This window comes from Aegilops tauschii, chromosome 3, assembly GCF_002575655.3.
Source record: "Aegilops tauschii subsp. strangulata cultivar AL8/78 chromosome 3, Aet v6.0, whole genome shotgun sequence".
Taxonomy (NCBI): Eukaryota; Viridiplantae; Streptophyta; class Magnoliopsida; order Poales; family Poaceae; genus Aegilops; species Aegilops tauschii.
Window position 1 is genome coordinate 503,528,957 of NC_053037.3, and position 72,089 is coordinate 503,601,045.

A 72,089-nucleotide genomic window follows, 5' to 3' on the forward strand; every position below is an offset into this window, starting at 1 on the left:
GTGATTTTCAATTTCACCGTCATTTAGCTCTCTAAACAAATCGGTAAATGACTGAAAAACAGCAAATGATGTCAGAACGTGTTGGAAATTGATGACGTCGCTTTGAATGATGCATATTGAACGCAAAAATAGGCTGGAGTTCAAATAAGTTTAAAAAACATTAAAGTGCCCATGTAACCGATGAGTTCTCGTCCGAAACCCTGATACTCCGAAAGAGATTGTCCAGTTTGTACACGAGGTGCGTCCAGTTTTCGCCGTGACCCTCTCTACTCTTTTGCACATGCTATGCGGGTGAAATGATGATACCATGCCAAGTTCCAACATTTTCAGATTTCATTTTGTAGTGATTTTCAATTTCACCGTCATTTAGCTCTCTAAACAAATCGGTAAATGATTGAAAAACAGCAAATGATGTCAGAACATGTTGGAAATTGATGTTGTCACATTGAATGATGCATACTGAACGCAAAAATAGGCTGGAGTTCAAATAAGTTTAAAAAACATTGAAGTGCCCGTGTAACAGACGAGTTCACGTTCGAAACCCTGATACTCCGAAAGAGATTGTCCAGTTTGTACACGAGGTGCGTCCAATTTTCGCCGTGACCCTCTCTACTCTTTTGCACATGCTATGCGGGTGAAATGATAATACCATGCCAAGTTCCAACATTTTCAGAGTTCATTTTGTAGTGATTTTCCATTTCACCCTCATTTAGCTCTCTAAACAAATCGGTAAATAACTGAAAAACAGCAAATGATGTTAGAACGTGTTGGAAATTGTTGACTTCACTTTGAATGATTCATACTGAACGCAAAAATAGGCTAGAGTTCAAATAAGTTTAAAAAACATTGAAGTGCCCGTGTAACCGATGAATTCTTGTCCGAAACCCTAATACTCCGAAAGAGATTGTCCAGTTTGTACACGAGCTGCGTCCAGTTTTCGCCGTGACCCTCTCTACTCTTTTGCACATGCTATGCGGCTGAAATGATGATACCATGCCAAGTTCCAACATTTTCAGAGTTCATTTTGTAGTGATTTTCAATTTCACCGTCATTTAGCTCTCTAAACAAATCGGTAAATGACTGAAAAACAGCAAATGATGTCAGAACGTGTTGGAAATTGATGTCGTCGCTTTGAATCATGCATACTGAACGCAAAAATAGGCTGGAATTCAAATAAGTTTAAAAAACATTGAAGTGCCCGTGTAACAGATGAGTTCTCGTTCGAAACCTTGATACTTCGAAAGAGATTGTCCAGTTTGTACACGAGGTGCGTCGAATTTTCGCCGTGACCCTCTCTATTCTTTTGCACATGCTATGCAGGTGAAATGATGATACCATGCCAAGTTCCAACATTTTCAGAGTTCATTTTGTAGTGATTTTCAATTTCACCGTCATTTAGCTCTCTAAACATATCGGTAAATGACTGAAAAATAGCAAATGATGTCAGAACGTGTTGGAAATTGATTACGTCGCTTTGAATGATGCATACTGAACGCAAAAATAGGCTGGAGTTCAAATAAGTTTAAAAAACATTGAAGTGCCCGTGTAACAGATGAGTTCTCGTCCGAAACCCTGATACTCCGAAAGAGATTGTCCAGTTTGTACACGAGCTGCGTCCAGTTTTCGCCGTGACCCTCTCTACTCTTTTGCACATGCTATGCGGCTGAAATGATGATACCATGCCAAGTTCCAACATTTTCAGAGTTCATTTTGTAGTGATTTTCAATTTCACCGTCATTTAGCTCTCTAAACAAATCGGTAAATGACTGAAAAACAGCAAATGATGTCAGAACGTGTTGGAAATTGATGTCGTCGCTTTGAATCATGCATACTGAACGCAAAAATAGGCTGGAATTCAAATAAGTTTAAAAAACATTGAAGTGCCCGTGTAACAGATGAGTTCTCGTTCGAAACCCTGATACTTCGAAAGAGATTGTCCAGTTTGTACACGAGGTGCGTCGAATTTTCGCCGTGACCCTCTCTATTCTTTTGCACATGCTATGCAGGTGAAATGATGATACCATGCCAAGTTCCAACATTTTCAGAGTTCATTTTGTAGTGATTTTCAATTTCACCGTCATTTAGCTCTCTAAACATATCGGTAAATGACTGAAAAATAGCAAATGATGTCAGAACGTGTTGGAAATTGATTACGTCGCTTTGAATGATGCATACTGAACGCAAAAATAGGCTGGAGTTCAAATAAGTTTAAAAAACATTGAAGTGCCCGTGTAACAGATGAGTTCTCGTCCGAAACCCTGATACTCCGAAAGAGATTGTCCAGTTTGTACACGAGGTGCGTCCAGTTTTCGCCGTGACCCTCTCTACTCTTTAGCACATGCTATGCGGGTGAAATGATGATACCATGCAAAGTTCCAACATTTTCAGAGTTCATTTTGTAGTGATTTTCAATTTCACCGTCATTTAGCTCTCTAAACAAATCGGTAAATGATTGAAAAACAGCAAATGATGTCAGAACATGTTGGAAATTGATGTCGTCGCATTGAATGATGCATACTGAACGCAAAAATAGGCTGGAGTTCAAATAAGTTTAAAAAACATTGAAGTGCCCGTGTAACAGACGAGTTCACGTTCGAAACCCTGATACTCCGAAAGAGATTGTCCAGTTTGTACACGAGGTGCGTCCAATTTTCGCCGTGACCCTCTGTACTCTTTTGCACATGCTATGCGGGTGAAATGATAATACCATGCCAAGTTCCATCATTTTCAGTGTTCATTTTGTAGTGATTTTCAATTTCACCGTCATTTAGCTCTCTAAACAAATCGGTAAATGACTGAAAAACAGCAAATGATGTCAGCACGTGTTGGAAATTGATGACGTCACTTTGAATGATGTATACTGAACGCAAAAATAGGCTGGAGTTCAAATAAGTTTAAAAAACATTGAAGTGCCCGTGTAACAGACGAGTTCTCGTCCGAAACCCTGATACTCCGAAAGAGATTGTCCAGTTTGTACACGAGGTTCGTCCAGTTTTCGCCGTGACCCTCTCTACTCTTTTGCACATGCTATGCGGGTGAAATGATGATACCATGCCAAGTTCCAACATTTTCAGAGTTCATTTTGTAGTGATTTTCAATTTCACCGTCATTTAGCTCTCTAAACAAATCGGTAAATGACTGAAAAACTTCAAATGATGTCAGAACGTGTTGGAAATTGATGACGTCGCTTTGAATGATGCATACTGAACGCAAAAATACGCTGGAGTTCAAATAAGTTTTAAAAACATTGAAGTGCCCGTGTAACAGATGAGTTCTCGTCCGATACCCTGATACTCCGAAAGAGATTGTCCAGTTTGTACACGAGGTGCGTCCAGTTTTCGCTGTGACCCTCTCTACTCTTTTGCACATGCTATGCGGGTGAAATGATGATACCATGCCAAGTTCCAACATTTTCAGAGTTCATTTTGTAGTGATTTTCAATTTCACCGTCATTTAGCTCTCTAAACATATCGGAAAATGACTGAAAAACAGCAAACAATGTCAGAACGTGTTGGAAATTGTTGACACGCTTTGAATGATGCATACTGAATGCAAAAATAGGCTGGAGTTCAAATATGTTTAAAAAACATTGAAGTGCCCGTGTAACAGATGAGTTCACGTTCGAAACCCTGATACTCCGAAAGAGATTGTCCAGTTTGTACATGAGGTGCGTCCAGTTTTCGCCGTGACCCTCTCTACTCTTTTGCAAATGCTATGCGTTTGAAATGATGATACCATGCCAAGTTCCAACATTTTTAGAGTTCATTTTGTAGTGATTTTCAATTTCACCGTCATTTAGCCCTCTAAACAAATCGGTAAATGACTGAAAAACAGCAAATGATGTCAGAACGTGTTGGAAATTGTTGTCGTCGCATTGAATGATGCATACTGCACGCAAAAATAGGCTGCAGTTATAATAAGTTTAAAAAAATTGAAGTGCCCGTGTAACAGATGAGTTCTTGTTCGAAACCCTGATACTCCGAAAGAGATTGTCCAGTTTGTACACGAGGTGCGTCCAGTTTTCGCCGTGACCCTCTCTACTCTTTTGCAAATGCTATGCGGGTGAAATGATGATACCATGCCAAGTTCCAACATTTTTAGAGTTCATTTTGTAGTGATTTTCAATTTCACCGTCATTTAGCTCTCTAAACATATCGGTAAATGACTGAAAAACAGCAAACAATGTCAGAACGTGTTGGAAATTGATGACGTCGCTTTGAATGATGCATACTGAACGCAAAAATAGGCTGGAGTTCAAATAAGTTTAAAAAAGATTGAAGTGCCCGTGTAACAGATGAGTTCTCGTCCGAAACCCTGACACTCCGAAAGAGATTGTCCAGTTTGTACACGAGGTGCGTCCAGTTTTCGCCGTGACCCTCTCTACTCTTTTGCACATGCTATGCGTTTGAAATGATGATACCATGCCAAGTTCCAACATTTTCAGAGTTCATTTTGTAGTGATTTTCAATTTCACCGTCATTTAGCTCTCTAAACAAATCGGTAAATGACTGAAAAACAGCAAATGATGTCAGAACGTGTTGGAAATTGATGTCGTCGCATTGAATGATGCATACTGCACGCAAAAATATGCTGGAGTTATAATAAGTTTAAAAAAATTGAAGTGCCTGTGTAACAGATGAGTTCTTGTTCGAAACCCTGATACTCCGAAAGAGATTGTCCAGTTTGTACACGAGGTGCGTCCAGTTTTCGCCGTGACCCTCTCTACTCTTTTGCACATGCTATGCGGGTGAAATGATGATACCATGCCAAGTTCCAACATGTTCAGAGTTCATTTTGTAGTGACTGTCAATTTCACAGTCATTTAGCTCTCTAAACAAATCGGTAAATGATTGAAAAACAGCAAATGATGTCAGAACATGTTGGGAATTGATGTCGTCGCATTGAATGATGCATACAGAACGCAAAAATAGGCTGGAGTTCAAATAAGTTTAAAAAACATTGAAGTGCCCGTGTAACAGACGAGTTCACGTTCGAAACCCTGATACTCCGAAAGAGATTGTCCAGTTTGTACACGAGGTGCGTCCAATTTTCGCCGTGACCCTCTCTACTCTTTTCCACATGCTATGCGGGTGAAATGATAATACCATGCCAAGTTCCAACATTTTCAGAGTTCATTTTGTAGTGATTTTCAATTTCACCGTCATTTAGCTCTCTAAACAAATCGGTAAATGACTGAAAAACAGCAAATGATGTCAGCACGTGTTGGAAATTGATGACGTCACTTTGAATGATGTATACTGAACGCAAAAATAGGCTGGAGTTCAAATAAGTTTAAAAAACATTGAAGTGCCCGTGTAACAGACGAGTTCTCGTCCGAAACCCTGATACTCCGAAAGAGATTGTCCAGTTTGTACACGAGGTTCGTCCAGTTTTCGCCGTGACCCTCTCTACTCTTTTGCACATGCTATGCGGGTGAAATGATGATACCATGCCAAGTTCCAACATTTTCAGAGTTCATTTTGTAGTGATTTTCAATTTCACCGTCATTTAGCTCTCTAAACAAATCGGTAAATGACTGAAAAATTTCAAATGATGTCAGAACGTGTTGGAAATTGATGACGTCGCTTTGAATGATGCATACTGAACGCAAAAATACGCTGGAGTTCAAATAAGTTTTAAAAACATTGAAGTGCCCATGTAACAGATGAGTTCTCGTCCGATACCCTGATACTCCGAAATAGATTGTCCAGTTTGTACACGAGGTGCTTCCAGTTTTCGCTGTGACCCTCTCTACTCTTTTGCACATGCTATGCGGGTGAAATGATGATACCATGCCAAGTTCCAACATTTTCAGAGTTCATTTTGTAGTGATTTTCAATTTCACCGTCATTTAGCTCTCTAAACAAATCGGTAAATGACTGAAAAACAGCAAACAATGTCAGAACGTGTTGGAAATTGATGACGTCGCTTTGAATGATGCATACTGAACGCAAAAATAGGCTGGAGTTCAAATAAGTTTAAAAAAGATTGAAGTGCCCGTGTAACAGATGAGTTCTCGTCCGAAACCCTGACACTCCGAAAGAGATTGTCCAGTTTGTACACGAGGTGCGTCCAGTTTTCGCCGTGACCCTCTCTACTCTTTTGCACATGCTATGCGTTTGAAATGATGATACCATGCCAAGTTCCAACATTTTCAGAGTTCATTTTGTAGTGATTTTAAATTTCACCGTCATTTAGCTCTCTAAACAAATCGGTAAATGACTGAAAAACAGCAAATGATGTCAGAACGTGTTGGAAATTGATGTCGTCGCATTAAATGATGCATACTGCACGCAAAAATATGCTGGAGTTATAATAAGTTTAAAAAAATTGAAGTGCCTGTGTAACAGATGAGTTCTTGTTCGAAACCCTGATACTCCGAAAGAGATTGTCCAGTTTGTACACGAGGTGTGTCCAGTTTTCGCCGTGACCCTCTCTACTCTTTTGCACATGCTATGCGGGTGAAATGATGATACCATGCCAAGTTCCAACATGTTCAGAGTTCATTTTGTAGTGACTGTCAATTTCACAGTCATTTAGCTCTCTAAACAAATCGGTAAATGATTGAAAAACAGCAAATGATGTCAGAACATGTTGGAAATTGATGTCGTCGCATTGAATGATGCATACTGAACGCAAAAATAGGCTGGAGTTCAAATAAGTTTAAAAAACATTGAAGTGCCCGTGTAACAGACGAGTTCACGTTCGAAACCCTGATACTCCGAAAGAGATTGTCCAGTTTGTACACGAGGTGCGTCCAATTTTCGCCGTGACCCTCTCTACTCTTTTCCACATGCTATGCGGGTGAAATGATAATACCATGCCAAGTTCCAACATTTTCAGAGTTCATTTTGTAGTGATTTTCAATTTCACCGTCATTTAGCTCTCTAAACAAATCGGTAAATGACTGAAAAACAGCAAATGATGTCAGCACGTGTTGGAAATTGATGACGTCACTTTGAATGATGTATACTGAACGCAAAAATAGGCTGGAGTTCAAATAAGTTTAAAAAACATTGAAGTGCCCGTGTAACAGACGAGTTCTCGTCCGAAACCCTGATACTCCGAAAGAGATTGTCCAGTTTGTACACGAGGTTCGTCCAGTTTTCGCCGTGACCCTCTCTACTCTTTTGCACATGCTATGCGGGTGAAATGATGATACCATGCCAAGTTCCAACATTTTCAGAGTTCATTTTGTAGTGATTTTCAATTTCACCGTCATTTAGCTCTCTAAACAAATCGGTAAATGACTGAAAAACTTCAAATGATGTCAGAACGTGTTGGAAATTGATGACGTCGCTTTGAATGATGCATACTGAACGCAAAAATACGCTGGAGTTCAAATAAGTTTTAAAAACATTGAAGTGCCCATGTAACAGATGAGTTCTCGTCCGATACCCTGATACTCCGAAATAGATTGTCCAGTTTGTACACGAGGTGCTTCCAGTTTTCGCTGTGACCCTCTCTACTCTTTTGCACATGCTATGCGGGTGAAATTATGATACCATGCCAAGTTCCAACATTTTCAGAGTTCATTTTGTAGTGATTTTCAATTTCACCGTCATTTAGCTCTCTAAACAAATCGGTAAATGACTGAAAAACAGCAAACAATGTCAGAACGTGTTGGAAATTGTTGACATCGCTTTGAATGATGCATACTGAATGCAAAAATAGGCTGGAGTTCAAATATGTTTAAAAAACATTGAAGTGCCCGTGTAACAGATGAGTTCACGTTCGAAACCCTGATACTCCGAAAGAGATTGTCCAGTTTGTACACGAGGTGCGTCCAATTTTCGCCGTGACCCTCTCTACTCTTTTGCACATGCTATGCGTTTGAAATGATGATACCATGCCAAGTTCCAACATTTTCAGAGTTCATTTTGTAGTGATTTTCAATTTCACCGTCATTTAGCCCTCTAAACAAATCGGTAAATGACTGAAAAACAGCAAATGATGTCAGAACGTGTTGGAAATTGTTGTCGTCGCATTGAATGATGCATACTGCACGCAAAAATAGGCTGCAGTTATCATAAGTTTAAAAAAATTGAAGTGCCCGTGTAACAGATGAGTTCTTGTTCGAAACCCTGATACTCCGAAAGAGATTGTCCAGTTTGTACACGAGGTGCGTCCAGTTTTCGCCGTGACCCTCTCTACTCTTTTGCAAATGCTATGCGGGTGAAATGATGATACCATGCCAAGTTCCAACATTTTTAGAGTTCATTTTGTAGTGATTTTCAATTTCACCGTCATTTAGCTCTCTAAACATATCGTTAAATGACTGAAAAACAGCAAACAATGTCAGAACGTGTTGGAAATTGATGACGTCGCTTTGAATGATGCATACTGAACGCAAAAATAGGCTGGAGTTCAAATAAGTTTAAAAAAGATTGAAGTGCCCGTGTAACAGATGAGTTCTCGTCCGAAACCCTGACACTCCGAAAGAGATTGTCCAGTTTGTACACGAGGTGCGTCCAGTTTTCGCCGTGACCCTCTCTACTCTTTTGCACATGCTATGCGTTTGAAATGATGATACCATGCCAAGTTCCAACATTTTCAGAGTTCATTTTGTAGTGATTTTCAATTTCACCGTCATTTAGCTCTCTAAACAAATCGGTAAATGACTGAAAAACAGCAAATGATGTCAGAACATGTTGGAAATTGATGTTGTCGCATTGAATGATGCATACTGCACGCAAAAATATGCTGGAGTTATAATAAGTTTAAAAAAATTGAAGTGCCCGTGTAACAGATGAGTTCTTGTTCGAACCCCTGATACTCCGAAAGAGATTGTCCAGTTTGTACATGAGGTGCGTCCAGTTTTCGCCGTGACCCTCTCTACTCTTTTGCACATGCTATGCGGGTGAAATGATGATACCATGCCAAGTTCCAACATATTTAGTGTTCATTTTGTAGTGATTTTCAATTTCACCGTCATTTAGCTCTCTAAACATATCGGTAAATGACTGAAAAACAGCAAACAATGTCAGAACGTGTTGGAAATTGATGACGTCGCTTTGAATGATGCATACTGAACGCAAAAATAGGCTGGAGTTCAAATAAGTTTAAAAAAGATTGAAGTGCCCGTGTAACAGATGAGTTCTCGTCCGAAACCCTGACACTCCGAAAGAGATTGTCCAGTTTGTACACGAGGTGCGTCCAGTTTTCGCCGTGACCCTGTCTACTCTTTTGCACATGCTATGCGGGTGAAATGATGATACCATGCCAAGTTCCAACATTTTCAGAGTTCATTTTGTAGTGATTTTCCATTTCACCGTCATTTAGCTCTCTAAACAAATCGGTAAATGATTGAAAAACAGCAAATTATGTCAGAACATGTTGGAAATTGATGTCGTCGCATTGAATGATGCATACTGAACGCAAAAATAGGCTGGAGTTCAAATAAGTTTAAAAAACATTGAAGTGCCCGTGTAACAGATGAGTTCACGTTCGAAACCCTGATACTCCGAAAGAGATTGTCCAGCTTGTACACGAGGTGCGTCCAATTTTCGCCGTGACCCTCTCTACTCTTTTGCACATGCTATGCGGGTGAAATGATGATACCATGCCAAGTTCCAACATTTTCAGAGTTCATTTTGTAGTGATTTTCAATTTCACCGTCATTTAGCTCTCTAAACAAATCGGTAAATGACTGAAAAACAGCAAATGATGTCAGAACGTGTTGGAAATTGATGTCGTCGCATTGAATGATGCATACTGCACGCAAAAATATGCTGGAGTTATAATAAGTTTAAAAAAATTGAAGTGCCTGTGTAACAGATGAGTTCTTGTTCGAAACCCTGATACTCCGAAAGAGATTGTCCAGTTTGTACACGAGGTGCGTCCAGTTTTCGCCGTGATCCTCTCTACTCTTTTGCACATGCTATGCGGGTGAAATGATGATACCATGCCAAGTTCCAACATGTTCAGAGTTCATTTTGTAGTGACTGTCAATTTCACAGTCATTTAGCTCTCTAAACAAATCGGTAAATGATTGAAAAACAGCAAATGATGTCAGAACATGTTGGGAATTGATGTCGTCGCATTGAATGATGCATACTGAACGCAAAAATAGGCTGGAGTTCAAATAAGTTTAAAAAACATTGAAGTGCCCGTGTAACAGACGAGTTCACGTTCGAAACCCTGATACTCCGAAAGAGATTGTCCAGTTTGTACACGAGGTGCGTCCAATTTTCGCCGTGACCCTCTCTACTCTTTTCCACATGCTATGCGGGTGAAATGATAATACCATGCCAAGTTCCAACATTTTCAGAGTTCATTTTGTAGTGATTTTCAATTTCACCGTCATTTAGCTCTCTAAACAAATCGGTAAATGACTGAAAAACAGCATATGATGTCAGCACGTGTTGGAAATTGATGACGTCACTTTGAATGATGTATACTGAATGCAAAAATAGGCTGGAGTTCAAATAAGTTTAAAAAACATTGAAGTGCCCGTGTAACAGACGAGTTCTCGTCCGAAACCCTGATACTCCGAAAGAGATTGTCCAGTTTGTACACGAGGTTCGTCCAGTTTTCGCCGTGACCCTCTCTACTCTTTTGCACATGCTATGCGGGTGAAATGATGATACCATGCCAAGTTCCAACATTTTCAGAGTTCATTTTGTAGTGATTTTCAATTTCACCGTCATTTAGCTCTCTAAACAAATCGGTAAATGACTGAAAAACAGCAAATGATGTCAGAACGTGTTGGAAATTGATGACGTCGCTTTGAATGATGCATACTGAATGCAAAAATAGGCTGGAGTTCAAATAAGTTTAAAAAACATTTAAGTGCCCGTGTAACTGATGAGTTCTCGTCCGAAACGCTGATACTCCAAAAGAGATTGTCCAGTTTGTACACGAGGTGCGTCTAGTTTTCGCCGTGACCCTCTCTACTCTTTTGCACATGCTATGCGGGTGAAATGATGATACCATGCCAAGTTCCAACATTTTCAGAGTTCATTTTGTAGTGATTTTCAATTTCACCGTCATTTAGCTCTCTAAACAAATCGGTAAATGACTGAAAAACAGCAAACAATGTCAGAACGTGTTGGAAATTGATGACGTCGCTTTGAATGATGCATACTGAACGCAAAAATAGGCTGGAGTTCAAATAAGTTTAAAAAAGATTGAAGTGCCCGTGTAACAGATGAGTTCTCGTCCGAAACCCTGACACTCCGAAAGAGATTGTCCAGTTTGTACACGAGGTGCGTCCAGTTTTCGCCGTGACCCTCTCTACTCTTTTGCACATGCTATGCGTTTGAAATGATGATACCATGCCAAGTTCCAACATTTTCAGAGTTCATTTTGTAGTGATTTTAAATTTCACCGTCATTTAGCTCTCTAAACAAATCGGTAAATGACTGAAAAACAGCAAATGATGTCAGAACGTGTTGGAAATTGATGTCGTCGCATTAAATGATGCATACTGCACGCAAAAATATGCTGGAGTTATAATAAGTTTAAAAAAATTGAAGTGCCTGTGTAACAGATGAGTTCTTGTTCGAAACCCTGATACTCCGAAAGAGATTGTCCAGTTTGTACACGAGGTGTGTCCAGTTTTCGCCGTGACCCTCTCTACTCTTTTGCACATGCTATGCGGGTGAAATGATGATACCATGCCAAGTTCCAACATGTTCAGAGTTCATTTTGTAGTGACTGTCAATTTCACAGTCATTTAGCTCTCTAAACAAATCGGTAAATGATTGAAAAACAGCAAATGATGTCAGAACATGTTGGAAATTGATGTCGTCGCATTGAATGATGCATACTGAACGCAAAAATAGGCTGGAGTTCAAATAAGTTTAAAAAACATTGAAGTGCCCGTGTAACAGACGAGTTCACGTTCGAAACCCTGATACTCCGAAAGAGATTGTCCAGTTTGTACACGAGGTGCGTCCAATTTTCGCCGTGACCCTCTCTACTCTTTTCCACATGCTATGCGGGTGAAATGATAATACCATGCCAAGTTCCAACATTTTCAGAGTTCATTTTGTAGTGATTTTCAATTTCACCGTCATTTAGCTCTCTAAACAAATCGGTAAATGACTGAAAAACAGCAAATGATGTCAGCACGTGTTGGAAATTGATGACGTCACTTTGAATGATGTATACTGAACGCAAAAATAGGCTGGAGTTCAAATAAGTTTAAAAAACATTGAAGTGCCCGTGTAACAGACGAGTTCTCGTCCGAAACCCTGATACTCCGAAAGAGATTGTCCAGTTTGTACACGAGGTTCGTCCAGTTTTCGCCGTGACCCTCTCTACTCTTTTGCACATGCTATGCGGGTGAAATGATGATACCATGCCAAGTTCCAACATTTTCAGAGTTCATTTTGTAGTGATTTTCAATTTCACCGTCATTTAGCTCTCTAAACAAATCGGTAAATGACTGAAAAACTTCAAATGATGTCAGAACGTGTTGGAAATTGATGACGTCGCTTTGAATGATGCATACTGAACGCAAAAATACGCTGGAGTTCAAATAAGTTTTAAAAACATTGAAGTGCCCATGTAACAGATGAGTTCTCGTCCGATACCCTGATACTCCGAAATAGATTGTCCAGTTTGTACACGAGGTGCTTCCAGTTTTCGCTGTGACCCTCTCTACTCTTTTGCACATGCTATGCGGGTGAAATTATGATACCATGCCAAGTTCCAACATTTTCAGAGTTCATTTTGTAGTGATTTTCAATTTCACCGTCATTTAGCTCTCTAAACAAATCGGTAAATGACTGAAAAACAGCAAACAATGTCAGAACGTGTTGGAAATTGTTGACATCGCTTTGAATGATGCATACTGAATGCAAAAATAGGCTGGAGTTCAAATATGTTTAAAAAACATTGAAGTGCCCGTGTAACAGATGAGTTCACGTTCGAAACCCTGATACTCCGAAAGAGATTGTCCAGTTTGTACACGAGGTGCGTCCAATTTTCGCCGTGACCCTCTCTACTCTTTTGCACATGCTATGCGTTTGAAATGATGATACCATGCCAAGTTCCAACATTTTCAGAGTTCATTTTGTAGTGATTTTCAATTTCACCGTCATTTAGCCCTCTAAACAAATCGGTAAATGACTGAAAAACAGCAAATGATGTCAGAACGTGTTGGAAATTGTTGTCGTCGCATTGAATGATGCATACTGCACGCAAAAATAGGCTGCAGTTATCATAAGTTTAAAAAAATTGAAGTGCCCGTGTAACAGATGAGTTCTTGTTCGAAACCCTGATACTCCGAAAGAGATTGTCCAGTTTGTACACGAGGTGCGTCCAGTTTTCGCCGTGACCCTCTCTACTCTTTTGCAAATGCTATGCGGGTGAAATGATGATACCATGCCAAGTTCCAACATTTTTAGAGTTCATTTTGTAGTGATTTTCAATTTCACCGTCATTTAGCTCTCTAAACATATCGTTAAATGACTGAAAAACAGCAAACAATGTCAGAACGTGTTGGAAATTGATGACGTCGCTTTGAATGATGCATACTGAACGCAAAAATAGGCTGGAGTTCAAATAAGTTTAAAAAAGATTGAAGTGCCCGTGTAACAGATGAGTTCTCGTCCGAAACCCTGACACTCCGAAAGAGATTGTCCAGTTTGTACACGAGGTGCGTCCAGTTTTCGCCGTGACCCTCTCTACTCTTTTGCACATGCTATGCGTTTGAAATGATGATACCATGCCAAGTTCCAACATTTTCAGAGTTCATTTTGTAGTGATTTTCAATTTCACCGTCATTTAGCTCTCTAAACAAATCGGTAAATGACTGAAAAACAGCAAATGATGTCAGAACATGTTGGAAATTGATGTTGTCGCATTGAATGATGCATACTGCACGCAAAAATATGCTGGAGTTATAATAAGTTTAAAAAAATTGAAGTGCCCGTGTAACAGATGAGTTCTTGTTCGAACCCCTGATACTCCGAAAGAGATTGTCCAGTTTGTACATGAGGTGCGTCCAGTTTTCGCCGTGACCCTCTCTACTCTTTTGCACATGCTATGCGGGTGAAATGATGATACCATGCCAAGTTCCAACATATTTAGTGTTCATTTTGTAGTGATTTTCAATTTCACTGTCATTTAGCTCTCTAAACATATCGGTAAATGACTGAAAAACAGCAAACAATGTCAGAACGTGTTGGAAATTGATGACGTCGCTTTGAATGATGCATACTGAACGCAAAAATAGGCTGGAGTTCAAATAAGTTTAAAAAAGATTGAAGTGCCCGTGTAACAGATGAGTTCTCGTCCGAAACCCTGACACTCCGAAAGAGATTGTCCAGTTTGTACACGAGGTGCGTCCAGTTTTCGCCGTGACCCTCTCTACTCTTTTGCACATGCTATGCGGGTGAAATGATGATACCATGCCAAGTTCCAACATTTTCAGAGTTCATTTTGTAGTGATTTTCCATTTCACCGTCATTTAGCTCTCTAAACAAATCGGTAAATGATTGAAAAACAGCAAATTATGTCAGAACATGTTGGAAATTGATGTCGTCGCATTGAATGATGCATACTGATCGCAAAAATAGGCTGGAGTTCAAATAAGTTTAAAAAACATTGAAGTGCCCGTGTAACAGATGAGTTCACGTTCGAAACCCTGATACTCCGAAAGAGATTGTCCAGCTTGTACACGAGGTGCGTCCAATTTTCGCCGTGACCCTCTCTACTCTTTTGCACATGCTATGCGGGTGAAATGATGATACCATGCCAAGTTCCAACATTTTCAGAGTTCATTTTGTAGTGATTTTCAATTTCACCGTCATTTAGCTCTCTAAACAAATCGGTAAATGACTGAAAAACAGCAAATGATGTTAGAACGTGTTGGAAATTGATGTCGTCGCATTGAATTATGCATACTGAACGCAAAAATAGGCTAGAGTTAAAATAGGTTTAAAAAAATTGAAGTGCCCATGTAACAGACGAGTTCTCGTTCGAAACCCTGATACTCCGAAAGAGTTCATTTTGTAGTGATTTTCAATTTCACCGTTATTTAGCTCTCTAAACAAATCGGTAAATGATTGAAAAACAGCAAATTATGTCAGAACATGTTGGAAATTGATGTCGTCGCATTGAATGATGCATACTGAACGCAAAAATAGGCTGCAGTTCAAATAAGTTTAAAAAACATTGAAGTGCCCGTGTAACAGATGAGTTCTCGTCCGAAACCCTGACACTCCGAAAGAGATTGTCCAGTTTGTAAACGAGGTTCGTCCAGTTTTCGCCGTGACCCTCTCTACTCTTTTGCACATGCTATGCGGGTGAAATGATGATACCATGCCAAGTTCCAACATTTTCAGAGTTCATTTTGTAGTGATTTTCAATTTCACCGTCATTTAGCTCTCTAAACAAATCGGTAAATGACTGAAAAACTTCAAATGATGTCAGAACATGTTGGAAATTGATGACTTCGCTTTGAATGATGCATACTGAACGCAAAAATAGGCTGGAGTTCAAATAAGTTTAAAAAACATTGAAGTGCCCGTGTAACAGATGAGTTCTCGTCCGATACCCTGATACTCCGAAAGAGATTGTCCAGTTTGTACATGAGGTGCGTCCAGTTTTCGCCGTGACCCTCTCTACTCTTTTGCACATGCTATGCGGGTGAAATGATGATACCATGCCAAGTTACAACATTTTCAGAGTTCATTTTGTAGTGATTTTCAATTTCGCCGTCATTTAGCTCTCTAAACAAATGGGTAAATGACTGAAAAACAGCAAATGATGTCAGAACGTGTTGGAAATTGATGACGTCACTTTGAATGATGCATACTGAACGCAAAAATAGGCTGGAGTTCAAATATGTTTAAAAAACATTGAAGTGCCCGTGTAACAGATGAGTTCACGTTCGAAACCCTGATACTCCGAAAGAGATTGTCCAGTTTGTACACGAGGTGCGTCCAATTTTCGCCGTGACCCTCTCTACTCTTTTGCACAGGCTATGCGGGTGAAATGATGATACCATGCCAAGTTCCAACATTTCCAGAGTTCATTTTGTAGTGATTTTCAATTTCACCGTCATTTAGCTCTCTAAACAAATCGGTAAATGACTGAAAAACAGCAAACAATGTCAGAACGTGTTGGAAATTGATGACGTCGCTTTGAATGATGCATACTGAACGCAAAAATAGGCTGGAGTTCAAATAAGTTTAAAAAACATTGAAGTGCCCGTGTAACAGATGAGTTCACGTTCGAAACCCTGATACTCCGAAAGAGATTGTCCAGCTTGTACACGAGGTGCGTCCAATTTTCGCCGTGACCCTCTCTACTCTTTTGCACATGCTATGCGGGTGAAATGATGATACCATGCCAAGTTCCAACATTTTCAGAGTTCATTTTGTAGTGATTTTTAATTTCACCGTCATTTAGCTCTCTAAACAAATCGGTAAATGACTGAAAAACAGCAAATGATGTTAGAACGTGTTGGAAATTGATGTCGTCGCATTGAATTATGCATACTGAACGCAAAAATAGGCTGGAGTTAAAATAGGTTTAAAAAAATTGAAGTGCCCATGTAACAGACGAGTTCTCGTTCGAAACCTTGATACTCCGAAAGAGATTGTCCAGTTTGTACACGAGGTGCGTCCAGTTTTCGCCGTGACCCTCTCTACTCTTTTGCACATGCTATGCGGGTGAAATGATGATACCATGCCAAGTTCCAACATTTTTAGAGTTCATTTTGTAGTGATTTTCAATTTCACCGTCATTTAGCTCTCTAAACATATCGGTAAATGACTGAAAAACAGCAAACAATGTCAGAACGTGTTGGAAATTGATGACGTCGCTTTGAATGATGCATACTGAACGCAAAAATAGGCTGGAGTTCAAATAAGTTTGAAAAAGATTGAACTGCCCGTGTAACAGATGAGTTCTCGTCCTAAACCCTGACACTCCGAAAGAGATTGTCCAGTTTGTACACGAGGTGCGTCCAGTTTTCGCCGTGACCCTCTCTACTCTTTTGCACATGCTATGCGGGTGAAATGATGATACCATGCCAAGTTCCAACATTTTCAGAGTTCATTTTGTAGTGATTTTCCATTTCACCGTCATTTAGCTCTCTAAACAAATCGGTAAATGATTGAAAAACAGCAAATTATGTCAGAACATGTTGGAAATTGATGTCGTCGCATTGAATGATGCATACTGAACGCAAAAATAGGCTGGAGTTCAAATAAGTTTAAAAAACATTGAAGTGCCCGTGTAACAGATGAGTTCACGTTCGAAACCCTGATACTCCGAAAGAGATTGTCCAGCTTGTACACGAGGTGCGTCCAATTTTCGCCGTGACCCTCTCTACTCTTTTGCACATGCTATGCGGGTGAAATGATGATACCATGCCAAGTTCCAACATTTTCAGAGTTCATTTTGTAGTGATTTTCAATTTCACCGTCATTTAGCTCTCTAAACAAATCGGTAAATGAGTGAAAAACAGCAAATGATGTTAGAACGTGTTGGAAATTGATGTCGTCGCATTGAATTATGCATACTGAACGCAAAAATAGGCTAGAGTTAAAATAGGTTTAAAAAAATTGAAGTGCCCATGTAACAGACGAGTTCTCGTTCGAAACCCTGATACTCCGAAAGAGTTCATTTTGTAGTGATTTTCAATTTCACCGTTATTTAGCTCTCTAAACAAATCGGTAAATGATTGAAAAACAGCAAATTATGTCAGAACATGTTGGAAATTGATGTCGTCGCATTGTATGATGCATACTGAACGCAAAAATAGGCTGCAGTTCAAATAAGTTTAAAAAACATTGAAGTGCCCGTGTAACAGATGAGTTCTCGTCCGAAACCCTGACACTCCGAAAGAGATTGTCCAGTTTGTAAACGAGGTTCGTCCAGTTTTCGCCGTGACCCTCTCTACTCTTTTGCACATGCTATGCGGGTGAAATGATGATACCATGCCAAGTTCCAACATTTTCAGAGTTCATTTTGTAGTGATTTTCAATTTCACCGTCATTTAGCTCTCTAAACAAATCGGTAAATGACTGAAAAACTTCAAATGATGTCAGAACGTGTTGGAAATTGATGACTTCGCTTTGTATGATGCATACTGAACGCAAAAATAGGCTGGAGTTCAAATAAGTTTAAAAAACATTGAAGTGCCCGTGTAACAGATGAGTTCTCGTCCGATACCCTGATACTCCGAAAGAGATTGTCCAGTTTGTACACGAGGTGCGTCCAGTTTTCGCCGTGACCCTCTCTACTCTTTTGCACATGCTATGCGGGTGAAATGATGATACCATGCCAAGTTACAACATTTTCAGAGTTCATTTTGTAGTGATTTTCAATTTCGCCGTCATTTAGCTCTCTAAACAAATGGGTAAATGACTGAAAAACAGCAAATGATGTCAGAACGTGTTGGAAATTGATGACGTCACTTTGAATGATGCATACTGAACGCAAAAATAGGCTGGAGTTCAAATATGTTTAAAAAACATTGAAGTGCCCGTGTAACAGATGAGTTCACGTTCGAAACCCTGATACTCCGAAAGAGATTGTCCAGTTTGTACACGAGGTGCGTCCAATTTTCGCCGTGACCCTCTCTACTCTTTTGCACAGGCTATGCGGGTGAAATGATGATACCATGCCAAGTTCCAACATTTCCAGAGTTCATTTTGTAGTGATTTTCAATTTCACCGTCATTTAGCTCTCTAAACAAATCGGTAAATGACTGAAAAACAGCAAACAATGTCAGAACGTGTTGGAAATTGATGACGTCGCTTTGAATGATGCATACTGAACGCAAAAATAGGCTGGAGTTCAAATAAGTTTAAAAAACATTGAAGTGCCCGTGTAACAGATGAGTTCACGTTCGAAACCCTGATACTCCGAAAGAGATTGTCCAGCTTGTACACGAGGTGCGTCCAATTTTCGCCGTGACCCTCTCTACTCTTTTGCACATGCTATGCGGGTGAAATGATGATACCATGCCAAGTTCCAACATTTTCAGAGTTCATTTTGTAGTGATTTTCAATTTCACCGTCATTTAGCTCTCTAAACAAATCGGTAAATGACTGAAAAACAGCAAATGATGTTAGAACGTGTTGGAAATTGATGTCGTCGCATTGAATTATGCATACTGAACGCAAAAATAGGCTGGAGTTAAAATAGGTTTAAAAAAATTGAAGTGCCCATGTAACAGACGAGTTCTCGTTCGAAACCTTGATACTCCGAAAGAGATTGTCCAGTTTGTACACGAGGTGCGTCCAGTTTTCGCCGTGACCCTCTCTACTCTTTTGCACATGCTATGCGGGTGAAATGATGATACCATGCCAAGTTCCAACATTTTTAGAGTTCATTTTGTAGTGATTTTCAATTTCACCGTCATTTAGCTCTCTAAACATATCGGTAAATGACTGAAAAACAGCAAACAATGTCAGAACGTGTTGGAAATTGATGACGTCGCTTTGAATGATGCATACTGAACGCAAAAATAGGCTGGAGTTCAAATAAGTTTGAAAAAGATTGAACTGCCCGTGTAACAGATGAGTTCTCGTCCTAAACCCTGACACTCCGAAAGAGATTGTCCAGTTTGTACACGAGGTGCGTCCAGTTTTCGCCGTGACCCTCTCTACTCTTTTGCACATGCTATGCGGGTGAAATGATGATACCATGCCAAGTTCCAACATTTTCAGAGTTCATTTTGTAGTGATTTTCCATTTCACCGTCATTTAGCTCTCTAAACAAATCGGTAAATGATTGAAAAACAGCAAATTATGTCAGAACATGTTGGAAATTGATGTCGTCGCATTGAATGATGCATACTGAACGCAAAAATAGGCTGGAGTTCAAATAAGTTTAAAAAACATTGAAGTGCCCGTGTAACAGATGAGTTCACGTTCGAAACCCTGATACTCCGAAAGAGATTGTCCAGTTTGTACACGAGGTGCGTCCAATTTTCGCCGTGACCCTCTCTACTCTTTTCCACATGATATGCGGGTGAAATGATGATACCATGCCAAGTTCCAATATTTTCAGAGTTCATTTTGTAGAGATTTTCAATTTCACCGTCATTTAGCTCTCTAAACAAATCGGTAAATGACTGAAAAACAGCAAATGATGTCAGAACGTGTTGGAAATTGATGACGTCACTTTGAATGATGCATACTGAACGCAAAAATAGGCTGGAGTTCAAATAAGTTTAAAAAACATTGAAGTGCCCGTGTAACAGATGAGTTCTCGTCCGAAACCCTGATACTCCGAAAGAGATTGTCCAGTTTGTACACGAGGTGCATCCAGTTTTCGCCGTGACCCTCTCTACTCTTTTGCACATGCTATGCGGGTGAAAAGATGATACCATGCCAAGTTCCAACATTTTCAGAGATCATTTTGTAGTGATTTTCAATTTCACCGTCATTTAGCTCTCTAAACAAATCGGTAAATGACTGAAAAACAGCAAACAATGTCAGAACGTGTTGGAAATTGATGACGTCGCTTTGAATGATGCATACTGAACGCAAAAATAGGCTGGAGTTCAAATAAGTTTAAAAAACATTGAAGTGCCCGTGTAACAGATGAGTTCACGTTCGAAACCCTGATACTCCGAAAGAGACTGTCCAGTTTGTACACGAGGTGCGTCCAGTTTTCGCCGTGACCCCCTCTACTCTTTTGCACATGCTATGCGGGTGAAATGATGATACCATGCCAAGTTCCAACATTTTCAGAGTTCATTTTGTAGTGATTTTCAATTTCACCGTCATTTAGCTCTCTAAACAAATCGGTAAATGACTGAAAAACAGCAAATGATGTTAGAACGTGTTGGAAATTGATGTCGTCGCATTGAATGATGCATACTGAACGCAAAAATAGGCTGGAGTTAAAATAGGTTTAAAATAATGAAGTGCCCGTGTAACAGATGAGTTCTCGTTCGAAACCCTGATACTCCGAAAGAGATTGTCCAGTTTGTACACGAGGTGCGTCCAGTTTTCGCCGTGACCCTCTCTACTCTTTTGCACATGCTATGCGGGTGAAATGATGATACGGTGCCAAGTTCCAACATTTTCAGAGTTCATTTTGTAGTGATTTTCAATTTCACCGTCATTTAGCTCTCTAAACAAATCGGTAAATGACTGAAAAACAGCAAACAATGTCAGAACGTGTTGGAAATTGATGACGTCGCTTTGAATGATGCATACTGAACGCAAAAATAGGCTGGAGTTCAAATAAGTTTAAAAAAGATTGAAGTGCCCGTGTAACAGATGAGTTCTCGTCCGAAACCCTGACACTCCGAAAGAGATTGTCCAGTTTGTACACGAGGTGCGTCCAGTTTTCGCCGTGACCCTCTCTACTCTTTTGCACATGCTATGCGGGTGAAATGATGATACCATGCCAAGTTCCAACATTTTCAGAGTTCATTTTGTAGTGATTTTCAATTTCACCGTCATTTAGCTCTCTAAACAAATCGGTAAATGATTGAAAAACAGCAAATGATGTCAGAACATGTTGGAAATTGATGTCGTCGCATTGAATGATGCATACTGAACGCAAAAATAGGCTGGAGTTCAAATAAGTTTAAAAAACATTGAAGTGCCCGTGTAACAGATGAGTTCACGTTCGAAACCGTGATACTCCGAAAGAGATTGTCCAGTTTGTACACGAGGTGCGTCCAGTTTTCGCCGTGACCCTCTCTACTCTTTTGCACATGCTATGCGGGTGAAATGATGATACCATGCCAAGTTCCATCATTTTCAAAGTTCATTTTATAGTAATTTTGAATTTCACCGTCATTTAGCTCTCTAAACAAATCGGTAAATGACTGAAAAACAGCAAACAATGTCAGAACATGTTGGAAATTGATGACGTCGCTTTGAATGATGCATACTGAACGCAAAAATAGGCTGGAGTTAGAATAAGTTTAAAAAAGATTGAAGTGCCCGTGTAACAGATGAGTTCTCGTCCGAAACCCTGACACGCCGAAAGAGATTGTCCAGTTTGTACACGAGGTGCGTCCAGTTTTCGCCGTGACCCTCTCTTCTCTTTTGCACATGCTATGCGGGTGAAATGATGATACCATGCCAAGTTCCAACATTTTCAGATCTCATTTTGTAGTGATTTTCAATTTCACCGTCATTTAGCTCTCTAAACAAATCGGTAAATGACTGAAAAACAACAAATGATGTCAGAACGTGTTGGAAATTGATGACGTCGCTTTGAATGATGCATACTGAACGCAAAATAGGCTGGAGTTCAAATAAGTTTAAAAAACATTGAAGTGCCCGTGTAACAGATGAGTTCTCGTTCGAAACCCTGATACTCCGAAAGAGATTGTCCAGTTTGTACACGAGGTGCGTCCAATTTTCGCCGTGACCCTCTCTACTCTTTTGCACATGCTATGCGGGTGAAATGATGATACCATGCCAAGTTCCAACATTTTCAGAGTTCATTTTGTAGTGATTTTCAATTTCACCGTCATTTAGCTCTCTAAATTAAAAGGTAAATGACTGAAAAACAGCAAATGATGTCAGAACGTGTTGGAAATTGATGACGTCACTTTGAATGATGTATACTGAACGCAAAAATAGGCTGGAGTTCAAATAAGTTTAAAAAACATTGAAGTGCCCGTGTAACAGATGAGTTCTCGTCCGAAACCCTGATACTCCGAAAAAGATTGTCCAGTTTGTACACGAGGTGCGTCCAGTTTTCGCCGTGACCCTCTCTACTCTTTTGCACATGCTATGCGGGTGAAATGATGATACCATGCCAAGTTCCAACATTTTCAGAGTTAATTTTGTAGTGATTTTAAATTTCACCGTCATTTAGCTCTCTAAACAAATCGGTAAATGACTGAAAAACTGCAAATGATGTCAGAACGTGTTGGAAATTGATGACGTCGCTTTGAATGATGCATACTGAACGCAAAAATACGCTGGAGTTCAAATAAGTTTTAAAAACATTGAAGTGCCCGTCTAACAGATGCGTTCTCGTCCGATACCCTGATACTCCGAAAGAGATTGTCCAGTTTGTACACGAGGTGCGTCCAGTTTTCGCCGTGACCCTCTCTACTCTTTTGCACATGCTATGCGGGTGAAATGATGATACGATGCCAAGTTCCAACATTTTCAGAGTTCATTTTGTAGTGATTTTCAATTTCACCGTCATTTAGCTCTCTAAACAAATCGGTAAATGACTGAAAAACAGCAAACAATGTCAGAACGTGTTGGAAATTGATGACGTCGCTTTGAATGATGCATACTGAACGCAAAAATAGGCTGGAGTTCAAATAAGTTTAAAAAAGATTGAAGTGCCCGTGTAACAGATGAGTTCTCGTCCGAAACCCTGACACTCCGAAAGAGATTGTCCAGTTTGTACACGAGGTGCGTCCAGTTTTCGCCGTGACCCTCTCTACTCTTTTGCACATGCTATGCGGGTGAAATGATGATACCATGCCAAGTTCCAACATTTTCAGAGTTCATTTTGTAGTGATTTTCAATTTCACCGTCATTTAGCTCTCTAAACAAATCGGTAAATGATTGAAAAACAGCAAATGATGTCAGAACATGTTGGAAATTGATGTCGTCGCATTGAATGATGCATACTGAACGCAAAAATAGGCTGGAGTTCAAATAAGTTTAAAAAACATTGAAGTGCCCGTGTAACAGATGAGTTCACGTTCGAAACCCTGATACTCCGAAAGAGATTGTCCAGTTTGTACACGAGGTGCGTCCAATTTTCGTCGTGACCCTCTCTACTCTTTTGCACATGCTATGCGGGTGAAATGATGATACCGTGCCAAGTTCCAACATTTTCAGAGTTCATTTTGTAGTGATTTTCAATTTCACCGTCATTTAGCTCTCTAAACAAATCGGTAAATGACTGAAAAACTGCAAATGATGTCAGAACGTGTTGGAAATTGACGACGTCACTTTGAATGATGCATACTGAACGCAAAAATACACTGGAGTTCAAATAAGTTTTAAAAACAATGAAGTGCCCGTGTAACAGATGAGTTCTCGTCCGATACCCTGATACTCCGAAAGATATTGTCCAGTTTGTACACGAGGTGCGTCCAGTTTTCGCCGTGACCCTCTCTACTCTTTTGCACATGCTATGCGGGTGAAATGATGATACCATGCCAAGTTCCATCATTTTCAAAGTTCATTTTGTAGTAATTTTGAATTTCACCGTCATTTAGCTCTCTAAACAAATCGGTATATGACTGAAAAACAGCAAACAATGTCAGAACATGTTGGAAATTGATGACGTCGCTTTGAATGATGCATACTGAACGCAAAAATAGGCTGGAGTTAGAATAAGTTTAAAAAAGATTGAAGTGCCCGTGTAACAGATGAGTTCTCGTCCGAAACCCTGACACGCCGAAAGAGATTGTCCAGTTTGTACACGAGGTGCGTCCAGTTTTCGCCGTGACCCTCTCTTCTCTTTTGCACATGCTATGCGGGTGAAATGATGATACCATGCCAAGTTCCAACATTTTCAGATCTCATTTTGTAGTGATTTTCAATTTCACCGTCATTTAGCTCTCTAAACAAATCGGTAAATGACTGAAAAACAACAAATGATGTCAGAACGTGTTCGAAATTGATGACGTCGCTTTGAATGATGCATACTGAACGCAAAATAGGCTGGAGTTCAAATAAGTTTAAAAAACATTGAAGTGCCCGTGTAACAGATGAGTTCTCGTTCGAAACCCTGATACTCCGAAAGAGATTGTCCAGTTTGTACACGAGGTGCGTCCAGTTTTCGCCGTGACCCTCTCTACTCTTTTGCACATGCTATGCGGGTGAAATGATGATACCATGCCAAGTTCCAACATTTTCAGAGTTCATTTTGTAGTGATTTTCAATTTCACCGTCATTTAGCTCTCTAAACAAATCGGTAAATGACTGAAAAACAGCAAACAATGTCAGAACGTGTTGGAAATTGATGACGTCGCTTTGAATAATGCATACTGAACGCAAAAATAGGCTGGAGTTCAAATAAGTTTAAAAAAGATTGAAGTGCCCGTGTAACAGATGAGTTCTCGTCCGAAACCCTGACACTCCGAAAGAGATTGTCCAGTTTGTACACGAGGTGCGTCCAGTTTTCGCCGTGACCCTCTCTACTCTTTTGCACATGCTATGCGGGTGAAATGATGATACCATGCCAAGTTCCAACAATTTCAGAGTTCATTTTGTAGTGATTTTCAATTTCACCGTCATTTAGCTCTCTAAACAAATCGGTAAATGATTGAAAAACAGCAAATGATGTCAGAACATGTTGGAAATTGATGTCGCCGCATTGAATGATGCATACTGAACGCAAAAATAGGCTGGAGTTCAAATAAGTTTAAAAAACATTGAAGTGCCCGTGTAACAGATGAGTTCACGTTCGAAACCCTGATACTCCGAAAGAGATTGTCCAGTTTGTACACGAGGTGCGTCCAATTTTCGCCGTGACCCTCTCTACTCTTTTGCACATGCTATGCGGGTGAAATGATGATACCATGCCAAGTTCCAACATTTTCAGAGTTCATTTTGTAGTGATTTTCAATTTCACCGTCATTTAGCTCTCTAAATTAAAAGGTAAATGACTGAAAAACAGCAAATGATGTCAGAACATGTTGGAAATTGATGACGTCACTTTGAATGATGTATACTGAACGCAAAAATAGGCTGGAGTTCAAATAAGTTTAAAAAACATTGAAGTGCCCGTGTAACAGATGAGTTCTCGTCCGAAACCCTGATACTCCGAAAAAGATTGTCCAGTTTGTACACGAGGTGCGTCCAGTTTTCGCCGTGACCCTCTCTACTCTTTTGCACATGCTATGCGGGTGAAATGATGATACCATGCCAAGTTCCAACACTTTCAGAGTTAATTTTGTAGTGATTTTATATTTCACTGTCATTTAGCTCTCTAAACAAATCGGTAAATGACTGAAAAACTGCAAATGATGTCAGAACGTGTTGGAAATTGATGACGTCGCTTTGAATGATGCATACTGAACGCAAAAATACGCTGGAGTTCAAATAAGTTTTAAAAACATTGAAGTGCCCGTCTAACAGATGAGTTCTCGTCCGATACCCTGATACTCCGAAAGAGATTGTCAAGTTTGTACACGAGGTGCGTCCAGTTTTCGCCGTGACCCTCTCTACTCTTTTGCACATGCTATGCGGGTGAAATGATTATACCATGCCAAGTTCCAACAATTTCAGAGTTCATTTTGTAGTGATTTTCAATTTCACCGTCATTTAGCTCTCTAAACAAATCGGTAAATGATTGAAAAACAGCAAATGATGTCAGAACATGTTGGAAATTGATGTCGCCGCATTGAATGATGCATACTGAACGCAAAAATAGGCTGGAGTTCAAAAAGTTTAAAAAACATTGAAGTGCCCGTGTAATAGATGAGTTCACGTTCGAAACCCTGATACTCCGAAAGAGATTGTCCAGTTTGTACACGAGGTGCGTCCAATTTTCGCCGTGACCCTCTCTACTCTTTTGCTCATGCTATGCGGGTGAAATGATGATACCATGCCAAGTTCCAACATTTTCAGAGTTCATTTTGTAGTGATTTTCAATTACACCGTCATTTAGCTCTCTAAATTAAAAGGTAAATGACTGAAAAACAGCAAATGATGTCAGAACGTGTTGGAAATTGATGACGTCACTTTGAATGATGTATACTGAACGCAAAAATAGGCTGAAGTTCAAATAAGTTTAAAAAACATTGAAGTGCCCGTGTAACAGATGAGTTCTCGTCCGAAACCCTGATACTCCAAAGAGATTGTGCAGTTTGTACACGAGGTGCGTCCAGTTTTCGCCGTGACCCTCTCTACTCTTTTGCACATGCTATGCGGGTGAAATGATGATACCATGCCAAGTTCCAACATTTTCAGAGTTCATTTTGTAGTGATTTTCAATTTCACCGTCATTTAGCTCTCTAAACAAATCGGTAAATGACTGAAAAACAGCAAATGATGTTAGAACGTGTTGGAAATTGATGTCGTCGCATTGAATGATGCATACTGAACGCAAAAATAGGCTGGAGTTAAAATAGGTTTAAAAAAATTGAAGTGCCCGTGTAACAGATGAGTTCTCGTTTGAAACCCTGATACTCCGAAAGAGATTGTCCAGTTTGTACACGAGGTGCGTCCAGTTTTCGCCGTGACCCTCTCTACTCTTTTGCACATGCTATGCGGGTGAAATGATGATACCATGCCAAGTTCCAACATTTTCAGAGTTCATTTTGTAGTGATTTTCAATTTCACCGTCATTTAGCTCTCTAAACAAATCGGTAAATGACTGAAAAACAGCAAACAATGTCAGAACGTGTTGGAAATTGATGACGTCGCTTTGAATGATGCATACTGAACGCAAAAATAGGCTGGAGTTCAAATAAGTTTAAAAAACATTGAAGTGCCCGTGTAACAGATGAGTTCTCGTTCGAAACCCTGATACTCCGAAAGAGATTGTCCAGTTTGTACACGAGGTGCGTCCAGTTTTCGCCGTGACCCTCTCTACTCTTTTGCACATGCTATGCGGGTGAAATGATGATACCATGCCAAGTTCCAACATTTTCAGAGTTCATTTTGTAGTGATTATCAATTTCACCGTCATTTAGCTCTCTAAACAAATCGGTAAATGACTGAAAAACAGCAAACAATGTCAGAACGTGTTGGAAATTGATGACGTCGCTTTGAATGATGCATACTGAACGCAAAAATAGGCTGGAGTTAGAATAAGTTTAAAAAAGATTGAAGTGCCCGTGTAACAGATGAGTTCTCGTCCGAAACCCTGACACGCCGAAAGAGATTGTCCAGTTTGTACACGAGGTGCGTCCAGTTTTCGCCGTGACCCTCTCTTCTCTTTTGCACATGCTATGCGGGTGAAATGATGATACCATGCCAAGTTCCAACATTTTCAGAGTTCATTTTGTAGTGATTTTCAATTTCACCGTCATTTAGCTCTCTAAACAAATCGGTAAATGACTGAAAAACAACAAATGATGTCAGAACGTGTTGGAAATTGATGACGTCGCTTTGAATGATGCATACTGAACGCAAAATAGGCTGGAGTTCAAATAAGTTTAAAAAACATTGAAGTGCCCGTGTAACAGATGAGTTCTCGTTCGAAACCCTGATACTCCGAAAGAGATTGTCCAGTTTGTACACGAGGTGCGTCCAGTTTTCGCCGTGACCCACTCTACTCTTTTGCACATGCTATGCGGGTGAAATGATGATACCATGCCAAGTTCCAACATTTTCAGAGTTCATTTTGTAGTGATTTTCAATATCACCGTCATTTAGCTCTCTAAACAAATCGGTAAATGACTGAAAAACAGCAAACAATGTCAGAACGTGTTGGAAATTGATGACGTCGCTTTGAATGATGCATACTGAACGCAAAAATAGGCTGGAGTCCAAATAAGTTTAAAAAAGATTGAAGTGCCCGTGTAACAGATGAGTTCTCGTCCGAAACCCTGACACTCCGAAAGAGATTGTCCAGTTTGTACACGAGGTGCGTCCAGTTTTCGCCGTGACCCTCTCTACTCTTTTGCACATGCTATGCGGGTGAAATGATGATACCATGCCAAGTTCCAACAATTTCAGAGTTCATTTTGTAGTGATTTTCAATTTCACCGTCATTTAGCTCTCTAAACAAATCGGTAAATGATTGAAAAACAGCAAATGATGTCAGAACATGTTGGAAATTGATGTCGCCGCATTGAATGATGCATACTGAACGCAAAAATAGGCTGGAGTTCAAATAAGTTTAAAAAACATTGAAGTGCCCGTGTAACAGATGAGTTCACGTTCGAAACCCTGATACTCCGAAAGAGATTGTCCAGTTTGTACACGAGGTGCGTCCAGTTTTCGCCGTGACCCTCTCTACTCTTTTGCACATGCTATGCGGGTGAAATGATGATACCATGCCAAGTTCCAACATTTTCAGAGTTCATTTTGTAGTGATTTTCAATTTCACCGTCATTTAGCTCTCTAAACAAATCGGTAAATGACTGAAAAACAGCAAACAATGTCAGAACGTGTTGGAAATTGATGACGTCGCTTTGAATGATGCATACTGAACGCAAAATTAGGCTGGAGTTCAAATAAGTTTAAAAAACATTGAAGTGCCCGTGTAACAGATGAGTTCTCGTTCGAAACCCTGATACTCCGAAAGAGATTGTCCAGTTTGTACACGAGGTGCGTCCAGTTTTCGCCGTGACCCTCTCTACTCTTTTGCACATGCTATGCGGGTGAAATGATGATACCATGCCAAGTTCCAACATTTTCAGAGTTCATTTTGTAGTGATTTTCAATTTCACCGTCATTTAGCTCTCTAAACAAATCGGTAAATGACTGAAAAACAGCAAACAATGTCAGAACGTGTTGGAAATTGATGACGTCGCTTTGAATGATGCATACTGAACGCAAAAATAGGCTGGAGTTAGAATAAGTTTAAAAAAGATTGAAGTGCCCGTGTAACAGATGAGTTCTCGTCCGAAACCCTGACACGCCGAAAGAGATTGTCCAGTTTGTACACGAGGTGCGTCCAGTTTTCGCCGTGACCCTCTCTTCTCTTTTGCACATGCTATGCGGGTGAAATGATGATACCATGCCAAGTTCCAACATTTTCAGAGTTCATTTTGTAGTGATTTTCAATTTCACCGTCATTTAGCTCTCTAAACAAATCGGTAAATGACTGAAAAACAACAAATGATGTCAGAACGTGTTGGAAATTGATGACGTCGCTTTGAATGATGCATACTGAACGCAAAATAGGCTGGAGTTCAAATAAGTTTAAAAAACATTGAAGTGCCCGTGTAACAGATGAGTTCTCGTTCGAAACCCTGATACTCCGAAAGAGATTGTCCAGTTTGTACACGAGGTGCGTCCAGTTTTCGCCGTGACCCTCTCTACTCTTTTGCACATGCTATGCGGGTGAAATGATGATACCATGCCAAGTTCCAACATTTTCAGAGTTCATTTTGTAGTGATTTTCAATATCACCGTCATTTAGCTCTCTAAACAAATCGGTAAATGACTGAAAAACAGCAAACAATGTCAGAACGTGTTGGAAATTGATGACGTCGCTTTGAATGATGCATACTGAACGCAAAAATAGGCTGGAGTCCAAATAAGTTTAAAAAAGATTGAAGTGCCCGTGTAACAGATGAGTTCTCGTCCGAAACCCTGACACTCCGAAAGAGATTGTCCAGTTTGTACACGAGGTGCGTCCAGTTTTCGCCGTGACCCTCTCTACTCTTTTGCACATGCTATGCGGGTGAAATGATGATACCATGCCAAGTTCCAACAATTTCAGAGTTCATTTTGTAGTGATTTTCAATTTCACCGTCATTTAGCTCTCTAAACAAATCGGTAAATGATTGAAAAACAGCAAATGATGTCAGAACATGTTGGAAATTGATGTCGCCGCATTGAATGATGCATACTGAACGCAAAAATAGGCTGGAGTTCAAATAAGTTTAAAAAACATTGAAGTGCCCGTGTAACAGATGAGTTCACGTTCGAAACCCTGATACTCCGAAAGAGATTGTCCAGTTTGTACACGAGGTGCGTCCAATTTTCGCCGTGACCCTCTCTACTCTTTTACACATGCTATGCGGGTGAAATGATGATACCATGCCAAGTTCCAACATTTTCAGAGTTCATTTTGTAGTGATTTTCAATTTCACCGTCATTTAGCTCTCTAAATTAAAAGGTAAATGACTGAAAAACAGCAAATGATGTCAGAATATGTTGGAAATTGATGACGTCACTTTGAATGATGTATACTGAACGCAAAAATAGGCTGGAGTTCAAATAAGTTTAAAAAACATTGAAGTGCCCGTGTAACAGATGAGTTCTCGTCCGAAACCCTGATACTCCGAAAAAGATTGTCCAGTTTGTACACGAGGTGCGTCCAGTTTTCGCCGTGACCCTCTCTACTCTTTTGCACATGCTATGCGGGTGAAATGATGATACCATGCCAAGTTCCAACATTTTCAGAGTTAATTTTGTAGTGATTTTAAATTTCACCGTCATTTAGCTCTCTAAACAAATCGGTAAATGACTGAAAAACTGCAAATGATGTCAGAACGTGTTGGAAATTGATGACGTCGCTTTGAATGGTGCATACTGAACGCAAAAATACGCTGGAGTTCAAATAAGTTTTAAAAACATTGAAGTGCCCGTCTAACAGATGAGTTCTCGTCCGATACTCTGATACTCCGAAAGAGATTGTCCAGTTTGTACACGAGGTGCGTCCAGTTTTCGCCGTGACCCTCTCTACTCTTTTGCACATGCTATGCGGGTGAAATGATTATACCATGCCAAGTTCCAACAATTTCAGAGTTCATTTTGTAGTGATTTTCAATTTCACCGTCATTTAGCTCTCTAAACAAATCGGTAAATGATTGAAAAAAAGCAAATGATGTCAGAACATGTTGGAAATTGATGTCGCCGCATTGAATGATGCATACTGAACGCAAAAATAGGCTGGAGTTCAAAAAGTTTAAAAAACATTGAAGTGCCCGTGTAACAGATGAGTTCACGTTCGAAACCCTGATACTCCGAAAGAGATTGTCCAGTTTGTACACGAGGTGCGTCCAATTTTCGCCGTGACCCTCTCTACTCTTTTGCTCATGCTATGCGGGTGAAATGATGATACCATGCGAAGTTCCAACATTTTCAGAGTTCATTTTGTAGTGATTTTCAATTTCACCGTCATTTAGCTCTCTAAATTAAAAGGTAAATGACTGAAAAACAGCAAATGATGTCAGAACGTGTTGGAAATTGATGACGTCACTTTGGATGATGTATACTGAACGCAAAAATAGGCTGGAGTTCAAATAAGTTTAAAAAACATTGAAGTGCCCGTGTAACAGATGAGTTCTCGTCCGAAACCCTGATACTCCGAAAAAGATTGTCCAGTTTGTACACGAGGTGCGTCCAGTTTTCGCCGTGACCCTCTCTACTCTTTTGCACATGCTATGCGGGTGAAATGATGATACCATGCCAAGTTCCAACATTTTCAGAGTTAATTTTGTAGTGATTTTAAATTTCACCGTCATTTAGCTCTCTAAACAAATCGGTAAATGACTGAAAAACTGCAAATGATGTCAGAACGTGTTGGAAATTGATGACGTCGCTTTGAATGATGCATACTGAACGCAAAAATACGCTGGAGTTCAAATAAGTTTTAAAAACATTGAAGTGCCCGTCTAACAGATGAGTTCTCGTCCGATACTCTGATACTCCGAAAGAGATTGTCCAGTTTGTACACGAGGTGCGTCCAGTTTTCGCCGTGACCCTCTCTACTCTTTTGCACATGCTATGCGGGTGAAATGATTATACCATGCCAAGTTCCAACAATTTCAGAGTTCATTTTGTAGTGATTTTCAATTTCACCGTCATTTAGCTCTCTAAACAAATCGGTAAATGATTGAAAAAAAGCAAATGATGTCAGAACATGTTGGAAATTGATGTCGCCGCATTGAATGATGCATACTGAACGCAAAAATAGGCTGGAGTTCAAATAAGTTTAAAAAACATTGAAGTGCCCGTGTAACAGATGAGTTCTCGTCCGAAACCCTGATACTCCGAAAAAGATTGTCCAGTTTGTACACGAGGTGCGTCCAGTTTTCGCCGTGACCCTCTCTACTCTTTTGCACATGCTATGCGGGTGAAATGATGATACCATGCCAAGTTCCAACATTTTCAGAGTTAATTTTGTAGTGATTTTAAATTTCACCGTCATTTAGCTCTCTAAACAAATCGGTAAATGACTGAAAAACTGCAAATGATGTCAGAACGTGTTGGAAATTGATGACGTCGCTTTGAATGATGCATACTGAACGCAAAAATACGCTGGAGTTCAAATAAGTTTTAAAAACATTGAAGTGCCCGTCTAACAGATGAGTTCTCGTCCGATACTCTGATACTCCGAAAGAGATTGTCCAGTTTGTACACGAGGTGCGTCCAGTTTTCGCCGTGACCCTCTCTACTCTTTTGCACATGCTATGCGGGTGAAATGATTATACCATGCCAAGTTCCAACAATTTCAGAGTTCATTTTGTAGTGATTTTCAATTTCACCGTCATTTAGCTCTCTAAACAAATCGGTAAATGATTGAAAAAAAGCAAATGATGTCAGAACATGTTGGAAATTGATGTCGCCGCATTGAATGATGCATACTGAACGCAAAAATAGGCTGGAGTTCAAAAAGTTTAAAAAACATTGAAGTGCCCGTGTAACAGATGAGTTCACGTTCGAAACCCTGATACTCCGAAAGAGATTGTCCAGTTTGTACACGAGGTGCGTCCAATTTTCGCCGTGACCCTCTCTACTCTTTTGCTCATGCTATGCGGGTGAAATGATGATACCATGCCAAGTTCCAACATTTTCAGAGTTCATTTTGTAGTGATTTTCAATTTCACCGTCATTTAGCTCTCTAAATTAAAAGGTAAATGACTGAAAAACAGCAAATGATGTCAGAACGTGTTGGAAATTGATGACGTCACTTTGGATGATGTATACTGAACGCAAAAATAGGCTGGAGTTCAAATAAGTTTAAAAAACATTGAAGTGCCCGTGTAACAGATGAGTTCTCGTCCGAAACCCTGATACTCCGAAAAAGATTGTCCAGTTTGTACACGAGGTGCGTCCAGTTTTCGCCGTGACCCTCTCTACTCTTTTGCACATGCTATGCGGGTGAAATGATGATACCATGCCAAGTTCCAACATTTTCAGAGTTAATTTTGTAGTGATTTAAAATTTCACCGTCATTTAGCTCTCTAAACAAATCGGTAAATGACTGAAAAACTGCAAATGATGTCAGAACGTGTTGGAAATTGATGACGTCGCTTTGAATGATGCATACTGAACGCAAAAATACGCTGGAGTTCAAATAAGTTTTAAAAACATTGAAGTGCCCGTCTAACAGATGAGTTCTCGTCCGATACTCTGATACTCCGGAAGAGATTGTCCAGTTTGTACACGAGGTGCGTCCAGTTTTCGCCGTGACCCTCTCTACTCTTTTGCACATGCTATGCGGGTGAAATGATTATACCATGCCAAGTTCCAAGAATTTCAGAGTTCATTTTGTAGTGATTTTCAATTTCACCGTCATTTAGCTCTCTAAACAAATCGGTAAATGATTGAAAAAAAGCAAATGATGTCAGAACATGTTGGAAATTGATGTCGCCGCATTGAATGATGCATACTGAACGCAAAAATAGGCTGGAGTTCAAAAAGTTTAAAAAACATTGAAGTGCCCGTGTAACAGATGAGTTCACGTTCGAAACCCTGATACTCCGAAAGAGATTGTCCAGTTTGAACACGAGGTGCGTCCAATTTTCGCCGTGACCCTCTCTACTCTTTTGCTCATGCTATGCGGGTGAAATGATGATACCATGCGAAGTTCCAACATTTTCAGAGTTCATTTTGTAGTGATTTTCAATTTCACCGTCATTTAGCTCTCTAAATTAAAAGGTAAATGACTGAAAAACAGCAAATGATGTCAGAACGTGTTGGAAATTGATGACGTCACTTTGGATGATGTATACTGAACGCAAAAATAGGCTGGAGTTCAAATAAGTTTAAAAAACATTGAAGTTCCCGTGTAACAGATGAGTTCTCGTCCGAAACCCTGATACTCCGAAAAAGATTGTCCAGTTTGTACACGAGGTGCGTCCAGTTTTCGCCGTGACCCTCTCTACTCTATTGCACATGCTATGCGGGTGAAATGATGATACCATGCCAAGTTCCAACATTTTCAGAGTTAATTTTGTAGTGATTTTAAATTTCACCGTCATTTAGCTCTCTAAACAAATCGGTAAATGACTGAAAAACTGCAAATGATGTCAGAACGTGTTGGAAATTGATGACGTCGCTTTGAATGATGCATACTGAACGCAAAAATACGCTGGAGTTCAAATAAGTTTTAAAAACATTGAAGTGCCCGTCTAACAGATGAGTTCTCGTCCGATACTCTGATACTCCGAAAGAGATTGTCCAGTTTGTACACGAGGTGCGTCCAGTTTTCGCCGTGACCCTCTCTACTCTTTTGCACATGCTATGCGGGTGAAATGATTATACCATGCCAAGTTCCAACAATTTCAGAGTTCATTTTGTAGTGATTTTCAATTTCACCGTCATTTAGCTCTCTAAACAAATCGGTAAATGATTGAAAAAAAGCAAATGATGTCAGAACATGTTGGAAATTGATGTCGCCGCATTGAATGATGCATACTGAACGCAAAAATAGGCTGGAGTTCAAAAAGTTTAAAAAACATTGAAGTGCCCGTGTAACAGATGAGTTCACGTTCGAAACCCTGATACTCCGAAAGAGATTGTCCAGTTTGTACACGAGGTGCGTCCAATTTTCGCCGTGACCCTCTCTACTCTTTTGCTCATGCTATGCGGGTGAAATGATGATACCATGCGAAGTTCCAACATTTTCAGAGTTCATTTTGTAGTGATTTTCAATTTCACCGTCATTTAGCTCTCTAAATTAAAAGGTAAATGACTGAAAAACAGCAAATGATGTCAGAACGTGTTGGAAATTGATGACGTCACTTTGGATGATGTATACTGAACGCAAAAATAGGCTGGAGTTCAAATAAGTTTAAAAAACATTGAAGTTCCCGTGTAACAGATGAGTTCTCGTCCGAAACCCTGATACTCCGAAAAAGATTGTCCAGTTTGTACACGAGGTGCGTCCAGTTTTCGCCGTGACCCTCTCTACTCTTTTGCACATGCTATGCGGGTGAAATGATGATACCATGCCAAGTTCCAACATTTTCAGAGTTCATTTTGTAGTGATTTTCAATTTCACCGTCATTTAGCTCTCTAAACAAATCGGTAAATGATTGAAAAACAGCAAATGATGTCAGAACATGTTGGAAATTGATGTCGCCGCATTGAATGATGCATATTGAACGCAAAAATAGGCTGGAGTTCAAATAAGTTTAAAAAAGATTGAAGTGCCCGTGTAACAGATGAGTTGTCGTCCGAAACCCTGATACTCCGAAAGAGATTGTCCAGTTTGTACACGAGGTGTGTCCAATTTTCGCCGTGACCCTCTCTACTCTTTTGCACATGCTATGCGGGTGAAATGATGATACCATGCCAAGTTCCAACATTTTCAGAGTTCATTTTGTAGCGATTTTCAATTTCACCGTCATTTAGCTCTCTAAACAAATCGGTAAATGACTGAAAAACAGCAAATGATGTCAGAACGTGTTGGAAATTGATGACGTCGCTTTGAATGATGCATACTGAACGCAAAAATAGGCTGGAGTTAGAATAAGTTTAAAAAACATTGAAGTGCCCGTGTAACAGATGAGTTCTCGTCCGAAACCCTGACACGCCGAAAGAGATTGTCCAGTTTGTACACGAGGTGCGTCCAGTTTTCGCCGTGACCCTCTCTTCTCTTTTGCACATGCTATGCGGGTGAAATGATGATACCATGCCAAGTTCCAACATTTTCAGAGTTCATTTTGTAGTGATTTTCAATTTCACCGTCATTTAGCTCTCTAAACAAATCGGTAAATGACTGAAAAAACAACAAATGATGTCAGAACGTGTTGGAAATTGATGACGTCGCTTTGAATGATGCATACTGAACGCAAAATAGGCTGGAGTTCAAATAAGTTTAAAAAACATTGAAGTGCCCGTGTAACAGATGAGTTCTCGTTCGAAACCCTGATACTCCGAAAGAGATTGTCCAGTTTGTACACGAGGTGCGTCCAGTTTTCGCCGTGACCCTCTCTACTCTTTTGCACATGCTATGCGGGTGAAATGATGATACCATGCCAAGTTCCAACATTTTCAGAGTTCATTTTGTAGTGATTTTCAATTTCACCGTCATTTAGCTCTCTAAACAAATCGGTAAATGACTGAAAAACAGCAAACAATGTCAGAACGTGTTGGAAATTGATGACGTCGCTTTGAATGATGCATACTGAACGCAAAAATAGGCTGGAGTTAGAATAAGTTTAAAAAAGATTGAAGTGCCCGTGTAACAGATGAGTTCTCGTCCGAAACCCTGACACTCCGAAAGAGATTGTCCAGTTTGTACACGAGGTGCGTCCAGTTTTCGCCGTGACCCTCTCTACTCTTTTGCACATGCTATGCGGGTGAAATGATGATACCATGCCAAGTTCCAACAATTTCAGAGTTCATTTTGTAGTGATTTTCAATTTCACCGTCATTTAGCTCTCTAAACAAATCGGTAAATGATTGAAAAACAGCAAATGATGTCAGAACATGTTGGAAATTGATGTCGCCACATTGAATGATGCATACTGAACGCAAAAATAGGCTGGAGTTCAAATAAGTTTAAAAAACATTGAAGTGCCCGTGTAACAGATGAGTTCACGTTCGAAACCTTGATACTCCGAAAGAGATTGTCCAGTTTGTACACGAGGTGCGTCCAATTTTCGCCGTGACCCTCTCTACTCTTTTACACATGCTATGCGGGTGAAATGATGATACCATGCCAAGTTCCAACATTTTCAGAGTTCATTTTGTAGTGATTTTCAATTTCACCGTCATTTAGCTCTCTAAATTAAAAGGTAAATGACTGAAAAACAGCAAATGATGTCAGAACGTGTTGGAAATGGATGACGTCACTTTGAATGATGTATACTGAACGCAAAAATAGGCTGGAGTTCAAATAAGTTTAAAAAACATTGAAGTGCCCGTGTAACAGATGAGTTCTCGTCCGAAACCCTGATACTCCGAAAAAGATTGTCCAGTTTGTACACGAGGTGCGTCCAGTTTTCGCCGTGACCCTCTCTACTCTTTTGCACATGCTATGCGGGTGAAATGATGATACCATGCCAAGTTCCAACATTTTCAGAGTTAATTTTGTAGTGATTTTAAATTTCACCGTCATTTAGCTCTCTAAACAAATCGGTAAATGACTGAAAAACTGCAAATGATGTCAGAACGTGTTGGAAATTGATGACGTCGCTTTGAATGATGCATACTGAACGCAAAAATAGGCTGGAGTTCAAATAAGTTTAAAAAAGATTGAAGTGCCCGTGTAACAGATGAGTTCTCGTCCGAAACCCTGACACTCCGAAAGAGATTGTCCAGTTTGTACACGAGGTGCGTCCAGTTTTCGCCGTGACCCTCTCTACTCTTTTGCACATGCTATGCGGGTGAAATGATTATACCATGCCAAGTTCCAACATTTTCAGAGTTCATTTTGTAGTGATTTTCAATTTCACCGTCATTTAGCTCTCTAAACAAATCGGTAAATGATTGAAAAACAGCAAATGATGTCAGAACATGTTGGAAATTGATGTCGTCGCATTCAATGATGCATACTGAACGCAAAAATAGGCTGGAGTTCAAATAAGTTTAAAAAACATTGAAGTGCCCGTGTAACAGATGAGTTCTCGTCCGAAACCCTGATACTCCGAAAGAGATTGTCCAGTTTGTACATGAGGTGCGTCCAATTTTCGCCGTGACCCTCTCTACTCTTTTGCACATGCTATGCGGGTGAAATGAAGATGCCATGCCAAGTTCCATCATTTTCAGAGTTCATTTTGTAGTGATTTTCAATTTCACCGTCATTTAGCTCTCTAAACAAATCGGTAAATGACTAAAAGACAGCAAATGATGTCAGAACGTGTTGGAAATTGATGACGTCGCTTTGAATGATGCATACTGAATGCAAAATAGGCTGTAGTTAAAATAAGTTTAAAAAAGATTGAAGTGCCCTTGTAAAAAATGAATTCTCGTCCGAAACCCTGATACTCCGAAAAAGATTGTCCAGTTTGTACACGAGGTGCGTCCAGTTTTCGCCGTGACCCACTCTATTCTTTTGCACATGCTATGCGGGTCAAATGATGATACCATGCAAAGTTCCAACATTTTCAGAGTTCATTTTGTAGTGATTTTCAATTTCACCATCATTTAGCTCTCTAAACAAATCGGTAAATGATTGAAAACAGCAAATGATGTCAGAACGTGTTGGAAATTGATGATGTCGCTTTGAATGATGCATACTGAACGCAAAATAGGCTGGAGTTCAAATAAGTTTAAAAAACATTGAACTGCCCGTGTAACAGATGAGTTCTCATTCGAAACCCAGATACTCCGAAAGAGATTGTCCAGTTTGTACACGAGGTGCGTCCAGTTTTCGCCGTGACCCTCTCTACTCTTTTGCACATGCTATGCGGGTGAAATGATGATACCATGCCAAGTTCCAACATTTTCAGAGTTCATTTTGTAGTTATTTTCAATTTCACCGTCATTTAGCTCTCTAAACAAATGGGTAAATGACTGAAAAACAACAAAAGATGTCAGAACATGTTGGAAATTGATGACGTCACTTTGAAGGATGCATACGGAACGCCAAAATAGGCTGGAGTTCAAATAAGTTTAAAAAACATTGAAGTGGCCATGTAACAGATGAGTTCTCGTCGGAAACCCTGATACTCCGAAAGAGATTGTCCAGTTTGTACACGAGGTGCGTCCAGTGTTCGCCGTGACCCTCTCTACTCTTTTGCACATGCTATGCGGGTGAAAAGATGATACCATGCCAAGTTCCAACATTTTCAGAATTCATTTTGTAGTGATTTTCAATTTCACCGTCAATTAGCTCTCTAAACAAATCGGTAAATGACTGAAAAACAGCAAATGATGTCAGAACGTGTTGGAAATTGATGTCGTCGCTTTGAATGATGCATACTGAACGCAAAAATAGGCTGGAGTTCAAATAAGTTTAAAAAACATTGAAGTGCCCGTGTAACAGATGAGTTCTCGTTCGAAACCCTGCGACACCAAAAGAGATTGTCCAGTTTGTACACAAGGTGCGTCCAATTTTCGCCGTGACCCTCTCTACTCTTTCGCACATGCTATGCGGGTGAAATGATGATACCATGCCAAGTTCCAACATTTTCAGAGTTCATTTTGTAGTGGTTTTCAATTTCACCGTCATTTAGCTCTCTAAACAAATCGGTAAATGACTGAAAAACAGCAAATGATGTCAGAACGTTTTGGAAATTGATGACGTCGCTTTGAATGATGCATATTGAACGCAAAATAGGCTGGAGTTCAAATAAGTTTAAAAAACGTTGAACTGCCCGTGTAACAGATGAGTTCTCGTTCGAAACCCAGATACTCCGAAAGAGATTGTCCAGTTTGTACACGAGGTGCGTCCAGTTTTCGCCGTGACCCTCTCTACTCTTTTGCACATGCTATGCGGGTGAAATGATGATACCATGCCAAGTTCCAACATTTTCAGAGTTCATTTTGTAGTGATTTTCAATTTCACCGTCATTTAGCTCTCTAAACAAATCGGTAAATGACTGAAAAACAACAAAAGATGTCAGAACGTGTTGGAAATTGATGACGTCACTTTGAATGATGTATACTGAACGCAAAAATAGGCTGGAGTTCTAATAAGTTTAAAAAACATTGAAGTGCCCGTGTAACAGATGAGTTCTCGTCCGAAACCCTGATACTCCGAAAGAGATTGTCCAGTTTGTACACGAGGTGCGTCCAGTTTTCGCCGTGACCCTCTCTACTCTTTTGCACATGCTATGCGGGTGAAATGATGATACCATGCCAAGTTCCAACATTTTCAGAGTTCATTTTGTAGTGATTTTCAATTTCACCGTCATTTAGCTCTCTAAACAAATCGGTAAATGACTGAAAAACAGCAAATGATGTCAGAACATGTTGGAAATTGATGACATCGCTTTGAATGATGCATACTGAACGCAGAAATACGCTGGAGTTCAAATAACTTTTAAAAAGATCGAAGTTCCCGTGTAACAGATGAGCTCTCGTCCGAAACCCTGATACTTCGAAAGAGATTGTCCAGTTTGTACACGAGGTGCGTCCAGTTTTCGCCGTGACCCTCTCTACTCTTTTGCACATGCTATGCGGGTGAAATGAAGATGCCATGCCAAGTTCCATCATTTTCAGAGTTCATTTTGTAGTGATTTTCAATTTCACCGTCATTTAGCTCTCTAAACAAATCGGTAAATGACTAAAAAACAGCAAACAATGTCAGAACGTGTTGGAAATTGATGACGTCGCTTTGAATGATGCATACTGAATGCAAAATAGGCTGTAGTTCAAAGAAGTTTAAAAAAGATTGAAGTGCCCTTGTAACAGATGAATTCTCGTCCGAAACCCTGACACTCTGAAAGGGATTGTCCAGTTTGTACACGAGGTGCATCCAGTTTTTGCCGTGACCCTCTCTATTCTTTTGCACATGCTATGCGGGTCAAATGATGATACCATGCCAAGTTCCAACATTTTCAGAGTTCATTTTGTAGTGATTTTCAATTTCACCATCATTTAGCTCTCTAAACAAATCGGTAAATGACTGAAAACAGCAAATGATGTCAGAACGTGTTGGAAATTGATGACGTCGCTTTGAATGATGCATACTGAATGCAAAATAGGCTGGAGTTCAAATAAGTTTAAAAAACATTGAACTGCCCGTGTAACAGATGAGTTCTCGTTCGAAACCCAGATACTCCGAAAGAGATTGTCCAGTTTGTACACGAGGTGCGTCCAGTTTTCGCCGTGACCCTCTCTACTCTTTTGCACATGCTATGCGGGTGAAATGATGATACCATGCCAAGTTCCAACATTTTCAGAGTTCATTTTGTAGTGATTTTCAATTTCACCGTCATTTAGCTCTCTAAACAAATGGGTAAATGACTGAAAAACAACAAAAGATGTCAGAACGTGTTGGAAATTGATGACGTCACTTTGAAGGATGCATACGGAACGCCAAAATAGGCTGGAGTTCAAATAAGTTTAAAAAACATTGAAGTGCCCATGTAACAGATGAGTTCTCGTCGGAAACCCTGATACTCCGAAAGAGATTGTCCAGTTTGTACACGAGGTGCGTCCAGTGTTCGCCGTGACCCTCTCTACTCTTTTGCACATGCTATGCGGGTGAAAAGATGATACCATGCCAAGTTCCAACATTTTCAGAGTTCATTTTGTAGTGATTTTCAATTTCACCGTCATTTAGCTCTCTAAACAAATCGGTAAATGACTGAAAAACAGCAAATGATGTCAGAACGTGTTGGAAATTGATGTCGTCGCTTTGAATGATGCATACTGAACGCAAAAATAGGCTGGAGTTCAAATAAGTTTAAAAAACATTGAAGTGCCCGTGTAACAGATGAGTTCTCGTTCGAAACCCTGAGACTCCAAAAGAGATTGTCCAGTTTGTACACAAGGTGCGTCCAATTTTCGCCGTGACCCTCTCTACTCTTTCGCACATGCTATGCGGGTGAAATGATGATACCATGCCAAGTTCCAACATTTTCAGAGTTCATTTTGTAGTGGTTTTCAATTTCACCGTCATTTAGCTCTCTAAACAAATCGGTAAATGACTGAAAAAGAGCAAATGATGTCAGAACGTGTTGGAAATTGATGACGTCGCTTTGAATGATGCATACTGAACGCAAAATAGGCTGGAGTTCAAATAAGTTTAAAAAACATTGAACTGCCCGTGTAACAGATGAGTTCTCGTTCGAAACCCAGATACTCCGAAAGAGATTGTCCAGTTTGTACACAAGGTGCGTCCAGTTTTCGCCGTGACCCTCTCTACTCTTTTGCACATGCTATGCGGGTGAAATGATGATACCATGCCAAGTTCCAACATTTTCAGAGTTCATTTTGTAGTGATTTTCAATTTCACCGTCATTTAGCTCTCTAAACAAATCGGTAAATGACTGAAAAACAACAAAAGATGTCAGAACATGTTGGAAATTGATGACGTCACTTTGAATGATGTATACTGAATGCAAAAATAGGCTGGAGTTCAAATAAGTTTAAAAAACATTGAAGTGCCCGTGTAACAGATGAGTTCTCGTCCGAAACCCTGATACTCCGAAAGAGATTGTCCAGTTTGTACACGAGGTGCGTCCAGTTTTCGCCGTGACCCTCTCTACTCTTTTGCACATGCTATGCGGGTGAAAGGATGATACCATGCCAAGTTCCAACATTTTCAGAGTTCATTTTGTAGTGATTTTCAATTTCACCGTCATTTAGCTCTCTAAACAAATCGGTAAATGACTGAAAAACAGCAAATGATGTCAGAACATGTTGGAAATTGATGACGTCGCTTTGAATGATGCATACTGAACGCAGAAATACCCTGGAGTTCAAATAAGTTTTAAAAACATGGAAGTTCCCGTGTAACAGATGAGTTCTCGTCCGAAACCCTGATACTTCGAAAGAGATTGTCCAGTTTGTACACGAGGTGCGTCCAGTTTTCGCCGTGACCCTCTCTACTCTTTTGCACATGCTATGCGGGTGAAATGAAGATGCCATGCCAAGTTCCATCATTTTCAGAGTTCATTTTGTAGTGATTTTCAATTTCACCGTCATTTAGCTCTCTAAACAAATCGGTAAATTACTAAAAAACAGCAAACAATGTCAGAACGTGTTGGAAATTGATGACGTCGCTTTGAATGATGCATACTGAATGCAAAATAGGCTGTAGTTCAAATAAGTTTAAAAAAGATTGAAGTGCCCTTGTAACAGATGAATTCTCGTCCGAAACCCTGACACTCTGAAAGGGATTGCCCAGTTTGTACACGAGGTGCGTCCAGTTTTCGCCGTGACCCTCTCTATTCTTTTGCACATGCTATGCGGGTCAAATGATGATACCATGCCAAGTTCCAACATTTTCAGAGTTCATTTTGTAGTGATTTTCAATTTCACCATCATTTAGCTCTCTAAACAAATCGGTAAATGACTGAAAACAGCAAATGATGTCAGAACGTGTTGGAAATTGATGACGTCGCTTTGAATGATGCATACTGAACGCAAAATAGGCTGGAGTTCAAATAAGTTTAAAAAACATTGAACTGCCCGTGTAACAGATGAGTTCTCGTTCGAAACCCAGATACTCCGAAAGAGATTGTCCAGTTTGTACACGAGGTGCGTCCAGTTTTCGCCGTGACCCTCTCTACTCTTTTGCACATGCTATGCGGGTGAAATGATGATACCATGCCAAGTTCCAACATTTTCAGAGTTCATTTTGTAGTGATTTTCAATTTCACCGTCATTTAGCTCTCTAAACAAATGGGTAAATGACTGAAAAACAACAAAAGATGTCAGAACGTGTTGGAAATTGATGACGTCACTTTGAAGGATGCATACGGAACGCCCAAATAGGCTGGAGTTCAAATAAGTTTAAAAAACATTGAAGTGCCCATGTAACAGATGAGTTCTCGTCCGAAACCCTGATACTCTGAAAGAGATTGTCCAGTTTGTACACGAGGTGCGTCCAGTGTTCGCCGTGACCCTCTCTACTCTTTTGCACATGCTATGCGGGTGAAAAGATGATACCATGCCAAGTTCCAACATTTTCAGAGTTCATTTTGTAGTGATTTTCAATTTCACCGTCATTTAGCTCTCTAAACAAATCGGTAAATGACTGAAAAACAGCAAATGATGTCAGAACGTGTTGGAAATTGATGTCGTCGCTTTGAATGATGCATACTTAACGGAAAAATAGGCTGGAGTTCAAATAAGTTTAAAAAACATTGAAGTGCCCGTGTAACAGATGAGTTCTCGTTCGAAACCCTGAGACTCCAAAAGAGATTGTCCAGTTTGTACACAAGGTGTGTCCAATTTTCGCCGTGACCCTCTCTACTCTTTCGCACATGCTATGCGGGTGAAATGATGATACCATGCCAAGTTCCAACATTTTCAGAGTTCATTTTGTAGTGGTTTTCAATTTCACCGTCATTTAGCTCTCTAAACAAATCGGTAAATGACTGAAAAACAGCAAATGATGTCAGAACGTGTTGGAAATTGATGACGTCGCTTTGAATGATGCATACTGAATGCAAAATAGGCTGTAGTTCAAATAAGTTTAAAAAAGATTGAAGTGCCCTTGTAACAGATGAATTCTCGTCCGAAACCCTGACACTCTGAAAGGGATTGCCCAGTTTGTACACGAGGTGCGTCCAGTTTTCGCCGTGACCCTCTCTATTCTTTTGCACATGCTATGCGGGTCAAATGATGATACCATGCCAAGTTCCAACATTTTCAGAGTTCATTTTGTAGTGATTTTCAATTTCACCATCATTTAGCTCTCTAAACAAATCGGTAAATGACTGAAAACAGCAAATGATGTCAGAACGTGTTGGAAATTGATGACGTCGCTTTGAATGATGCATACTGAACGCAAAATAGGCTGGAGTTCAAATAAGTTTAAAAAACATTGAACTGCCCGTGTAACAGATGAGTTCTCGTTCGAAACCCAGATACTCCGAAAGAGATTGTCCAGTTTGTACACGAGGTGCGTCCAGTTTTCGCCGTGACCCTCTCTACTCTTTTGCACATGCTATGCGGGTGAAATGATGATACCATGCCAAGTTCCAACATTTTCAGAGTTCATTTTGTAGTGATTTTCAATTTCACCGTCATTTAGCTCTCTAAACAAATGGGTAAATGACTGAAAAACAACAAAAGATGTCAGAACGTGTTGGAAATTGATGACGTCACTTTGAAGGATGCATACGGAACGCCCAAATAGGCTGGAGTTCAAATAAGTTTAAAAAACATTGAAGTGCCCATGTAACAGATGAGTTCTCGTCCGAAACCCTGATACTCTGAAAGAGATTGTCCAGTTTGTACACGAGGTGCGTCCAGTGTTCGCCGTGACCCTCTCTACTCTTTTGCACATGCTATGCGGGTGAAAAGATGATACCATGCCAAGTTCCAACATTTTCAGAGTTCATTTTGTAGTGATTTTCAATTTCACCGTCATTTAGCTCTCTAAACAAATCGGTAAATGACTGAAAAACAGCAAATGATGTCAGAACGTGTTGGAAATTGATGTCGTCGCTTTGAATGATGCATACTTAACGGAAAAATAGGCTGGAGTTCAAATAAGTTTAAAAAACATTGAAGTGCCCGTGTAACAGATGAGTTCTCGTTCGAAACCCTGAGACTCCAAAAGAGATTGTCCAGTTTGTACACAAGGTGTGTCCAATTTTCGCCGTGACCCTCTCTACTCTTTCGCACATGCTATGCGGGTGAAATGATGATACCATGCCAAGTTCCAACATTTTCAGAGTTCATTTTGTAGTGGTTTTCAATTTCACCGTCATTTAGCTCTCTAAACAAATCGGTAAATGACTGAAAAACAGCAAATGATGTCAGAACGTGTTGGAAATTGATGACGTCGCTTTGAATGATGCATACTGAACGCAAAATAGGCTGGAGTTCAAATAAGTTTAAAAAACATTGAACTGCCCGTGTAACAGATGAGTTCTCGTTCGAAACCCAGATACTCCGAAAGAGATTGTCCAGTTTGTACACAAGGTGCATCCAGTTTTCGCCGTGACCCTCTCTACTCTTTTGCACATGCTATGCGGGTGAAATGATGATACCATGCCAAGTTCCAACATTTTCAGAGTTCATTTTGTAGTGATTTTCAATTTCACCGTCATTTAGCTCTCTAAACAAATCGGTAAATGACTGAAAAACAACAAAAGATGTCAGAACAGGTTGGAAATTGATGACGTCACTTTGAATGATGTATACTGAATGCAAAAATAGGCTGGAGTTCAAATAAGTTTAAAAAACATTGAAGTGCCCGTGTAACAGATGAGTTCTCGTCCGAAACCCTGATACTCCGAAAGAGATTGTCCAGTTTGTACACGAGGTGCGTCCAGTTTTCGCCGTGACCCTCTCTACTCTTTTGCACATGCTATGCGGGTGAAATGATGATACCATGCCAAGTTCCAACATTTTCAGAGTTCATTTTGTAGTGATTTTCAATTTCACCGTCATTTAGCTCTCTAAACAAATCGGTAAATGACTGAAAAACAGCAAATGATGTCAGAACATGTTGGAAATTGATGACGTCGCTTTGAATGATGCATACTGAACGCAGAAATACCCTGGAGTTCAAATAAGTTTTAAAAACATTGAAGTTCCCGTGTAACAGATGAGTTCTCGTCCGAAACCCTGATACTTCGAAAGAGACTGTCCAGATTGTACACGAGGTGCGTCCAGTTTTCGCCGTGACCCTCTCTACTCTTTTGCACATGCTATGCGGGTGAAATGAAGATGCCATGCCAAGTTCCATCATTTTCAGAGTTCATTTTGTAGTGATTTTCAATTTCACCGTCATTTAGCTCTCTAAACAAATCGGTAAATGACTAAAAAACAGCAAACAATGTCAGAACGTGTTGGAAATTGATGACGTCGCTTTGAATGATGCATACTGAATGCAAAATAGGCTGGAGTTCAAATAAGTTTAAAAAAGATTGAAGTGCCCTTGTAACAGATGAATTCTCGTCCGAAACCCTGACACTCTGAAAGGGATTGTCCAGTTTGTACACGAGGTGCGTCCAGTTTTTGCCGTGACCCTCTCTATTCTTTTGCACATGCTATGCAGGTCAAATGATGATACCATGCCAAGTTCCAACATTTTCAGAGTTCATTTTGTAGTGATTTTCAATTTCACCATCATTTAGCTCTCTAAACAAATCGGTAAATGACTGAAAACAGCAAATGATGTCAGAACGTGTTGGAAATTGATGACGTCGCTTTGAATGATGCATACTGAACGCAAAATAGGCTGGAGTTCAAATAAGTTTAAAAAACATTGAACTGCCCGTGTAACAGATGAGTTCTCGTTCGAAACCCAGATACTCCGAAAGAGATTGTCCAGTTTGTACACGAGGTGCGTCCAGTTTTTGCCGTGACCCTCTCTACTCTTTTGCACATGCTATGCGGGTGAAATGATGATACCATGCCAAGTTCCAACATTTTCAGAGTTCATTTTGTAGTGATTTTCAATTTCACCGTCATTTAGCTCTCTAAACAAATGGGTAAATGACTGAAAAACAGCAAAAGATGTCAGAACGTGTTGGAAATTGATGACGTCACTTTGAAGGATGCATACGGAATGCAAAAATAGGCTGGAGTTCAAATAAGTTTAAAAAACATTGAAGTGCCCGTGTAACAGATGAGTTCTCGTCCGAAACCCTGATACTCCGAAAGAGATTGTCCAGTTTGTACACGAGGTGCGTCCAGTGTTCGCCGTGACCCTCTCTACTCTTTCGCACATGCTATGCGGGTGAAATGATGATACCATGCCAAGTTCCAACATTTTCAGAGTTCATTTTGTAGTGATTTTCAATTTCACCGTCATTTAGCTCTCTAAACAAATCGGTAAATGACTGAAAAACAGCAAATGATGTCAGAACGTGTCGGAAATTGATGTCGTCGCTTTGAATGATGCATACTGAACGCAAAAATAGGCTGGAGTTCAAATAAGTTTAAAAAACATTGAAGTGCCCGTGTAACAGATGAGTTCTCGTTCGAAACCCTGAGACTCCAAAAGAGATTGTCCAGTTTGTACACAAGGTGCGTCCAATTTTCGCCGTGACCCTCTCTACTCTTTCGCACATGCTATGCGGGTGAAATGATGATAACATGCCAAGTTCCAACATTTTCAGAGTTCATTTTGTAGTGATTTTCAATTTCACCGTCATTTAGCTCTCTAAACAAATCGGTAAATGACTGAAAAACAGCAAATGATGTCAGAACGTGTTGGAAATTGATGACGTCGCTTTGAATGATGCATACTGAACGCAAAATAGGCTGGAGTTCAAATAAGTTTAAAAAACATTGAACTGCCCGTGTAACAGATGAGTTCTCGTTCGAAACCCAGATACTCCGAAAGAGATTGTCCAGTTTGTACACGAGGTGCGTCCAGTTTTCGTCGTGACCCTCTCTACTCTTTTGCACATGCTATGCGGGTGAAATGATGATACCATGCCAAGTTCCAACATTTTCAGAGTTCATTTTGTAGTGATTTTCAATTTCACCGTCATTTAGCTCTCTAAACAAATGGGTAAATGACTGAAAAACAACAAAAGATGTCAGAACATGTTGGAAATTGATGACGTCACTTTGAAGGATGCATACGGAACGCCAAAATAGGCTGGAGTTCAAATAAGTTTAAAAAACATTGAAGTGCCCATGTAACAGATGAGTTCTCGTCCGAAACCCTGATACTCCGAAAGAGATTGTCCAGTTTGTACACAAGGTGCGTCCAGTGTTCGCCGTGACCCTCTCTACTCTTTTGCACATGCTATGCGGGTGAAAAGATGATACCATGCCAAGTTCCAACATTTTCAGAGTTCATTTTGTAGTGATTTTCAATTTCACCGTCATTTAGCTCTCTAAACAAATTGGTAAATGACTGAAAAACAGAAAATGATGTCAGAACGTGTTGGAAATTGATGTCGTCGCTTTGAATGATGCATACTGAACGCAAAAATAGGCTGGAGTTCAAATAAGTTTAAAAAACATTGAAGTGCCCGTGTAACAGATGAGTTCTCGTTCGAAACCCTGAGACTCCAAAAGAGATTGTCCAGTTTGTACACAAGGTGCGTCCAATTTTCGCCCTATGCGGGTGAAATGATGATACCATGCCAAGTTCCAACATTTTCAGAGTTCATTTTGTAGTGATTTTCAATTTCACCGTCATTTAGCTCTCTAAACAAATGGGTAAATGACTGAAAAACAACAAAAGATGTCAGAACATGTTGGAAATTGATGACGTCACTTTGAAGGATGCATACGGAACGCCAAAATAGGCTGGAGTTCAAATAAGTTTAAAAAACATTGAAGTGCCCATGTAACAGATGAGTTCTCGTCCGAAACCCTGATACTCCGAAAGAGATTGTCCAGTTTGTACACAAGGTGCGTCCAGTGTTCGCCGTGACCCTCTCTACTCTTTTGCACATGCTATGCAGGTGAAAAGATGATACCATGCCAAGTTCCAACATTTTCAGAGTTCATTTTGTAGTGATTTTCAATTTCACCGTCATTTAGCTCTCTAAACAAATTGGTAAATGACTGAAAAACAGAAAATGATGTCAGAACGTGTTGGAAATTGATGTCGTCGCTTTGAATGATGCATACTGAACGCAAAAATAGGCTGGAGTTCAAATAAGTTTAAAAAACATTGAAGTGCCCGTGTAACAGATGAGTTCTCGTTCGAAACCCTGAGACTCCAAAAGAGATTGTCCAGTTTGTACACAAGGTGCGTCCAATTTTCGCCCTATGCGGGTGAAATGATGATACCATGCCAAGTTCCAACATTTTCAGAGTTCATTTTGTAGTGATTTTCAATTTCACCGTCATTTAGCTCTCTAAACAAATCGGTAAATGACTGAAAAACAGCAAATGATGTCAGAACGTGTTGGAAATTGATGACGTCGCTTTGAATGATGCATACTGAACGCAAAATAGGCTGGAGTTCAAATAAGTTTAAAAAACATTGAACTGCCCGTGTAACAGATGAGTTCTCGTTCGAAACCCAGATACTCCGAAAGAGATTGTCCAGTTTGTAAACGAGGTGCGTCCAGTTTTCGCCGTGACCCTCTCTACTCTTTTGCACATGCTATGCGGTGAAATGATGATACCATGCCAAGTTCCAACATTTTCAGAGTTCATTTTGTAGTGATTTTCAATTTCACCGTCATTTAGCTCTCTAAACAAATGGGTAAATGACTGAAAAACAACAAAAGATGTCAGAACGTGTTGGAAATTGATGACGTCACTTTGAAGGATGCATACGGAACGCCAAAATAGGCTGGAGTTCAAATAAGTTTAAAAAACATTGAAGTGCCCATGTAACAGATGAGTTCTCGTCCGAAACCCTGATACTCCGAAAGAGATTGTCCAGTTTGTACACGAGGTGCGTCCAGTGTTCGCCGTGACCCTCTCTACTCTTTTGCACATGCTATGCGGGTGAAAAGATGAAACCATGCCAAGTTCCAACATTTTCAGAGTTCATTTTGTAGTGATTTTCAATTTCACCGTCATTTAGCTCTCTAAACAAATTGGTAAATGACTGAAAAACAGCAAATGATGTCAGAACGTGTTGGAAATTGATGTCGTCGCTTTGAATGATGCATACTGAACGCAAAAATAGGCTGGAGTTCAAATAAGTTTAAAAAACATTGAAGTGCCTGTGTAACAGATGAGTTCTCGTTCGAAACCCTGAGACTCCAAAAGAGATTGTCCAGTTTGTACACAAGGTGCGTCCAATTTTCGCCGTGACCCTCTCTACTCTTTCGCACATGCTATGCGGGTGAAATGATGATACCATGCCAAGTTCCAACATTTTCAGAGTTCATTTTGTAGTGATTTTCAATTTCACCGTCATTTAGCTCTCTAAACAAATCGGTAAATGACTGAAAAACAGCAAATGATGTCAGAACGTGTTGGAAATTGATGACGTCGCTTTGAATGATGCATACTGAACGCAAAATAGGCTGGAGTTCAAATAAGTTTGAAAAACATTGAACTGCCCGTGTAACAGATGAGTTCTCGTGCGAAACCCAGATACTCCGAAAGAGATTGTCCAGTTTGTACACGAGGTGCGTCCAGTTTTCGCCGTGACCCTCTCTACTCTTTTGCACATGCTATGCGGGTGAAATGATGATACCATGCCAAGTTCCAACATTTTCAGAGTTCATTTTGTAGTGATTTTCAATTTCACCGTCATTTAGCTCTCTAAACAAATGGGTAAATGACTGAAAAACAACAAAAGATGTCAGAACGTGTTGGAAATTGATGACGTCACTTTGAAGGATGCATACGGAACGCCAAAATAGGCTGGAGTTCAAATAAGTTTAAAAAACATTGAAGTGCCCATGTAACAGATGAGTTCTCGTCCGAAACCCTGATACTCCGAAAGAGATTGTCCAGTTTGTACACGAGGTGCGTCCAGTGTTCGCCGTGACCCTCTCTACTCTTTTGCACATGCTATGCGGGTGAAAAGATGATACCATGCCAAGTTCCAACATTTTCAGAGTTCATTTTGTAGTGATTTTCAATTTCACTGTCATTTAGCTCTCTAAACAAATTGGTAAATGACTGAAAAACAGCAAATGATGTCAGAACGTGTTGGAAATTGATGTCGTCGCTTTGAATGATGCATACTGAACGCAAAAATAGGCTGGAGTTCAAATAAGTTTAAAAAACATTGAAGTGCCCGTGTAACAGATGAGTTCTCGTTCGAAACCCTGAGACTCCAAAAGAGATTGTCCAGTTTGTACACAAGGTGCGTCCAATTTTCGCCGTGACCCTCTCTACTCTTTCGCACATGCTATGCGGGTGAAATGATGATACCATGCCAAGTTCCAACATTTTCAGAGTTCATTTTGTAGTGATTTTCAATTTCACCGTCATTTAGCTCTCTAAACAAATCGGTAAATGACTGAAAAACAGCAAATGATGTCAGAACGTGTTGGAAATTGATGACGTCGCTTTGAATGATGCATACTGAACGCAAAATAGGCTGGAGTTCAAATAAGTTTAAAAAACATTGAACTGCCCGTGTAACAGATGAGTTCTCGTTCGAAACCCAGATACTCCGAAAGAGATTGTCCAGTTTGTACACGAGGTGCGTCCAGTTTTCGCCGTGACCCTCTCTACTCTTTTGCACATGCTATGCGGGTGAAATGATGATACCATGCCAAGTTCCAACATTTTCAGAGTTCATTTTGTAGTGATTTTCAATTTCACCGTCATTTAGGTCTCTAAACAAATGGGTAAATGACTGAAAAACAACAAAAGATGTCAGAACGTGTTGGAAATTGATGACGTCACTTTGAAGGATGCATACGGAACGCCAAAATAGGCTGGAGTTCAAATAAGTTTAAAAAACATTGAAGTGCCCATGTAACAGATGAGTTCTCGTCCGAAACCCTGATACTCCGAAAGAGATTGTCCAGTTTGTACACGAGGTGCGTCTAGTGTTCGCCGTGACCCTCTCTACTCTTTTGCACATGCTATGCGGGTGAAAAGATGATACCATGCCAAGTTCCAACATTTTCAGAGTTCATTTTGTAGTGATTTTCAATTTCACCGTCATTTAGCTCTCTAAACAAATTGGTAAATGACTGAAAAACAGCAAATGATGTCAGAACGTGTTGGAAATTGACGACGTCACTTTGAATGATGCATACTGAACGCAAAAATAGGCTAGAGTTCAAATAAGTTCAAAAAACATTGAAGTGCCCGTGTAACAGATGAGTTCTCGTCCGAAACCCTGATACTCTGAAAGAGATTGTCCAGTTTGTACACGAGGTGCGTCCAGTTTTCGCCGTGACCCTCTCTACTCTTTTGCACATGCTATGCGGGTGAAATGATGATACCATGCCAAGTTCCAACATTTTCAGAGTTCATTTTGTAGTGATTTTCAATTTCACCGTCATTTAGCTCTCTAAACAAATCGGTAAATGACTGAAAAACAGCAAATGATGTCGGAACATGTTGGAAATTGATGACGTCGCTTTGAATGATGCATACTGAACGCAGAAATACGCTGGAGTTCAAATAAGTTTTAAAAACATTGAAGTGCCCGTGTAACAGATGAGTTCTCGTTCGAAACCCTGAGACTCCAAAAGAGATTGTCCAGTTTGTACACAAGGTGCGTCCAATTTTCGCCGTGACCCTCTCTACTCTTTCGCACATGCTATGCGGGTGAAATGATGATACCATGCCAAGTTCCAACATTTTCAGAGTTCATTTTGTAGTGATTTTCAATTTCACCGTCATTTAGCTCTCTAAACAAATCGGTAAATGACTGAAAAACAGCAAATGATGTCAGAACGTGTTGGAAATTGATGACGTCGCTTTGAATGATGCATACTAAACGCAAAATAGGCTGGAGTTCAAATAAGTTTAAAAAACATTGAACTGCCCATGTAACAGATGAGTTCTCGTTCGAAACCCAGATACTCCGAAAGAGATTGTCCAGTTTGTACACGAGGTGCGTCCAGTTTTCGCCGTGACCCTCTCTACTCTTTTGCACATGCTATGCGGGTGAAATGATGATACCATGCCAAGTTCCAACATTTTCAGAGTTCATTTTGTAGTGATTTTCAATTTCACCGTCATTTAGGTCTCTAAACAAATGGGTAAATGACTGAAAAACAACAAAAGATGTCAGAACGTGTTGGAAATTGATGACGTCACTTTGAAGGATGCATACGGAACGCCAAAATAGGCTGGAGTTCAAATAAGTTTAAAAAACATTGAAGTGCCCATGTAACAGATGAGTTCTCGTCCGAAACCCTGATACTCCGAAAGAGATTGTCCAGTTTGTACACGAGGTGCGTCTAGTGTTCGCCGTGACCCTCTCTACTCTTTTGCACATGCTATGCGGGTGAAAAGATGATACCATGCCAAGTTCCAACATTTTCAGAGTTCATTTTGTAGTGATTTTCAATTTCACCGTCATTTAGCTCTCTAAACAAATTGGTAAATGACTGAAAAACAGCAAATGATGTCAGAACGTGTTGGAAATTGACGACGTCACTTTGAATGATGCATACTGAACGCAAAAATAGGCTAGAGTTCAAATAAGTTCAAAAAACATTGAAGTGCCCGTGTAACAGATGAGTTCTCGTCCGAAACCCTGATACTCTGAAAGAGATTGTCCAGTTTGTACACGAGGTGCGTCCAGTTTTCGCCGTGACCCTCTCTACTCTTTTGCACATGCTATGCGGGTGAAATGATGATACCATGCCAAGTTCCAACATTTTCAGAGTTCATTTTGTAGTGATTTTCAATTTCACCGTCATTTAGCTCTCTAAACAAATCGGTAAATGACTGAAAAACAGCAAATGATGTCGGAACATGTTGGAAATTGATGACGTCGCTTTGAATGATGCATACTGAACGCAGAAATACGCTGGAGTTCAAATAAGTTTTAAAAACATTGAAGTGCCCGTGTAACAGATGAGTTCTCGTCCGAAACCCTGATACTTCGAAAGAGATTGTCCAGTTTGTACACGAGGTGCGTCCAGTTTTCGCCGTGACCCTCTCTACTCTTTTGCACATGCTATGCGGGTGAAATGAAGATGCCATGGCAAGTTCCAACATTTTCAGAGTTCATTTTGTAGTGATTTTCAATTTCACCGTCATTTAGCTCTCTAAACAAATTGGTAAATGACTGAAAAACAGCAAATGATGTCAGAACGTGTTGGAAATTGATGTCGTCGCTTTGAATGATGCATACTGAACGCAAAATGGCTGGAGTTCAAATAAGTTTAAAAAAGATTGAAGTGCCCTTGTAACAGATGAATTCTCGTCCGAAACCCTGACACTCTGAAAGGGATTGTCCAGTTTGTACACGAGGTGCGTCCAGTTTTCGCCGTGACGCTCTCTACTCTTTTGCACATTCTATGCGGGTCAAATGATGATACCATGCCAAGTTCCAACATTTTCAGAGTTCATTTTGTAGTGATTTTCAATTTCACCATCATTTAGCTCTCTAAACAAATCGGTAAATGACTGAAAACAGCAAATGATGTCAGAACGTGTTGGAAATTGACGACGTCACTTTGAATGATGCATACTGAACGCAAAAATAGGCTAGAGTTCAAATAAGTTCAAAAAACATTGAAGTGCCCGTGTAACAGATGAGTTCTCGTCCGAAACCCTGATACTCTGAAAGAGATTGTCCAGTTTGTACACGAGGTGCGTCCAGTTTTCGCCGTGACCCTCTCTACTCTTTTGCACATGCTATGCGGGTGAAATGATGATACCATGCCAAGTTCCAACATTTTCAGAGTTCATTTTCTAGTGATTTTCAATTTCACCGTCATTTAGCTCTCTAAACAAATCGGTAAATGACTGAAAAACAGCAAATGATGTCAGAACGTGTTGGAAATTGATGACGTCGCTTTGAATGATGCATACTGAACGCAGAAATACGCTGGAATTCAAATAAGTTTTAAAAACATTGAAGTGCCCGTGTAACAGATGAGTTCTCGTCCGAAACCCTGATACTTCGAAAGAGATTGTCCAGTTTGTACACGAGGTGCGTCCAGTTTTCGCCGTGACCCTCTCTACTCTTTTGCACATGCTATGCGGGTGAAATGAAGATGCCATGGCAAGTTCCAACATTTTCAGAGTTCATTTTGTAGTGATTTTCAATTTCACCGTCATTTAGCTCTCTAAACAAATTGGTAAATGACTGAAAAACAGCAAATGATGTCAGAACATGTTGGAAATTGATGTCGTCGCTTTGAATGATGCATACTGAACGCAAAATGGCTGGAGTTCAAATAAGTTTAAAAAAGATTGAAGTGCCCTTGTAACAGATGAATTCTCGTCCGAAACCCTGACACTCTGAAAGGGATTGTCCAGTTTGTACACGAGGTGCGTCCAGTTTTCGCCGTGACGCTCTCTACTCTTTTGCACATTCTATGCGGGTCAAATGATGATACCATGCCAAGTTCCAACATTTTCAGAGTTCATTTTGTAGTGATTTTCAATTTCACCATCATTTAGCTCTCTAAACAAATCGGTAAATGACTGAAAACAGCAAATGATGTCAGAACGTGTTGGAAATTGATGACGTCGCTTTGAATGATGCATACTGAACGCAAAATAGGCTGGAGTTCAAATAAGTTTAAAAAACATTGAACTGCCCGTGTAACAGATGAGTTCTCGTTCGAAACCCAGATACTCCAAAAGAGATTGTCCAGTTTGTACACGAGGTGCGTCCAGTTTTCGCCGTGACCCTCTCTACTCTTTTGCACATGCTATGCGGGTGAAATGATGATACCATGCCAAGTTCCAACATTTTCAGAGTTCATTTTGTAGTGATTTTCAATTTCACCGTCATTTAGCTCTCTAAACAAATGGGTAAATGACTGAAAAACAGCAAAAGATGTCAGAACGTGTTGGAAATTGATGACGTCACTTTGAAGGATGCATACGGAACGCAAAAATAGGCTGGAGTTCAAATAAGTTTAAAAAACATTGAAGTGCCCGTGTAACAGATGAGTTCTCGTCCGAAACCCTGATACTCCGAAAGAGATTGTCCAGTTTGTACACGAGGTGCGTCCAGTGTTCGCCGTGACCCTCTCTACTCTTTCGCACATGCTATGCGGGTGAAATGATAATACCATGCCAAGTTCCAACATTTTCAGAGTTCATTTTGTAGTGATTTTCAATTTCACCGTCATTTAGCTCTCTAAACAAATCGGTAAATGACTGAAAAACAGCAAATCATGTCAGAACGTGTCGGAAATTGATGACGTCCCTTTGAATGATGCATACTGAACGCAAAAATAGGCTGGAGTTCAAATAAGTTTAAAAAACATTGAAGTGCCCATGTAACAGATGAGTTCTCGTCCGAAACCCTGATACTCCGAAAGAGATTGTCCAGTTTGTACACGAGGTGCGTCCAGTTTTCGCCGTGACCCTCTCTACTCTTTTGCACATGCTATGCGGGTGAAATGATGATACCATGCCAAGTTCCAACATTTTCAGAGTTCATTTTGTAGTGATTTTCAATTTCACCGTCATTTAGCTCTCTAAACAAATCGGTAAATGACTGAAAAACAACAAATGATGTCAGAACGTGTTGGAAATTGATGACGTCGCTTTGAATGATGCATACTGAACGCAAAAATACGCCGGAGTTCAAATAAGTTTTAAAAACATTGAAGTGCCCGTGTTACAGATGAGTTCTCGTCCGAAACCCTGATACTCCGAAAGAGATAGTCCAGATTGTACACGAGGTGCGTCCAGTTTTCGCCGTGACCCTCTCTACTCTTTTGCACATGCTATGCGGGTGACATGATGATACCATGCCAAGTTCCAACATTTTCAGAGTTCATTTTGTAGTGATTTTCAATTTCACCGTCATTTAGCTCTCTAAACAAATTGGTAAATGACTGAAAAACAGCAAATGATGTCAGAACGTGTTGGAAATTGATATCGTCGCTTTGAATGATGCATACTGAACACAAAATGGCTGGAGTTCAAATAAGTTTAAAAAAGATTGAAGTGCCCTTGTAACAGATGAATTCTCGTCCGAAACCCTGACACTTTGAAAGGGATTGTCCAGTTTGTACACGAGGTGCGTCCAGTTTTTGCCGTGACCCTCTCTACTCTTTTGCACATGCTATGCGGGTCAGATGATGATACCATGCCAAGTTCCAACATTTTCAGAGTTCATTTTGTAGTGATTTTCAATTTCACCATCATTTATCTCTCTAAACAAATCGGTAAATGACTGAAAACAGCAAATGATGTCAGAACGTGTTGGAAATTGATGACGTCGCTTTGAATGATGCATACTGAACGCAAAATAGGCTGGAGTTCAAATAAGTTTAAAAAACATTGAACTGCCCGTGTAACAGATGAGTTCTCGTTCGAAACCCAGATACTCCGAAAGAGATTGTCCAGTTTGTACACGAGGTGCGTCCAGTTTTTGCCGTGACCCTCTCTACTCTTTTGCACATGCTATGCGGGTGAAATGATGATACCATGCCAAGTTCCAACATTTTCAGAGTTCATTTTGTAGTGATTTTCAATTTCACCGTCATTTAGCTCTCTAAACAAATGGGTAAATGACTGAAAAACAGCAAAAGATGTCAGAACGTGTTGGAAATTGATGACGTCACTTTGAAGGATGCATACGGAATGCAAAAATAGGCTGGAGTTCAAATAAGTTTAAAAAACATTGAAGTGCCCGTGTAACAGATGAGTTCTCGTCCGAAACCCTGATACTCCGAAAGAGATTGTCCAGTTTGTACACGAGGTGCGTCCAGTGTTCGCCGTGACCCTCTCTACTCTTTCGCACATGCTATGCGGGTGAAATGATGATACCATGCCAAGTTCCAACATTTTCAGAGTTCATTTTGTAGTGATTTTCAATTTCACCGTCATTTAGCTCTCTAAACAAATCGGTAAATGACTGAAAAACAGCAAATGATGTCAGAACGTGTCGGAAATTGATGACGTCCCTTTTAATGATGCATATTGAACGCAAAAATAGGCTGGAGTTCAAATAAGTTTAAAAAACATTGAAGTGCCCGTGTAACAGATGAGTTCTCGTCCGAAACCCTGATACTCCGAAAGAGATTGTCCAGTTTGTACACGAGGTGCGTCCAGTTTTCGCCGTGACCCTCTCTACTCTTTTGCACATGCTATGCGGGTGAAATGATGATACCATGCCAAGTTCCAACATTTTCAGAGTTCATTTTGTAGTGATTTTCAATTTCACCGTCATTTAGCTCTCTAAACAAATCGGTAAATGACTGAAAAACAGCAAATGATGTCAGAACGTGTTGGAAATTGATGACGTCGCTTTGAATGATGCATACTGAACGCAAAAATAGGCCGGAGTTCAAATAAGTTTTAAAAACATTGAAGTGCCCGTGTAACAGATGAGTTCTCGTCCGAAACCTTGATACTCCGAAAGAGATTGTCCAGATTGTACACGAGGTGCGTCCGGTTTTCGCCGTGACCCTCTCTACTCTTTTGCACATGCTATGCGGGTGACATGATGATACCATGCCAAGTTCCAACATTTTCAGAGTTCATTTTGTAGTGATTTTCAATTTCACCGTCATTTAGCTCTCTAAACAAATCGGTAAATGACTGAAAAACAGCAAATGATGTCAGAATGTGTTGGAAATTGATGACGTCACTTTGAATGATGCATACTGAACGCAAAAATAGGCTGGAGTTCAACTAAGTTTAAAAAACATTGAAGTGCCCGTGTAACAGATGAGTTCTCGTCCGAAACCCTGATACTCCGAAAGAGATTGTCCAGTTTGTACACGAGGTGCGTCCAGTTTTCGCCATGACCCTCTCTACTCTTTTGCACATGCTATGCGGGTGAAATGATGATACCATGCCAAGTTCCAACATTTTCAGAGTTCATTTTGTAGTGATTTTCAATTTCACCGTCATTTAGCTCTCTAAACAAATGGGTAAATGACTGAAAAACAGCAAAAGATGTCAGAACGTGTTGGAAATTGATGACGTCACTTTGAAGGATGCATACGGAACGCAAAAATAGGCTGGAGTTCAAATAAGTTTAAAAAACATTGAAGTGCCCGTGTAACAGATGAGTTCTCGTCCGAAACCCTGATACTCCGAAAGAGATTGTCCAGTTTGTACACGAGGTGCGTCCAGTGTTCGCCGTGACCCTCTCTACTCTTTCGCACATGCTATGCGGGTGAAATGATGATACCATGCCAAGTTCCAACATTTTCAGAGTTCATTTTGTAGTGATTTTCAATTTCACCGTCATTTAGCTCTCTAAACAAATCGGTAAATGACTGAAAAACAGCAAATGATGTCAGAACGTGTTGGAAATTGACGACGTCACTTTGAATGATGCATACTGAACGCAAAAATAGGCTGGAGTTCAAATAAGTTCAAAAAACATTGAAGTGCCCGTGTAACAGATGAGTTCTCGTCCGAAACCCTGATACTTTGAAAGAGATTGTCCAGTTTGTACACGAGGTGCGTCCAGTTTTCGCCGTGACCCTCTCTACTCTTTTGCACATGCTATGCGGGTGAAATGATGATACCATGCCAAGTTCCAACATTTTCAGAGTTCATTTTGTAGTGATTTTCAATTTCACCGTCATTTAGCTCTCTAAACAAATCGGTAAATGACTGAAAAACAGCAAATGATGTCAGAACATGTTGGAAATTGATGACGTCGCTTTGAATGATGCATACTGAACGCAGAAATACGCTGGAGTTCAAATAAGTTTTAAAAACATTGAAGTGCCCGTGTAACAGATGAGTTCTCGTCCGAAACCCTGATACTTCGAAAGAGATTGTCCAGTTTGTACACGAGGTGCGTCCAGTTTTTGCCGTGACCCTCTCTACTCTTTTGCACATGCTATGCGGGTGAAATGAAGATGCCATGGCAAGTTCCAACATTTTCAGAGTTCATTTTGTAGTGATTTTCAATTTCACCGTCATTTAGCTCTCTAAACAAATTGGTAAATGACTGAAAAACAGCAAATGATGTCAGAACGTGTTGGAAATTGATGTCGTCGCTTTGAATGATGCATACTGAACGCAAAATGGCTGGAGTTCAAATAAGTTTAAAAAAGATTGAAGTACCCTTGTAACAGATGAATTCTCGTCCGAAACCCTGACACTCTGAAAGGGATTGTCCAGTTTGTACACGAGGTGCGTCCAGTTTTCGCCGTGACGCTCTCTACTCTTTTGCACATGCTATGCGGGTCAAATGATGATACCATGCCAAGTTCCAACATTTTCAGAGTTCATTTTGTAGTGATTTTCAATTTCACCATCATTTAGCTCTCTAAACAAATCGGTAAATGACTGAAAACAGCAAATGATGTCAGAACGTGTTGGAAATTGATGACGTCGCTTTGAATGATGCATACTGAACGCAAAATAGGCTGGAGTTCAAATAAGTTTTAAAAACATTGAAGTGCCCGTGTAACAGATGAGTTCTCGTCCGAAACCCTGATACTCTGAAAGAGATTGTCCAGTTTGTACACGAGGTGCGTCCAGTTTTCGCCGTGACCCTCTCTACTCTTTTGCACATGCTATGCGGCTGAAATGATGATACCATGCCAAGTTCCAACATTTTCAGAGTTCATTTTGTAGTGATTTTCAATTTCACCGTCATTTAGCTCTCTAAACAAATCGGTAAATGACTGAAAAACAGCAAATGATGTCAGAACATGTTGGAAATTGATGACGTCGCTTTGAATGATGCATACTGAACGCAGAAATACGCTGGAGTTCAAATAAGTTTTAAAAACATTGAAGTGCCCGTGTAACAGATGAGTTCTCGTCCGAAACCCTGATACTCCGAAAGAGATAGTCCAGATTGTACACGAGGTGCATCCAGTTTTCGCCGTGACCCTCTCTACTCTTTTGCACATGCTATGCGGGTGACATGATGATACCATGCCAAGTTCCAACATTTTCAGAGTTCATTTTGTAGTGATTTTCAATTTCACCGTCATTTAGCTCTCTAAACAAATTGGTAAATGACTGAAAAACAGTAAATGATGTCAGAACGTGTTGGAAATTGATATCGTCGCTTTGAATGATGCATACTGAACGCAAAATGGCTGGAGTTCAAATAAGTTTAAAAAAGATTGAAGTGCCCTTGTAACAGATGAATTCTCGTCCGAAACCCTGACACTTTGAAAGGGATTGTCCAGTTTGTACACGAGGTGCGTCCAGTTTTTGCCGTGACCCTCTCTACTCTTTTGCACATGCTATGCGGGTCAGATGATGATACCATGCCAAGTTCCAACATTTTCAGAGTTCATTTTGTAGTGATTTTCAATTTCACCATCATTTATCTCTCTAAACAAATCGGTAAATGACTGAAAACAGCAAATGATGTCAGAACGTGTTGGAAATTGATGACGTCGCTTTGAATGATGCATACTGAACGCAAAATAGGCTGGAGTTCAAATAAGTTTAAAAAACATTGAACTGCCCGTGTAACAGATGAGTTCTCGTTCGAAACCCAGATACTCCGAAAGAGATTGTCCAGTTTGTACACGAGGTGCGTCCAGTTTTTGCCGTGACCCTCTCTACTCTTTTGCACATGCTATGCGGGTGAAATAATGATACCATGCCAAGTTCCAACATTTTCAGAGTTCATTTTGTAGTGATTTTCAATTTCACCGTCATTTAGCTCTCTAAACAAATGGGTAAATGACTGAAAAACAGCAAAAGATGTCAGAACGTGTTGGAAATTGATGACGTCACTTTGAAGGATGCATACGGAATGCAAAAATAGGCTAGAGTTCAAATAAGTTTAAAAAACATTGAAGTGCCCGTGTAACAGATGAGTTCTCGTCCGAAACCCTGATACTCCGAAAGAGATTGTCCAGTTTGTACACGAGGTGCGTCCAGTGTTCGCCGTGACCCTCTCTACTCTTTCGCACATGCTATGCGGGTGAAATGATGATACCATGCCAAGTTCCAACATTTTCAGAGTTCATTTTGTAGTGATTTTCAATTTCACCGTCATTTAGCTCTCTAAACAAATCGGTAAATGACTGAAAAACAGCAAATGATGTCAGAACGTGTCGGAAATTGATGACGTCCCTTTTAATGATGCATATTGAACGCAAAAATAGGCTGGAGTTCAAATAAGTTTAAAAAACATTGAAGTGCCCGTGTAACAGATGAGTTCTCGTCCGAAACCCTGATACTCCGAAAGAGATTGTCCAGTTTGTACACGAGGTGCGTCCAGTTTTCGCCGTGACCCTCTCTACTCTTTTGCACATGCTATGCGGGTGAAATGATGATACCATGCCAAGTTCCAACATTTTCAGAGTTCATTTTGTAGTGATTTTCAATTTCACCGTCATTTAGCTCTCTAAACAAATCGGTAAATGACTGAAAAACAGCAAATGATGTCAGAACGTGTTGGAAATTGATGACGTCGCTTTGAATGATGCATACTGAACGCAAAAATAGGCCGGAGTTCAAATAAGTTTTAAAAACATTGAAGTGCCCGTGTAACAGATGAGTTCTCGTCCGAAACCTTGATACTCCGAAAGAGATTGTCCAGATTGTACACGAGGTGCGTCCGGTTTTCGCCGTGACCCTCTCTACTCTTTTGCACATGCTATGCGGGTGACATGATGATACCATGCCAAGTTCCAACATTTTCAGAGTTCATTTTGTAGTGATTTTCAATTTCACCGTCATTTAGCTCTCTAAACAAATCGGTAAATGACTGAAAAACAGCAAATGATGTCAGAATGTGTTGGAAATTGATGACGTCACTTTGAATGATGCATACTGAACGCAAAAATAGGCTGGAGTTCAACTAAGTTTAAAAAACATTGAAGTGCCCGTGTAACAGATGAGTTCTCGTCCGAAACCCTGATACTCCGAAAGAGATTGTCCAGTTTGTACACGAGGTGCGTCCAGTTTTCGCCATGACCCTCTCTACTCTTTTGCACATGCTATGCGGGTGAAATGATGATACCATGCCAAGTTCCAACATTTTCAGAGTTCATTTTGTAGTGATTTTCAATTTCACCGTCATTTAGCTCTCTAAACAAATGGGTAAATGACTGAAAAACAGCAAAAGATGTCAGAACGTGTTGGAAATTGATGACGTCACTTTGAAGGATGCATACGGAACGCAAAAATAGGCTGGAGTTCAAATAAGTTTAAAAAACATTGAAGTGCCCGTGTAACAGATGAGTTCTCGTCCGAAACCCTGATACTCCGAAAGAGATTGTCCAGTTTGTACACGAGGTGCGTCCAGTGTTCGCCGTGACCCTCTCTACTCTTTCGCACATGCTATGCGGGTGAAATGATGATACCATGCCAAGTTCCAACATTTTCAGAGTTCATTTTGTAGTGATTTTCAATTTCACCGTCATTTAGCTCTCTAAACAAATCGGTAAATGACTGAAAAACAGCAAATGATGTCAGAACGTGTCGGAAATTGATGACGTCCCTTTTAATGATGCATATTGAACGCAAAAATAGGCTGGAGTTCAAATAAGTTTAAAAAACATTGAAGTGCCCGTGTAACAGATGAGTTCTCGTCCGAAACCCTGATACTCCGAAAGAGATTGTCCAGTTTGTACACGAGGTGCGTCTAGTGTTCGCCGTGACCCTCTCTACTCTTTTGCACATGCTATGCGGGTGAAAAGATGATACCATGCCAAGTTCCAACATTTTCAGAGTTCATTTTGTAGTGATTTTCAATTTCACCGTCATTTAGCTCTCTAAACAAATTGGTAAATGACTGAAAAACAGCAAATGATGTCAGAACGTGTTGGAAATTGATGTCGTCGCTTTGAATGATGCATACTGAATGCAAAAATAGGCTGGAGTTCAAATAAGTTTAAAAAACATTGAAGTGCCCGTGTAACAGATGAGTTCTCGTTCGAAACCCTGAGACTCCAAAAGAGATTGTCCAGTTTGTACACAAGGTGCGTCCAATTTTCGCCGTGACCGTCTCTACTCTTTCGCACATGCTATGCGGGTGAAATGATGATACCATGCCAAGTTCCAACATTTTCAGAGTTCATTTTGTAGTGATTTTCAATTTCACCGTCATTTAGCTCTCTAAACAAATCGGTAAATGACTGAAAAACAGCAAATGATGTCAGAACGTGTTGGAAATTGACGACGTCACTTTGAATGATGCATATTGAACGCAAAAATAGGCTGGAGTTCAAATAAGTTCAAAAAACATTGAAGTGCCCGTGTAACAGATGAGTTCTCGTCCGAAACCCTGATACTCTGAAAGAGATTGTCCAGTTTGTACACGAGGTGCGTCCAGTTTTCGCTGTGACCCTCTCTACTCTTTTGCACATGCTATGCGGGTGAAATGATGATACCATGCCAAGTGCCAACATTTTCGGAGTTCATTTTGTAGTGATTTTCAATTTCACCGTCATTTAGCTCTCTAAACAAATCGGTAAATGACTGAAAAACAGCAAATGATGTCAGAACATGTTGGAAATTGATGACGTCGCTTTGAATGATGCATACTGAACGCAGAAATACGCTGGAGTTCAAATATGTTTTAAAAACATTGAAGTGCCCGTGTAACAGATGAGTTCTCGTCCGAAACCCTGATACTTCGAAAGAGATTGTCCAGTTTGTACACGAGGTGCGTCCAGTTTTCGCCGTGACCCTCTCTACTCTTTTGCACATGCTATGCGGGTGAAATGAAGATGCCATGGCAAGTTCCAACATTTTCAGAGTTCATTTTGTAGTGATTTTCAATTTCACCGTCATTTAGCTCTCTAAACAAATTGGTAAATGACTGAAAAATAGCAAATGATGTCAGAACGTGTTGGAAATTGATGTCGTCGCTTTGAATGATGCATACTGAACGCAAAATGGCTGGAGTTCAAATAAGTTTAAAAAAGATTGAAGTACCCTTGTAACAGATGAATTCTCGTCCGAAACCCTGACACTCTGAAAGGGATTGTCCAGTTTGTACACGAGGTGCGTCCAGTTTTCGCCGTGACGCTCTCTACTCTTTTGCACATGCTATGCGGGTCAAATGATGATACCATGCCAAGTTCCAACATTTTCAGAGTTCATTTTGTAGTGATTTTCAATTTCACCATCATTTAGCTCTCTAAACAAATCGGTAAATGACTGAAAACAGCAAATGATGTCAGAACGTGTTGGAAATTGATGACGTCGCTTTGAATGATGCATACTGAACGCAAAATAGGCTGGAGTTCAAATAAGTTTTAAAAACATTGAACTGCCCGTGTAACAGATGAGTTCTCGTTCGAAACCCAGATACTCCAAAAGAGATTGTCCAGTTTGTACACGAGGTGCGTCCAGTTTTCGCCGTGACCCTCTCTACTCTTTTGCACATGCTATGCGGGTGAAATGATGATACCATGCCAAGTTCCAACATTTTCAGAGTTCATTTTGTAGTGATTTTCAATTTCACCGTCATTTAGCTCTCTAAACAAATGAGTAAATGACTGAAAAACAGCAAAAGATGTCAGAACGTGTTGGAAATTGATGACGTCACTTTGAAGGATGCATACGGAACGCAAAAATAGGCTGGAGTTCAAATAAGTTTAAAAAACATTGAAGTGCCCGTGTAACAGATGAGTTCTCGTCCGAAGCCCTGATACTCCGAAAGAGATTGTCCAGTTTGTACACGAGGTGCGTCCAGTGTTCGCCGTGACCCTCTCTACTCTTTCGCACATACTATGCGGGTGAAATGATGATACCATGCCAAGTTCCAACATTTTCAGAGTTCATTTTGTAGTGATTTTCAATTTCACCGTCATTTAGCTCTCTAAACAAATCGGTAAATGACTGAAAAACAGCAAATCATGTCAGAACGTGTCGGAAATTGATGACGTCCCTTTGAATGATGCATACTGAACGCAAAAATAGGCTGGAGTTCAAATAAGTTTAAAAAACATTGAAGTGCCCGTGTAACAGATCAGTTCTCGTCCGAAACACTGATACTCCGAAAGAGATTGTCCAGTTTGTACACGAGGTGCGTCCAGTTTTCGCCGTGACCCTCTCTACTCTTTTGCACATGCTATGCGGGTGAAATGATGATACCATGCCAAGTTCCAACATTTTCAGAGTTCATTTTGTAGTGATTTTCAATTTCACCGTCATTTAGCTCTCTAAACAAATCGGTAAATGACTGAAAAACAACAAATGATGTCAGAACGTGTTGGAAATTGATGACGTCGCTTTGAATGATGCATACTGAACGCAAAAATACGCCGGAGTTCAAATAAGTTTTAAAAACATTGAAGTGCCCGTGTTACAGATGAGTTCTCGTCCGAAACCCTGATACTCCGAAAGAGATAGTCCAGATTGTACACGAGGTGCGTCCAGTTTTCGCCGTGACCCTCTCTACTCTTTTGCACATGCTATGCGGGTGACATGATGATACCATGCCAAGTTCCAACATTTTCAGAGTTCATTTTGTAGTGATTTTCAATTTCACCGTCATTTAGCTCTCTAAACAAATTGGTAAATGACTGAAAAACAGCAAATGATGTCAGAACGTGTTGGAAATTGATATCGTCGCTTTGAATGATGCATACTGAACGCAAAATGGCTGGAGTTCAAATAAGTTTAAAAAAGATTGAAGTGCCCTTGTAACAGATGAATTCTCGTCCGAAACCCTGACACTTTGAAAGGGATTGTCCAGTTTGTACACGAGGTGCGTCCTGTTTTTGCCGTGACCCTCTCTACTCTTTTGCACATGCTATGCGGGTCAGATGATGATACCATGCCAAGTTCCAACATTTTCAGAGTTCATTTTGTAGTGATTTTCAATTTCACCGTCATTTAGCTCTCTAAACAAATGGGTAAATGACTGAAAAACAGCAAAAGATGTCAGAACGTGTTGGAAATTGATGACGTCACTTTGAAGGATGCATACGGAACGCAAAAATAGGCTGGAGTTCAAATAAGTTTAAAAAACATTGAAGTGCCCGTGTAACAGATGAGTTCTCGTCCGAAACCCTGATACTCCGAAAGAGATTGTCCAGTTTGTACACGAGGTGCGTCCAGTGTTCGCCGTGACCCTCTCTACTCTTTCGCACATGCTATGCGGGTGAAATGATGATACCATGCCAAGTTCCAACATTTTCAGAGTTCATTTTGTAGTGATTTTCAATTTCACCGTCATTTAGCTCTCTAAACAAATCGGTAAATGACTGAAAAACAGCAAATGATGTCAGAACGTGTCGGAAATTGATGACGTCCCTTTTAATGATGCATATTGAACGCAAAAATAGGCTGGAGTTCAAATAAGTTTAAAAAACATTGAAGTGCCCGTGTAACAGATGAGTTCTCGTCCGAAACCCTGATACTCCGAAAGAGATTGTCCAGTTTGTACACGAGGTGCGTCCAGTTTTCGCCGTGACCCTCTCTACTCTTTCGCACATGCTATGCGGGTGAAATGATGATACCATGCCAAGTTCCAACATTTTCAGAGTTCATTTTGTAGTGATTTTCAATTTCACCGTCATTTAGCTCTCTAAACAAATCGGTAGATGACTGAAAAACAGCAAATGATGTCAGAACGTGTTGGAAATTGATGACGTCGCTTTGAATGATGCATACTGAACGCAAAAATAGGCCGGAGTTCAAATAAGTTTTAAAAACATTGAAGTGCCCGTGTAACAGATGAGTTCTCGTCCGAAACCCTGATACTCCGAAAGAGATTGTCCAGTTTGTACACGAGGTGCGTCCAGTTTTCGCCGTGACCCTCTCTACTCTTTTGCACATGCTATGCGGGTGAAATGATGATACCATGCCAAGTTCCAACATTTTCAGAGTTCATTTTGTAGTGATTTTCAATTTCACCGTCATTTAGCTCTCTAAACAAATCGGTAAATGACTGAAAAACAGCAAATGATGTCAGAACGTGTTGGAAATTGATGACGTCGCTTTGAATGATGCATACTGAACGCAAAAATAGGCCGGAGTTCAAATAAGTTTTAAAAACATTGAAGTGCCCGTGTAACAGATGAGTTCTCGTCCGAAACCTTGATACTCCGAAAGAGATTGTCCAGATTGTACACGAGGTGCGTCCTGTTTTTGCCGTGACCCTCTCTACTCTTTTGCACATGCTATGCGGGTGACATGATGATACCATGCCAAGTTCCAACATTTTCGGAGTTCATTTTGTAGTGATTTTCAATTTCACCGTCATTTAGCTCTCTAAACAAATCGGTAAATGACTGAAAAACAGCAAATGATGTCAGAACGTGTTGGAAATTGATGACGTCACTTTGAATGATGCATACTGAACGCAAAAAAGGCTGGAGTTCAAATAAGTTTAAAAAACATTGAAGTGCCCGTGTAACAGATGAGTTCTCGTCCGAAACCCTGATAGTCCGAAAGAGATTGTCCAGTTTGTACACGAGGTGCGTCCAGTTTTCGCCGTGACCCTCTCTACTCTTTTGCACATGCTATGCGGGTGACATGATGATACCATGCCAAGTTCCAACATTTTCAGAGTTCATTTTGTAGTGATTTTCAATTTCACCGTCATTTAGCTCTCTAAACAAATCGGTAAATGACTGAAAAACAGCAAATGATGTCAGAACGTGTTGGAAATTGATGACGTCACTTTGAATGATGCATACTGAACGCAAAAATAGGCTGGAGTTCAAATAAGTTTAAAAAACATTGAAGTGCCCGTGTAACAGATGAGTTCTCGTCCGAAACCCTGATACTCCGAAAGAGATTGTCCAGTTTGTACACGAGGTGCGTCCAGTTTTCGCCGTGACCCTCTCTACTCTTTTGCACATGCCATGCGGGTGAAATGATGATACCATGCCAAGTTCCACCATTTTCAGACTTCATTTTGTAGTGATTTTCAATTTCACCGTCATTTAGCTCTCTAAACAAATCGGTAAATGACTGAAAAACAGCAAATGATGTCAGAACATGTTGGAAATTGATGACGTCGCTTTGAATGATGCATACTGAATGCAAAAATACGCTGGAGTTCAAATAAGTTTTAAAAACATTGAAGTGCCCGTGTAACAGATGAGTTCTCGTCCGAAACCCTGATACTCCGAAAGAGATTGTCCAGTTTGTGGTGCGTCCAGTTTTCGCCGTGACCCTCCCTACTCTTTTGCACATGCTATGCGGGTGACATGATGATACCATGCCAAGTTCCAACATTTTCAGAGTTCATTTTGTAGAGATTTTCAATTTCACCGTCATTTAGCTCTCTAAACAAAGCGGTAAATGACTGAAAAACAGCAAAATGATGTCAGAACGTGTTGGAAATTGATGTTGTCGCATTGAATGATGCATACTGAACGCAAAAATAGGCTGGAGTTCAAATAAGTTTAAAAAACATTGAAGTGCTCGTGTAACAGATGAGTTCTCGTTCGAAACCCTGATACTCCGAAAGAGATTGTCCAGTTTGTACACGAGGTGCATCCAGTTTTCGCCGTGACCCTCTCTACTCTTTTGCACATGCTATGCGGGTGAACTGATGATACCATGCCAAGTTCCAACATTTTCAGAGTTCATTTTGTAGTGATTTTCAATTTCACCGTCATTTAGCTCTCTAAACAAATCGGTAAATGATTGAAAAACAGCAAATGATGTCAGAACGTGTTGGAAATTGATGACGTCACTTTGAATGATGCATACTGAACGCAAAAATAGGCTGGAGTTCAAATAAGTTTAAAAAACATTGAAGTGCCCGTGTAACAGATGAGTTCTCGTCCGAAACCCTGATACTCCGAAAGAGATTGTCCAGTTTGTACACGAGGTGCGTCCTGTTTTCGCCGTGATCCTCTCTACTCTTTTGCACATGCTATGCGGGTGACATGATGATACCATGCCAAGTTCCAACATTTTCAGAGTTCATTTTGTAGTGATTTTCAATTTCACCGTCATTTAGCTCTCTAAACAAATCGGTAAATGACTGAAAACAGCAAATGATGTCAGAACGTGTTGGAAATTGATGACGTCGCTTTGAATGATGCATACTGAACGCAAAAATAAGATGGAGTTCAAATAAGTTTTAAAACATTGAAGTGCCCGTGTAACAGATGAGTTCTCGTTCGAAACCCTGATACTCCAAAAGAGATTGTCCAGTTTGTACACGAGGTGCGTCCAATTTTCGCCGTGACCCTCTCTACTCTTTTGCACATGATATGCGGGTGAAATGATGATACCATGCCAAGTTACAACATTTTCAGATTCATTTTGTAGTGATTTTCAATTTCACCGTCATTTAGCTCTCTAAACAAATCGGTAAATGACTGAAAAACAACAAATGATGCCAGAACGTGTTGGAAATTGATGACGTCACTTTGAATGATGCATACTGAACGCAAAAATAGGCTGGAGTTCAAATAAGTTTAAAAACATTGAAGTGTCCGTGTAACAGATGAGTTCTCGTCCGAAACCCTGATACTCCGAAAGAGATTGTCCAGTTTGTACATGAGGTGCGTCCAGTTTTCGCCGTGACCCTCTCTACTCTTTTGCACATGCTATGCGGGTGAAATGATGATACCATGCCAAGTTCCAATATTTTCAGAGTTCATTTTGTAGTGATTTTCAGTTTCACCATCATTTAGCTCTCTAAACAAATCGATAAATGACTGAAAAAAGCAAATGATGTCAGAACGTGTTGGAAATTGATGACGTCGCTTTGAATGATGCATACTGAACGCAAAAATACGCTGGAGTTCAAATAAGTTTTAAAAACATTGAAGTGCCCGTGTAACAGATGAGTTCTCGTCCGAAACCCTGATACTCCGCAAGAGATTGTCCAGTTTGTACCCGAGGTGCGTCCAGTTTTCGCCGTGACCCTCTCTACTCTTTTGCACATGCTATGCGGGTGAAATGATGATACCATGCCAAGTTCCAACATTTTCAGAGTTCATTTTGTAGTGATTTTCAATTTCACCGTCATTTAGCTCTCTAAACAAATCGGTAAATGACTGAAAAACAGCAAATGATGTCAGAACGTGTTGGAAATTGATGACGTCGCTTTGAATGATGCATACTGAACGCAAAAATAAGATGGAGTTCAAATAAGTTTTAAAACATTGAAGTGCCCGTGTAACAGATGAGTTCTCGTCCGAAACCCTGATACTCCGAAAGAGATTGTCCAGTTTGTACACGAGGTGCGTCCAGTTTTCGCCGTGACCCTCTCTACTCTTTTGCACATGATATGCGGGTGAAATGATGATACCATGCCAAGTTCCAACATTTTCAGATTCATTTTGTAGTGATTTTCAATTTCACCGTCATTTAGCTCTCTAAACAAATTGGTAAATGACTGAAAAACAGCAAATGATGTCAGAACGTGTTGGAAAT